Source organism: Piliocolobus tephrosceles, chromosome 1 (assembly GCF_002776525.5).
Source record: "Piliocolobus tephrosceles isolate RC106 chromosome 1, ASM277652v3, whole genome shotgun sequence".
In the NCBI taxonomy this organism is placed as follows: domain Eukaryota; kingdom Metazoa; phylum Chordata; class Mammalia; order Primates; family Cercopithecidae; genus Piliocolobus; species Piliocolobus tephrosceles.
This window is the reverse complement of record NC_045434.1, coordinates 64529274-64598949: the sequence shown is the minus strand read 5'-3', so window position 1 is coordinate 64598949 and position 69676 is coordinate 64529274. Positions and strand designations below refer to the sequence as shown.

General features: G+C 40.0%; 2 protein-coding genes and 1 long non-coding RNA gene across 10 annotated transcripts in view; 1 reads left to right on the top strand and 2 right to left on the bottom strand.

The window, feature by feature from the left end:
* The window catches only part of LOC111531167, a 24235-nt gene extending 18280 nt beyond the window's left edge, over positions 1–5955 (top strand). For all 3 annotated transcript variants that reach the window (XR_003309888.2, XR_003309889.1, XR_003309887.2), the window contains exon 4: positions 1356–5955. This is a non-coding gene — a long non-coding RNA (uncharacterized LOC111531167). The remainder of the gene's footprint in view (positions 1–1355) is intronic.
* A 5877-nt stretch (positions 5956–11832) lies between these two features.
* Positions 11833–55587, bottom strand: LOC111531166 (membrane cofactor protein). 6 transcript variants are annotated; one of them, XM_023198401.1, is made up of 14 exons: positions 55316–55587; positions 50353–50541; positions 49856–49958; positions 47774–47859; positions 46095–46292; positions 40430–40612; positions 39982–40026; positions 39827–39871; positions 37211–37252; positions 23776–23814; positions 21988–22023; positions 21418–21481; positions 16971–17063; positions 11833–13836 (listed from the first exon to the last, which is right to left on the bottom strand). In XM_023198401.1, exons 1-13 carry the CDS (start codon positions 55410–55412, stop codon positions 17012–17014), a joined length of 1179 nt encoding a protein of 392 aa, XP_023054169.1. In that variant the 5' UTR covers positions 55413–55587; the 3' UTR covers positions 11833–13836; positions 16971–17011. The 6 variants fall into 6 exon arrangements, with proteins under 6 accessions (XP_023054169.1, XP_023054168.1, XP_023054172.1 ...); XM_023198400.1 differs by lacking the exon at positions 16971–17063; XM_023198404.1 differs by lacking the exon at positions 39982–40026.
* Positions 55588–69527: 13940 nt separating this feature from the next.
* The window catches only part of CR1 (complement C3b/C4b receptor 1 (Knops blood group)), a 186767-nt gene continuing 186618 nt past the window's right edge, over positions 69528–69676 (bottom strand). The window contains exon 48 of the mRNA XM_031935120.1: positions 69528–69676. This exon is cut by the window's right edge and continues 195 nt beyond it. The gene's annotated coding sequence lies outside the window, so the exon portion shown is untranslated.

Sequence of the window (69676 nt, the reverse complement as noted above, 5' to 3'; positions counted from 1 at the left end):
CCCCCTTGGGCTGTGCTCTGCTCTGGGGAGGGTGTTTGACTTGTTGAAATGCTCTCTCCTTTGAGATGCTGTGCTCTCCCTCCAGGGAGGAGCAGAGGCTGTGCTGCAGAGGCTAGGGCATGCCTCTGGAGGAGCCCTTGGGAACAGGAACGTGCTTCTCCCAGCGAGAGCAGCCATGCCGTCTTGTGAATGTGGTGCCTGGTAGGATACTGCGTCTGTTAGTTACTTCTTCTTGGTGGCTGAAGGAGGAGGTCACCAGCTCTGCCTTGGGGAGGTGTGGAAGCTGGTCTTTGGGGCGTCTCCTTCCCTACCTCCAGAGTTAGATTTCACCTGAGACTGTGGTTTCACTTTTGAGTCCATCTTCACTGAGTCAAGCAGATGATTTAGGAATGACCAGGGAGCAGAGTTGGTGGTTTGCCTTTGGATCTGCATTGGTTTGGACCCGTGAACTCTGTGGTGGGCATTGTGTTTGTGTAATAGACCATTGGTATGCTCATTTTTCCTCTCGCGGAAAGCACTAGCTTCCTTGAAAGCAGTTCTGGGCCATGCCTATCCTTCTCTGCCAGAGCTGAGCCCGTCTACTGGGGGGACATGGAGACACCCGAGCCCCAGTCTTCATTCCACTCCTCCTCCTTCCTTTTGCCCTCCACTGTCTTTTGCTGTCCCCCCAGCTCATCCCAGGGGCAGGGTAACCTTGGTGCATCCTCCCATCCAGCCAGCAATCCTGACCCAGGGGCCCCGTGCCTGGACTGAGTCTAGGGTTTTTGTCATTAGTGTTAAGGGATGGACGGAAAACTGAACTTTTAGGAGTGCAGCTGCCTAGGAACATAGACCTCCATACCTCTGACCTAGGGAAAACCAGAAAAACTGATACTGGGTCCACATAGGCTTGGAAGGCTGTTACTTCTTGCGTTGTTACCTGAGTAGCAGTTTGAGGGTCACTGTGGGTTTGGAGGATGTGATTCCCACACTGGGGCTCAGGGCCTGGGAAATGCAGTGGTCCCTGGGTTCTGAGTCCTCCTTTGAAGGCCACCCTGCCAGAAAGGAAGAGCCTAATGGAGGTTTCTGGGGACTTTGGGCCAGCCAGTAACTCCATGCTCCCTCCTGCCCACCCTTGGCCCCTCATGTGTATACCCTTCCTTTTATCACCCTTCCCTCTGATTCACAGCCCCCACCCCGGCAGCTGAAGACAGAATGCCCAGGCTGCTGCCTAGAATGACAGGAAGCTGGGCTGCCCTTTCAGTTTATACATGCAATGGCCTGGGACTGTCTTTTGAGGGCAAGGCATTCCCCTTTTACAAAAGAGCCTTCTCCAGGCCCCTCTCTCACCAAGATGAGCTCTTCCTTACTGCCAGGAGCCCTGAAATCAGCATTCCCAGAGGAAAGAAGATGGCCATCTGGGCTTGGCTTCCGGCTCCCCCCATCTGGCTGGAACACACATCAGTCACGTAAGTAGCTGTGACTCAGCACCCAGCGCTGCCTTGGCAGAACCTTCCCACGTTCTGGATTTGCACACAGTGTGGTAGCGCAGCACAAGCAAGCAGGGTTAGGCAACTGGGGGCCAGTGTCTGTTTGTTCAGTGGGTTTGCTTGTAGATTTCAGAAACGAGGATTCCTTCACCTTCCGTTTTCCTCCAGTGTTATTTTTTAGGTACCATGCTAGGCTTTAAAGACAAAGCATCATTTACAGAATGAAGCAGAAGCTATCTTTGCATCTCCAGACTGTTTTTAACCAACAGCCTATAGATTGTATTTAACCCTCAGATGTGTTTGGCCTGCACGGGTTTTGGTTTTGGTTTTTGTTTGAGACAGGGTTTCACTCTGTAGCCCAGGCTGGAGCGCAGTGGCACAATATCAGTGATGCGTTGCTTGCTGCAACCTCTGCCTGCCGGGCTCAAGCAGTTCTCATGCCTCAGCCTCCTGAGTAGCTGGGACTACAGGTGTGTGCCATCACACCTGGCTAGGGTTATTTTAATGTATCTGATTTTGCATGCATTTAGACAAAATATGGCCTCTCCAGGACACTGTATTTCTGCTGCCTGCTGTTACCACTTCTCTGTCTCAGGTTTCCTGCCCAAGCCCTCTGAGCAGCCTACCTCAGCCTCCTCTCTTTACATGTGAAGACACTGAGGCCCATTCAGGGCAAGTGGCAGGTCCCTGTTCTCAGAGTTGGGGCCAAGCAGGTATTAAAACCATTGTGTTCTGATTCTCTGTGTGCCCAGGCAGATGAATGCCCTGGTGTGAGGTGGAGAAGCCTGCAGGTAGAATGTGGGGACAGAAATGGACCAGGCTGGAGTATAGCTCCCACACCTTTTCCCTGCATGGCAGCACTCACAAGACTGACATACCCACCCTTCTGGGTGGGTGGTTTTCCTCCCCAGACAGCCATGCCAACCCTTTCACCTTCGGCCAGTTTGTTTGGAGTCATTAGGCTGAGGTGGGTAAAACCCATCACCCTCCTTGGATGGCAGCAGGACGGGGTTTTCATGGGCTGCCTTCTTACAGGTCTAGGTGGCCTTCAGGCATGGTGCCAAGGAGAGCAAGCCCCTTCCAGCCCTTGTCAAACTAACTGGCTGCTTCCTAGTAGGGAACAGCCACCAGCTTGTTTCAGCGAAGAGTCATTGCTCAGCTAACTCTGAGAGGAGAAAACTGGTTCTGTTGGGAGGGCTGAGACCTGAAGGACCCCTTTTATCCAGTGGAATTGGAAAGGCAAAGGGTTTCAATACTAACGTGATTTTTTTCTCCACTTCTTTTAGAGTGTTTAATTAAAGTGATGCATTGTTAATGGCTTCTTATCTCTTCTTCCAGAGAGTTAAGAGATAAATGTTAGAATCCAGGAGTGGGGACCCAGACTCTGGCTTCTATTAACTCCCTCAGTGGCAGTGGCCCCCTGCTATGCACAACCCCTCCGCTGGACTTCGAATGGTCCCTTACGGGTAGCAGGAGAGACGTTAAATAATCACACTGATGACCAAGTGAGATAAGTGGCTACTGAAGGAAAGAACTTGAGGCTGGCGAGGACCACTTAACCTTCTAGCGAGCCGGGTTAGACTCAGGGAGGCTTTCCTGAGCTGAGGGGAGGATGACTGAAGTTCCCTGGAGTGGTGATGGATGGGGGCGGGGCTGAGGGGTGGTAGCTAAGGGAGGGTGAAGGAGAGTATTCCAGAAGAGACAACAGCTTAAGCAGGGCCTTGCAATGGAGGGAAGTGCTTTCTGATCACCGCGGAACACCTGTGTGAGGGCTCATAGGAGGGGGTTTGTGGATACTGGTAACTAGAAGTTGATAAGGAAGAGTGGCTAAAATGAAAAGCGGAAAAGTGAGAATCTCATCAAATCCTCTCATTTTACAGGATTTGGACTCTCAGTAATAACTGTCCTTAAGCACTCACTCCTGACCTTACAACCCAGGCTGTTACCTGGTTAACAAGCCCCAGGTGTTGGCTGCAGTTGTCATCACTGAGAGCCCTTGTGTGCATATCTGCCCCAGCTCTCCCACCTGTGACTGAGGCTGGCAAGTCCCACCATGGGCCGTAGAGCCTAGCGCTGGTGTCAGAATCGCTTGTTGCAGGTTCATCTTCGGCGTCTTTCCCACAGCCACAGCCATGCTGGGGAAAGACGGCAGAGGAGCTAGAGGAGCAGGAGAACAAAGCAAGCTGCCTCAGACCACCCAGGCTTCGCAGAACCCAGATCGTGCTCCTGTCTCTGCCTAAGTATAACGTGTTATGTAGTCAGTATGATCCCAATCAGTGCAGAAGTATCACCTAGGAATTTCCTGCCCCACCCACCCTATTTTGTTCTTAATGAAGTTCAAGAACAAAATGAGATGATAGTCAAGTTATGGAGCAGGCTGCTGTGGGTACAAGGGAGGAAACGCAGTCTTTGGAGTTAGACCTGGGATCTGCATTTATTGGTTGTGTGACTGCAGACAAGTTATTTAGCCTCATTAAGGATGAATTTCTTCTGCAAAAATGGGAAAAATACCTGCCCCATACGACTGTTGTGAGAATTAAATACCACAACTTTTGATGTTCAAATTCTATTTCTTACTTCTCCTTCTAGCAACACATACTGTTAGTTCCAGGAACCATAAAAATTATAAGCCTGTATCTGGAGGCCGGAATAATTGGTAGGGAACCTAAAATACACAGTTTCTACTCTGTCTCTTTTCTCTTGGTTATGGTATCAGAGGAAATACACGTGTTTTCTTAGCTTCAGACAACCAAAAAAGATGATGCTGTAAGGAGATGGGAAATCTAATTTGGAATACAGTGTGCAAATCTTATTTTCAAGCAGATTTTGAAAATAAAACTCAATTCTTATGTTAGAGGATTATCTGCTTAATACAATTATAGGGTACCAGTTTAAGTCACGTCAGAGGTTAAATAAGATTGCAGATTAACGGGGTCATGTTTGAATGTTCTGATACTTACATATGAGGTGGGAAGGAGGAACGCATGCTCTTCTCAAATAAGACACATAGAAGAGTCGCCCTGGCCCAGGTTGAAACTCACCTTTGTGTAGCAGCTGGAGCTTCATTCCACAGGCAGATAGGGTGCTTGTGTCCTGATGAAGTAAGAGAATGTATCTGGAAACACTTTGTATACTGTGAAATACTATACAAATGCAGGGCAGTATGAATGTAAATATTAATGTATTTTAATGATAATTTTGGCTATTTTATTTCATCATATATAATAACTTATGGTGACTGGTGTGAAGTCAAATAGAATTAACCTAGAATTAATGAGTTTTGTATTGCTCTCATCTATTTGAAGCATCAGCTGTGACTTCCATGTTGCTTTGCGCAGCACTGTGTAACCTCCTTTGTGCCTTTCCCATGGAGCCCTGTGTCGTATCACAAGTAGAACTGCAAGAAGACATTTCTCCTCAGGGCAGAGGCTGGGTCTTCCGATTGAATCTCCCTTCTTTCTTCATTGAGATCCTCTTCTTCTGGAAGCTGGTTTCACATGGTGGCTTAGATTTTTCCATCTTTGTATCTAGCACCATTTGAAATCAGTGTTTTAGGAGTAAGAATTGCAGCACAGCCAAGGGTGGACTGCAGAGGAACTGCTGCTCATGGGACTGGCTCCTCTCCTCCTGCCACTTGAGTCTGTTCAAGAAGTCCAGGGAAGAACTTGAAGAGCAAAATACACTCTTGAGTTTGTTGGGTTTGGGGAGAAGTGACAGTAGGGAAGGGGGTTGTGTTTAAAATAAATACAGTGGCTTGAGCAGGGACAGAGGTCGTGATGCTATTTCTGTTGACTCCTAGCAGCCGTTACCAGCATGAATGTGTTGGTAGGGCCTTTGAGTGTGGCAGTTGTCATACTCTGTTGGATAACAATGTATTGGGTATTGGTTGTCATGGGGCAGGGGAGAGGGCAGTACACCTGGAGGACCATTTTGTCCACATCAGCACCGTCAGTCTGCTCTTAGAGGATGCCCTGGAGTATTCAGCGTCAGTTGCGGGGCACCCGAAATCAGACTTGCCACCTGGACTGTCGAGGTGCAGACCCTGGGAGCACCACTGGCCCATCTCTTACACAGGCTGACCGATTTCTCCTGGTGTTCAGAGTCTGTTTTTGTCTAGCACCATTTGAAATCGGTTATGATGTAGGGGGAAAAGCAGCAGCCTCGAAGTCTCATGCCAAGTCTGGGCGGCAGCAGCCTGTGGTTTCCTGGAAGATGGATGGGCAGAGAATGGGGAAGGAAGATCATGTTTTTCCCTACTAACTAACTTCTTTAACTGTGTGTATGATACGTTATTGCAGAGGTAAGAGATAGTTTAATGGATTTTAAAAAACAAATTACTATAATTTATCTAACGTTCTCAGTTCCATTTTGCTGAAATGTAGTACTGCTCTAAATTCTATAAATTGATTGCTGTTGAATTATCTTTCTGTTAAGAAGAGTCTATTCATGCATCCTGACCTTAATAAATACTATGTTCAGTTGATCATGTCTGTGGTTTTTCATCTATTATTTCCCATTCATAATTCTGTGATGATAAGAAGTGGGTCCTGAAAAATTAATTTGCTATGCAGATCTTGCCTACTTCATAAAGAATTCAAAGTAGGTTACAGCCAGACAGACGTTAAAAATGAAACCCATTAAGGCAAGAATGAAATTCTGTGAGCCAAGAAATGAAATGAGAGAACAGATTAGGGAAGAGAAGAAATGTTGAAGATCAAGGCTGAGGGACGCTCCCTACTGAATGGGAAAATTGTCCTTGATTCCCCATGGGCTGTAGACACAGCCCTTCTGCCAGCAACTGTTCCTGCAAGGAACTTGTGTTCAACTGAACATACTGTTGCATGGTTCCTTGGAGGGGCACAGCACTGATTTCACTTATTTTATAAAAGATTGAGTTATACTTTTGACTGTTAGTTTATGTCAACACTTGAAAACAAGGTGAGCCAGTTTTTTTTGTTTCTGTTTTCGTTTGTTTCTTTGTTTTAGAGGGAGTCTCACCCTGTCACCTAGGCTGGAATGCAACGGCATGATCTCTGCTCACTGCAACCTCTGCCTCCCAGGTTCAGGCAATTCTCCTGCCTCAGCCTTCCGAGTAGCTGGGATTACAGGTGTGCACCTCTACGCCCAGCTAATTTTTGTATTTTTAGTAGAGACAGAGTTTCACAATGTTGGCTAGGCTGGTCTCGAACTCCTGACCCCATGATCTACCCGCCCCAGCCTCCCAAAGTGCTGGGATTACAGGCGTGAGCCACCCCACACTGGGCCCAGTGAGCCAGTTTTGTAAAGCTATTCAAAGATTAGCCAGATTTGACTTGATAGGGGATCAAGCTTGTAGGATTTTCAGGAAGGCAGGCTGTGGCCCCCTGATCAGGATTTTGCACAGGAGGTGCATGACTATGAACTACCTGCAGTACAACTCTTTTAAAGCCAGTGGCTTGCAGTAAATCATGGCAAATCAGCCACCTAGGAAGCCATTTCTAAGCCCAACCCCCTGCCACAGTCTTCCCCCAGATGGCTGCCCTGCCCAGTGGGCTGAGAGTGGGGGGCGGAAGTAGCATTTGCTGGCAACACTTGCCAGTACATGTGTTGCACCCCCTCACTGCAGCTGCAGTGCTATTTCAGGCTGTTGGTGGAAGAACCCATGTTCTAATCCCCAGGATGTGGTGGTGGGAAGACCCTAAGTGGTGATGTTAAGACCCTAAGTTATATTGTTTTATTCACTTCCCGCTGAGATAGGCTCCAATAGTATTAAATACCTATAGGTTAGACATCTTTGGAGTCTGTTGTACTACCTACCAATTAAACAGCTTTTGATCTACCCACCACACTCAAAGCTCCAGCCTAGGTGTTGCAAATACAAACAAGTAAAACAGATTTTTGCTCTCAGGAGGCCCTGATTCCAGTCCTCAAATGAGTAAGTGTGAAATCGAGTTCAGCATCAAAGGACAAAAACAATGTTTTGAGACGTCTTTTCTATAAAGGCAGTTTATGGCACACTCATTGAATGCTTAAATAGTGCCACATTGCTAAGTCATGAGAAGCAAAATGTAACTGGGGTGCCTCTCAAACAGGATTATTTTGTTTTATTCATTAGGATGCGGACAGCTCTTTACCTAAAATTGCCATTCTGGGGCGGTTTTGTACAATCAGTTGGTAATTATGTAGAATGTTTCTTCCAGAGACAACATCTTGAATCAGGTTTATGAAGCCATGCTATCAACCTAGGTAGAAAACGCTTTGTAGCACATGAGTCCTGCTTATCTAAATTTTACCAGATTTTTTAACCGTAAATTTATAAGCGGGTCTTGGTGAATAGATAATGAAAAAAATTATTGAGTGGGGAGGCTTATTAGACTGACAGCACCTTCAAGCCTCATGCAAGTTGGACTGGCAAATCCCACCTGTGGAAGTAAACAGCTCTTTACCTCATTAGTGTTTACTTCCTTAATAAACGTGGATGAGACAAGTCAAATATTTGGCCAGTTTAGGTGAAACAGAAATAAGTCTAGAACTGGATAATTCTTTGTGTAAGATACTGACCCAGACCTTCACTTTGAGAAGCTGGTGTGTAGGTTCCGGAGAGTACCTGGCAGACTAGTGTGTCCATACATCGATGGAACTTGAGAGTTTTCCTTGAACACAAAAGTTGTACTTTTGAGTTTATTCTAGTATGATGGTGCCCTACCCTGTCTTCCTGTTCAGTTCACCCAAAGAGTCTTTAAATTAGTGTTCCCTGGGTCCCATCCCTACAATCTCGGGTTTTGCTGGTCTGGGAATGGGCCTGGACCTCACTGTTGTTTTAAAGTTGAGAGCCTCTCTTCTGTGGTCTTGTTCCTAAAATGCTTTACTACTTAGTATGGTCTGAGGGCCCCCAGCACTGGTGTGTTAGTTTCCTGTGGCTGCCCTAAAAAATTGCCACAAACCTGGTGTCTTAACACACATTTATTCGTACAGTTACAGATGTCAGAAGCCTGCAATCAGCTCACCGGACTGCAAGGGCCGCCTGCCCTCTCAGAAGCGCCAGGAGAGAACAGGTTTTCTTGCCTTCTTCAGCTGCTAGAGCTGTGTTCTGTGGCTTGCATTCCCTTCCTCCGTCTTCCAAGCCAGCAGGGCAGCCTTTTGCTTCAGTGGCCACATTGTCTTCTGGCACAGTCAGATCTCCCCCTGCCTCCCTCTTAGAAGGACCCTTGTGATTACATTTAGGGCCCCACCTGGATAATCCAGGATAATCTCCCTATTTCAGTTTTCTTAATCTCATCTGTACAGACCCTTTTGCCATATAAAGTAACATTCACAGGTTCCAGGTCTTAGGACCTGGATATCTTTAGAGGCCATTATATAGCCCACCACAAACAGCAGTTCTTAGGAACTGATTAGAAATGCAGAACCTCAGGCCCCAACCGATTGATACCTTTTGAATCTTCTGATTCTAATTTCTTTTAAGAGGATCACCATGTAACTAGCTAGCACACTTAAGACTTGAGAAGCATGATGCTATGGGAACCTAACCAAAGAATTCTCTAATCATTGAGTCCCAACTTAAATACAAATTTACAGACTATTTTTCCTAGGAACTCTTTCAGGTGAAGTATGTTAATCAGAAGATAGATAATTTTCCTGAACACCATTCTGAAGTGCTTCTCCAAGCATTTGTTCCTGAATTCTCTCTCAAATGAAGCCACACACCCCAAACACCAGGATACTGAGGCTCCTGTTTACAGTAGTTTAGCACAGGGTTTGCCACTGCACCGTATTATAATAGTGTGGTTTTTTAAAAAGCTACATGAGAGAGGTAAATCTTATAAAGGAAGGTGGAGTCTCCTAACATCAGTTTTATTACCTCTGTACAGGTTTCCCTGGGTTATGTACTATCAAGTCAGGAATCAGGACGGGTGGCTTTTTCAAATGTTATCTATACTTGTGGCAATTGGTTCACATTCTGCTGGTATGTGAGAGGGAAGGAAAAATTGTTTATTGACCACAGATCCACAATATTATACTTGTCCTATACTTAAGCAATAAGGGACAGCATTTAAAACTCCTTTAAAAATGTTAATTTTGGCTGGGCGTGGTGGCTGATGCCTGTAACCCCAGTAATTTGGAACACTGAGGCAGGCAGATTGCTTGAGGCCAGGAGTTCAAGACTAGCTTGGGCAATGTGCGAAAGCCGTTGGGGAAGCTAAGTTGGGAGGATCCCTTGAACCCAGGAGGTTGAGGCTGCAGTGAGCTGTGATTGAGCCACTGAGCTCCAGCCTGGGTGACACAGCGAGATCCTGTGTCAAAAAATAATTTTGATCTTACAGAAGGAGAAGAGGGCTAGTCTTATACCATATCCCAAATGAAATTTAAAATGTCTTCTGGGGAATCACAGCAATGACTGAAACTTCTAAGAAGTGACTAAGTTTGAGCTGGTAAGGAAGGGATTGTCAAATGCCCTAACAGTCCACAGGAGGGCAGCAGTGCTCCGATTTACAAAGGATCAGTCATATTAATATAACCTTTTCTGAGTGAGCCTGGATATTCTGATGAGAACAGTGTAGTCCAGGAAAAAAAAAAAAAAATCCGTATGTACAGTCACTCAATTTTGAATCATTTCTGGAAGTTATTAGACTCCATGTTAAATCCTACTCAAGTACAAGTATGCAAAATTTAAAAATACGCAGAAAAGCTCATTCTTGGTTAAAATGTTAGCTGAAAGACATTACTAAGTTTTAGAATAACACAGAGTTGCCTGTTTCCCACAAACCCTAAAATCTACTTTAACACCACAAATTCATATTCCTTCTAATCTCAAGTCCCTTCAGCATTCTTCCGGATTTACTGTTAGTTACCTTACAAAGTAACTAACTCTCCCCATGTATTTTATGCCAATTTAAAAAATACATTACAGTCTCAAGGTCACATAAGATTTTCCAGAATGCTCTATTCACAGTCAATATAATTTTCAGGCCAGGTGCAGTGGCTCACGCCTGTAATCCCAGCACTTTGGGAGGCCAAGGTGGGCGGATCACCTGAGGTCGGGAGTTCAAGACCAGTCAGATCAACATGGAGAAATCCCATCTCTACTAAAAATATAAAATTAGCCAGATGTGGTGGCGCATGCCTGCCATCCCAGCTACTCAGGAGGCTGAGTCAGGAGAATCGCTTGAACCCGGGAGGCAGAGGTTGCAGTGAGCCAAGATCGTGCCATTGCACTCCAGCCTCAAAAAAAAAAAAATATATATATATATATATATATATATACACACACACATATATATAATTTTCACCTAGTGTTTTATTAAAGATTCAGTATTTTAGTGCTTCTGTATTTCTAAACCACAGATAGCCTTGTTCAGTTAGCCAAACGACAAAACCTTAATTCAAGTCTTCAATGAAATTTTCTGATTTAATAGGCTGAATTAAGAAAGCCGTAGTTTTCTTCTATAAGCCTTTAACTTTTATCTTTACAAGTTTATATAGAAAAATTGACTGTGGGGCTTGAGATTTACTAATGCATGGGTTTTCAACCTTAGCTGCACATTGGAATCATTTAGGATGCTTGGAAATCCCTACAGCCAAACCACATCCCAGATCAATTACACTGGAAATAGCTAGGGATGGGACCCAGGTGTCCGTAAATCTCCCCCAGTGATTGCAATGTGCAGCCACGGTTGAGAAACACTGAAGCCTGCTCTGAGAAATTTAGCAATCCGACTGAAATCTGCAGAGAGTGCAACAATGAGTTTTGCAGAAACAACCAAATCCTACTAGTTACATAAATTTTATATTTTGTTGGGACTTGGGTTTTTATTTAGCTCTACATATGCGTTCATGGGATGTAGAAGATATATCTTCTACTGAACACATGTATATATAGATGCTTAAATGTGGCTATCCCAAGGTTAGGTAATAATAAAGACTATAAGAGCAGGGCAGAAATCAGGCACAGTTTCATGAAGGGTAATATCTGAGCTGGGCCTTGGAAGATGCATAGGATCTCAACAGGACAGTGTGTTTCAAGCAACAGTGAACTAGGAATACAGCAGAAAGCACAGGGGAAATGGTCAGGCTTGACTGAGAGTAGGTTATTTGAAGAAGTGCGATAGGAAAGGCTTGGGGAAGAAAGTTGGGATTTAATTGTAAAAGGTCTTCAAGTATCAGGCTAAGAAATGTGGACTTCATCCAGTAGGTAATGTGATGTCACTGGATACCTCTGTGCAGTATCTATGTGATGGGTTGGGAGTGGAGAAGCCTGGGGATACTTAAGGGTCTGAGCTAGGAGGGACAGGATGAATGGCTGTGGGAGTGGAATGGTTAGAAGACGGGCCCAATTAGAAACATACTTCAATTTGAGACGAAACCCAAATAACACATCATCATGAAACGTCTCCAAATGTACAATTTTATTTTAACAGATTTCAAGAGTCAATTTTTTAAAAAGTGAGCAATAAAGAACTTCTATAAATGAGACTTCTCATTTTATAGCAAATACATTTTTACAGCTTAAAAAATTTTCTTAAATTCATATACACTTCTTCCTGTCATTTAAACAAACTTCCAAAGAAAACTGGTCTCCATATATTTAAGTAACAAATTTGACAAAATACATATTTATACATAAATCTCTAATATAAATACTAAATTTGAAAAATCAAATGTGAAGCAGAAACTGCTATACAAGTATATTGTATAATATTTATTTTATACATTAAAGTATTTGAATATACTTCAATTAGGTTTTAAAAAAACACCATTCCTTGCTTCTAAGTCATTGCAACATTCTTGAAAAGCATGTGACATGGGTATAAACTTCAACTCTGTGCTTACTTCAGAATTCCTGTTTGTTCTCCTCAAACTTTTATCTTCCTAAAGCATCTCGCCAGAGATTACAAAGGAAAGGAACATGTACAGAGCACTATAAACATGTCTTTGGACAGGAAAACAGTATTTATTCTTCTACACTCTTGATTCCCCAATCATATCTTCCTCAAGGCAACATTTCTTTGGCCCAGTTTGTGCAACTAAACATAAAATTTCAAAACACAACTTTTAACAGTGTGATCTGAATTGGGAGTGGCAGTCCCTGCTTTTCGCCCACTGGCTTCTTTGAAAGAAACTGCTTGGCTAAGGGACTCAGTAGAGGGCTGAGATCTGCCTGAGTATAAAGTGCTACCTGAGCTATATTTACTTTTTTCATCCCTTGGTACAATCAACAGCAAACAGACAAAGTGAAGTTACCTTCTTGAGATACATGGCTTACTTTGTACCCTGCCTTTTAGGAGATGAGGTAAGACACATATATAGGTAAGAGGCTTCTACTAGCCAAGGCAATGTAAATGGACTGAGATTCTCACGTGACTTGAGGTTATCTGATGAATTTATTCTCTTCAGAACCACCTACTTTTAGATGGCATGTTTAACACCTCTCTTTATTTAAGGAGGGAAAGAAAAACACATGTAACCAGAATTCAGAGTGGGTTACTCAACCTCAGAGAACATATGGAGTTGTCTTTGGGAAAACCACAAGGCTACAGTGTTCACTTCACACCATGAAGTGGCACGCCTGTTATGGCTGTCAGAGTCCTCTCAGTTCTTATGAAAGGATGCATCTGATTCTGAAATTACTGATATATGCGATCAGTTAGGGATGTTTTAAAAAGTGAAAACAAATGCCACACATACACTTTCTAGCTTTCTGAAATCACCAAACACATTACAAAGAATAGACAATTTACCCTATTCACTTTTAGAGAATTTTCCAATAATATTCTTGGTTAAGGAAGTCAAGCTTGTGCATATTCCCAATTTTCAGTGTTCTTGTTTTTAATGCACAAGAGCCAAAGTAGTATACACATATTCGTAAGGGCTTTTTACAACGAACGATATGTAAAATACATTCTACAGCTGGTGAAAGAATGAATCTTAAGAATTGGCATTAATCTTTGAACAAAAAAGATTTCAAAGCCACTTTCTTTAGAAAGAAAATATAATTTCATTTTGAACTATAGTTCTCTAATTTTGCCAATTTTATAAAATACAGCACATCCCTGCTTTAATACAATCAGGCATGCTGTGCTGACTGGTCCAATAAATCTAAGTGTTATTTAAGGGAAAACAGGCAATGTGTTCATACCCAAATTCATACAAGTTTCCAAGAAGCATCAAAGCATGCTACCTACATTCAAGCCACACTGGAATGTTAGTTAAGCCACGGTTGCATTCATGAGAATGAAACTAGAGAATAACAACTCGGTATCTGAAGATTTTAATAGAGTCAAAAGATGAACTAGCAAACGAGGTTGTGGAATCCATTCAGCCTCTCTGCTCTGCTGGAGGGGTTAATTTAGTCTGGTAAGTGGCATATTCAGCTCCATCATCTGCTTTCCTGCAAACCAAGGTATAAAAATCGTGTCAAAGATAAATATAATTAAGTACAGAAATTAAATTCCAGAAGCCTATTCAGAAAATGAACAATTAAAAAAATACTTTATACTACTGAGTCGCTAACCTGGGAAATAAATTATTCTTTTAAAATAATTTATTTTGTTCAACTGGTCTCACTGTAAAACCTTCCTTTGTCCCAGTCTTATATTTTTGATCCCCTCCAAAACCAGAAATAGAGCAATAGCATACAAAGTACTTAGTAACTATGTCCTCGTTTTGATGTAGGGTCAGTGGGAAAGACTGGAGACAAACGCATGCTTTCCCGATCCCTCCATTTTAAAGCTGTAGCTCTGGCACAGAACCTTTAAAAAGATAGTGGTTCTAACTGTTCAAGTATGTGATGCCTCATGTACGCCTCACTGTCAAGAAAATCATGTATTCCGCTAAGAGTCTCCTAAATAACAAAAGTTTATGTCACACTTTTAGTATAACAGTAGACATCTTTGTGAAACCTATTATTCTAGTCTAGTGCTGGCCAAAGATAGATGATGCCAGTCATGCGCGTAATTAAACATTTTCCAGAAGCCACGTTTAAAAACACAAATAGGCAAAAATAATTTTATTTTCTTTAACTCAGTATAACCAAAATATTGGGATGTATTTTACAGTTTTTTTGTGCTTAGTCTTTGAAATCCAGTGTGTGTTTGCAGCATACCTGACACTGGGCTAGCCACTTTGGAAGTCCTTAGCAGTCACACATGGCTATTGAATACTGAATTGGACAGCACAGCTCTGGTCCCTCCCTGCCTTAGTAAATTGACTTTAATAGAAAAACGAAAACCAAATTTGGACCAGTCATTATTTACTGGTATGTGTGCCACAGCAAACACATTGCCTTTCCAATGTCACAGCTAAGCATGTTAATTTTGGATACTTTAATAACCCATGTATGCCTAGTGTTCCATTATTGGAACACTAAGCATGTGGAATTTATCTCCTACTGCTCAAGGTCATCGCCAGGGTCTGATGGCAAAAATTCAAAAACTTGCAACCTCAGGCATAAATGGGTTTGTTCCTCTTTGTCGGGGAGGCCATCATTATGGTTCTCCACTGTGTCATTACTATACTTACAATATTGCAGTTCCCTAAGGACTGTAGTGATGACAGACTTAATGGTTTGGCCTGTCACTGAATTCTCCAAGACCACTATATTTTTCTTTTCTTTTCTTATTTTTGAGACAGACTCTTGCTCTGTCGCCCAGGCTGGAGTGCAGTGCGCTGTGATCTTGGCTCAATGCAACCTCCTCCTCCCAGGTTCAAGCAATTCTTGTGCCTCAGCCTCCTGAGTAGCTGGGATTACAGGCATACACTACCACGCCCAGCTAACTTTTGTATTTTTAGTAGAGACAGGGTTTCACCATATTGGCCAAGCTGGTCTCACACCTTAAGTGATCCGCCTGCCTTGGCCTCCCAAAGTGCTGGGATTATAGGTGTGAGCCACCGCACCCAGCCACCGCTGTATTTTTCTAAGTAAATATTTTTTTCCCATAGTAGTAGAATCTCTTTCTTTAAATACAATTTTAAATAGAAACCCAATTGCCAAAGATAAAAGGCATTAACATAAATTTAAAGAAACATTTATTGGATATAACAATGAAACTATTTTGAAGATAGCAAAATATTAACTACTGCATTCATTAAATTATCTTCAAATGTTTACAGATATCCTGAAGCTCAGAGAGAGTCTAAAAACTATTTTCGTAGTTGGCTTTAGCCTCAAAAGTGTCCTAAGAGACTAAGAAGAGATAGTAGGCTTCCCTTGTCCACGGTTTCACTTTGCATGTTTCAGTCACCCATAATCAAATACAGTCAAAAAATATTAAATGGAAAATTACAGAACTACATTTTAGATTGTGTGCCATTCTCAGTATCATGATGAAATCTCACACTGTCCCACTCCGTCCCTCCCAGATATAAATCATCCCTTCGTCCACCATACCCACGCTATGGACACTATGTGCCTGTTACTCAATAGCTGTCTTCGTTATCAGATAGACTGTCACAGTATCACAGTACCTGTGGTTAGGTAACCCTTATTTTACTTACTGGCCCCAGAACACAGTAGTGATGCTGGCATATTTTTATAATTGTTTGATATTAGTTATTGCTGTTAATCTCCTACTGTGCCTAATTTATAAATTAAATGATCATAGGTATATATGTGTAAGAGAAAACAGTATATATAAGGTTTAGTACTATCCCAGGTTTCAGGCAACCACTAGAGATATCCCCCATGGATAAGGAGGAACTACTGTATATAGGACTGCGTAGGCCCAGACTGCCAATTCTGGTTAGTATGTTTCGTCTTTCGCTTTCCCCGTGATCAAAGACACCACTTTGCTTTTACTAAGAAATTGTCCTTCCAACTGGCCTTGTAGATCCTGCTCCCAAACTTTTGATTATAACCTAGGGTAGGGCCTCACATTCTAAGAGGTGGGATACGTATCTCCCTCTCTTCCCAGCTCTGCAGACACACATTCTAGCACGAACAGAGGAATAGTTCCAATTCAGTTCGAAGACAGAAGGTGGACAGGGTCCAAGGGTTTAAGGCAATACAATCCATTTGAGGACTTTTTTGTTTCCTTTTATATGCTAAAAATATCCAGCCCAGGGAAACTGATAAAATATCTTTACAGAGTTATTTATACGTTGGAATTGAATAAATTTACAAAACTAAGTAAAATATATTTTGGTTTCTATAAAAGGGCATTTTTCTTCCTTGTACTTAAAATGAGTTGACTCTGTGGTTATTTCCCAGTGGGCTCACACATTCTTACTTTTGGATTCACAGCTGTTTTACAAGGTAGAAGAAGTGAAATAGTCTGATAAAAGGACTAGGGGAACATAACTCTATTTAAAGCCTGCGTCAAAGCAAAAGCCTGTCAGTACACATTATGTTTTCAAAGGGAATGGTATAAGAAAACATCAATAATGTAGCAAAGGGAACAGGAATGTAAATTTCCTCTTTGATATTTACTGCCAATATCTCTTTGCTCAGGTTATTGATATCTATATATCCACTGAATATTTTTCAAAAGCAAGGACATCTGAAAATAAAGAACAGAAAACAGATACCTTTTAATGATAAAAGCAAACCTTTCTCTCATCTCTTCTTCTCAGAGAGAAGTAAATTTTACTTCTCTGTGGGTCTCATCAGTTAGGTATGTGCTGAACAGAGGAAGGGAAAAGGGCTGAATAAAATAGTGACTTCAAAAAGAAACAAGAGTAGCATAACAAGTGGAATAAAATCCAGTGTAAGAGAATAACAGGAAAGCTGAGAATTAGGTTCATAACTTAAGACATTCTCATTCTCACTGAAGGACTGGAAAGATGAATTTTGTGCTAGAAGCTACTTGAACTTTGAAGTCATATAGATCATCCAGCAGATAAACAGACTGGAAATTCCTGTTTAATATGTTTATCTTTGAAGCTATTTTGCATGAAGTGAATCATGTCAAAATGTTTTCAAGGAATAACAGATTGTTGGGGAGAAATGGTACTGGTCTCTAGCACCCTTGAATTTTTTTTTTTTTTTTCAAGAGACAGCATCTCACTATGTTGCCCAGGCTGGTCTCAAACTCCTGAGCTCAAGCCATCGGCCTGCCTCAGCCTCACAAAGCTGCTGGGATTACAGGTGTGAGCCACCAAACCTGGCCTAATACCCTCAATTTTGAGGGAATACATTGAGTATGTATCAAATCCATGTAATATTATCTTAGAAATCAACTTTATGGCGTCATGTATTTGCAGATGTCTCTGGACTTTTGCATTAAGCAGTTTCTTTTTGTGGCACATCTGTTTTCAACAGATGAGGGGATATCCTTGCAAAACTTCATATTACATGGCGTCTCATATTTCTGAGATGGATCTAATTTTGTATGGATGCTTTCTAAACTAATGACAAAACATTTTTGTAGTTGCTCAAAAATTTTTGAAGGGTTAAATGCTCAAGAATTTGAGGGCCAACTAGAAAAACATTTAAGTTAATTTGATCCTTTTTTTTTGCCCCATGTCACTATATGCCCCAATTACCTGAAGTGACTATTTTTAATAAAGTAATTTCATCAGTCAATATTAATGTAACATTAAAAGTCAGTTTAGATTATACAAAATAATACCATTAATGGTAAAAAGGAAAAACTATTTGTCACAGGTAATAAATACAAAAATTATGCAAATAACTTTCACGAACTTAGCCAAACTGTCACTTATCCAGGGATGCTTAGAGTTAAAAAAAAAAAAAAAAAAAAAAAATGCATTAAAAAAAAAATCATTACAAGTAATGAAAATATTTATGTAAACAAAAGGCATCTCTTGTTCAGAAGCACAGTCATGCCATGCAATACAGGACTCAAGCAGTAGCAAAGACAGAGCTGTGGCTTCTAAGACTAAAAAGTATGGTAGAAGAATTAGTAAAGAAAGGAAATGTGAATGGAAAGGGAAGGAGCATGTGGATGGGACTGTTTTGGACCCATCGGTATCCTATACTGTTCTTAGCTGAGAGCTACGAAACAGAAAAGTGGCAGAATAATCTTTTGGCCATTTTTCATCAAGTAATGTAAATGATGTTGGATCATCCAACATCTTAAAATGACTATTTACACTGTTTTTGTATTTTGAGGTGAAGGCTGCAGAAGAGTAATTATGTTCCCAAATCATCATAAATACCAGTTTGCAACAAATACATTTTGGGCCAGGCCTTAACAGCAATTTGAGATTATTTGTGTCTGCTAGCCTGCCTCCAGTTACCCCCGGAAGTGGAGAAGTAACTCCAGACATTTTATAGTCTTTATAAGAAGTTTCTAAGGCCACAACAGCCAATCTGGGGGGACAAGATTATGGACATTAAACAGTGCAAAGAAAATAATGGAAATCTTTATTTTTTTAAGAGTTAAAAAAGGTAAGAAAAGCCAAGAACTATATATTACCCCATAGCCTTTTTTTAAGGATACATATAGATGAGGAATCTTAAAAACTTCAATTATCTTAAATATTAGAAAAATTTGCCAATAAGCTTCATAGTGTTTCTTCAGACTTCAACAATATGGGCACATCAGTAGTGGCCAACACCCTGGTCAGTGTAGTCCAGGCACAGCAGCAGCATCAGTACTGGGAGCTCACTAGACAGGCAGGGTCTCAGGCTCTACTCCAAACCCAATGAATCAGAATCTGTACTTTAACAGATTTCCAGGTGATTAATGTGCACATTAAAGTCAGAGAAGCACTGCTCTAGACTCTGAAGAAAGATAAACCACCCTCACATTCAATTCAGCTATCAAAATAACATGGAACTACAAAATAATAGGTCCATAAAGAGAGCCTAGCTTTGGATTTGGCCATTACATATTATGCTAAATTTCCAGTCGAATATGTTCCTGTCATAAAAAGGGCAACATCTATTCTAAAAGATTCCCATGTGTAGTTTATATTTTAAAGTTCAAAGGCAATTATGAGTTTCCTCTCTCACACCATTTTTTGGACTATTTTTCCTCAAATTGTGCTACTATATATAGGATTAATTATGTTGCATTGGCTAAAGATACCATACCTTCCCAAAATATTTTAAAATTTTAATGATGGCAATTGTTGGTTGGACCCTATGCTGTAAAATAATGGGCTTTTAAAAAAATCACTGGACAAATTAATTTTGGAATCTCAGTTCACTATTGCTACTGAACCTTTAATTTGGGAGTGTAACAGATAACTATTCAGCTCTAAAAGACCCATTAAGGCCGGGTGCGGTGGCTCATGCCTGTAATCCCAGCACCTTGGGAGGCTGAGGTGGGCAGATTACCTGAGGTCAGGAGTTCAAGACCCGCCTGGCCAACATGGTGAAACCCCAGCTCTTGTGGCTCATGCCTGTAATCCCAGCACCTTGGGAGGCTGAGGTGGGCAGATTACCTGAGGTCAGGAGTTCAAGACCCGCCTGGTCAACATGGTGAAACCCCAGCTCTAGTTCAGGTACAACAAATTAGCCGGTGGTGGTGGCGCCCAACAGTAATCCCAGCTACTTGGGAGGCTGAGGCACAGAATCCCTTGAACCCGGGAGTCCAAGGTTGCAGTGAGCTGAGATCACGCCATTGCATTCCAGCCTGGGTGACAGAGTGAGACTCCGTCAAAAAAAACAAAACTAAACTAAACTAAACAAACCCATTAACTGCAAGCTAGAGAGAGTTTGATTAATACTTGTTAAGGAACCTTTAAAAATTCTGATGCAGTCATATTTTAAACAAAGAAGGAAAATGAGTAGACTGTGACTTTGTTTTTTCTTTAGAACTTGTTTCTACACAAACCTTATGGATTTGTAAAAATATTCCATTGATAATATTTTGTACTCACATTGTTGTAGATATGTAACTTTTAAAATATACAACTGATAGATAAATCAAATATGCATATTGTGTTCCATAAATACAAGATTTAAGATTCAAGTGAAGGGATTATGGGTATTTAAAAAGATAACCAAGTAATATGAAAAAAGTTTGAGTTCCTTATGAGTAAAGAATGTACTTTTATGACTTAGCCCAAACCTGATGACCAGTATAAAAGGAATATATATTATAAAACCATGAGTACCAAAAATCTTAAAATTATTAGGTTTGATTTCAAAGCTATTTCTAAAACTATGAGGGAAAACATTTTTTTAAAATCAATAAAAATGAATATTATCTTTCAGAAATGTCAAAGCACCTAATCTTAGTCTATGTTCCAGGATTCATTCTAAGTCTTTTGTTAAATTGTAAGCTCTTTAACTAAAACTTGAGTTTGATGTTTAAAAACCCTATTTTCTTTAGAAGATATGTACTTGTACACTTTTCTTCTATTCTAAGCCCACTCACTGTTTACATTTTTATATATTAAAAGACACACAGTTAATTGAGGTACCTTATAAATTTAACCCCTCTCAGCAACTTTAACTTTAACCCCATCAGTTTTGCTGCAATCTGGTAAATTCAAAGAACATAAGAGGGAAATCGGACAGTGTTGTTTTGAATCTCCCAGTTTAACATGTATAAATAACAACTTTAAATGAAAAGACACCAAATTGGGTATTTAAATGAGATGCCTACATAGCTTCTTGCAACTAGCTAAGCTATATAGACAAGTGGAAACTTTCGTTATAAAAATTCCAGTGAATACAACTGTCAAAGTCTCCACAGTGAAATACTTTAAATTTAATTTTGGCCACCAGTGCAATTTTGGAAATAGGGAATAGGGTAGAGAAGGCCTCATAGTGAGTGGTCCTTGATTTGCTAAATAACTTAAACCTCAAATCCCAGAGAAATTTTTCTTAAAGTCATAATAGCTGTAGGAACTCTGCACAGATGTTTTTATGTTGTAGTGATGTTAGAAGTAGCTGAAAATATTTTTAGCAAAGAAATGCAATTGGTAGGACACACTCATGCAGGCATTTAAAAAAAAAAAAAGATAGCATGCAATACAGATTACAAACTTAAGCTGCACAAAAGCATGTTAAGTATAAGAAGGACCAAGAAGTTAGAAGAAACATGCTTTAATTTACCCTTTCTTCTTCCTCCCTTGAAGAAGTCTGTACAGGGCAACACAAATTACTGCAACTGCAACAACTACAAGAAATCAGGAAACAAATGACATGTAATTCTGAAAACTAATCATCAAGATTCAAAATCTAGCAGAAGAAATAAATGTTGGTTACATTTCAGTGTCAAATGTTATTTCATTTAAGCACCTACACATTTATATTCCATCCAGACTCTTTGCTATCTAAATCCAACTCCCCATAATCACTTACACAGTCCATAGTAAGTCAGAGAAAAGTCCTTGCTTAATTTAGAAAACTATCAAAAGGAAGCCAACTAGTGTTACTGATCATCTTGAGAAAATATGTATTACTTAGGCTTTGTTACTAAGTAGATATACAGAATATAACAGAATATAAAATCACTAACACAAGGGAGGTAGTAAGTATATCAAATAAAAGGTCAGGTTTTCCTAAATTGGTTTAACCAATTTACAAGCTGAAAAAACTATAGAAACTGGAAAACTATTTTTAAAACGCATGTCTTCACAATAATTTTTTGCCTTAAGTGGTGTCAAAATTTGTGATACTTACCTATGACAATAACAATCAGAGCAATGACCCAATCATCTGAGAAAGAAAACAGTTCAAAGATGTTGAACACATGGATCTCCAGATAGCATTTATTTCAATCAGATCATCTAAACACTTGATGTGGTTTGGCTGTGTCCCCACCCAAATCTCATCTTGAATCGCAATTCCCATAATCCCCACGTGTTGTGGGAGGGTCCCCATGAGAGGCAATTGAATCAAGGAGGCAGTTTCCCCCATGCTATTCTCGTGATAGTAAGTTCTCACTAGATCTGATGGTTTTATAAGCAGCTTCCTCCTTCACTTGGTTCTCATACTTCTCCTTCCTGCCATCATGAGAAGAAGAATGTGTTTGCTTCCCCTTCCTCCATGATTATAAGCTTCCTGGGGCCTCCTCAGCCCTGCAAAACTGTGAGTCAGTTAAATCTCTTTCCTTTATAAATTACCCAATCTTAGACAGTTCCTTACAACAGCATTGAGAATGGACTAATACAAGACTACAGAGGGAAAAAAAAATTTTTATATAGTTTTAGCATGACTGCTAGGGTAGCCAGGTCATTTTGACCATAGAACCCTTCTAACCAGTTTCCAGGTTAAGGGTTCCACTTGTGAAACTCTTAATGGGAACCTCATTTATCATTGTTTTTCTCTATAGCTACCACATCAGGTTATTTAGTGGTAAAGTTATTAGAATTCACTACATTAGAGGAAATGATTTTTGAAAAGTATTGTCCCATGAGAGTTGGTTTAGTTCAATAGTCATTCTGTCATTTCTTATTATTTTGGTAGACATTTAATTTGTATTTTTTCCTCCAAAAGTGGATTTGTAGAGTGAGACATAAATAAATTTCTATTATTCTATCACCCAGATGGTATTTACAGAGTCTTCACAAATAATACTTTACCTTATCAGTCCCCTTCCCACCCTCTCTACTTCCGTACTCTGCCCTGACCCAAAATTAAGACATAGTCCTAAATACCAATAGGATTCCCATAATAAATGAAACACCAGGGCACATGGATAAAAATATACAGAGAAATCTGAGCATACATTTTTGACTATCTAGAGAACACAAAACCCTATAAAATCTTAATTTTTAGAAATGTTTCTGTCTGTAGTACCTTTGCTTCTAAACTGCCATTACTTTTATTAAATTGCTATAAGTCAAAGCATCAAGTGCTGTGTTCAACTCTGCTCTTCTCATCTCATAAACAGTTATCAAGCATTTAATGGTTTAAGATGGCAATAGATTTAATGGCACAATGACACCTGGACGACAGATTTTGAAGGTAAGGCAAATACTAAAAAACAAGCCTAAGGTCCATTACATAAAATGATTAACCATTATTATTAAACTAGGCTAAGAAATGAAAGGTAATAGATTTTTGTTTTTACTAATGAAGAAATCTTTATGTTTCATTGTCCTATATCACAGCTGTACTTCAGTATTTTTTTTAACATGCATTGTGTAAACTGCATGAGCCTACATCAAGTGTGTTAAATCAGCTTGTTACAGAAAAAATAAACCCAACTTAGATTACTTTAAGGTTCACGTAATATAAGATATGAATAGAAAGAAAATTTATCTACAGATTACCATCACAAAATAACAATATAATGTGGAAAGAAAATTGTGTTTTATATATTTTAACCTACATACGAACACAGCATTTAAGAAAGTTACCTTACCCTACCAAGGATCCTATGTTTGGGCACCTCATAAAAACTGTAATTACTTACACATTTCTACACATACTACCACTTATATTTGTCATGATAGCTATACCAACCCAAACTGTCAAGTATTCCTTCATCAGGTTTGGGATATCCTAGAAAAAAGAAGAAATATAGATTAAATTTAAAAAAAGAAAGAAATAAATAAATCTTAAAATCCTTTAAATTCATAGGGTGATCTTTTTTCACCTTCGTAGAAAATCCCTTAAACATAATTTTCCTTATAAACTATATTAATGTTTCTCAAAGTAGTATCAACAATTTATAAACATATTTAATGTCATAATCTTCCTTCTTCCTGCCCACTCACATTTCCTCTGACAATATTCTATGGTTCAACATGCAAATTTATCTTTACTATATTCTCAAAATTAGTCTATAAATCCAGTGTGATTCTAATTAAAATTAAAAGATATAGGGATTAGCCAGGCGTGGTGGCTAACGCCTGTAATGCCAGCACTTTGGGAGGCTGAGGCAGGCAGATCACGAGGTCAGGAGTTCAAGACCATCCTGGCCAACATGGTGACACCCCGTCTCTACTAAAAAAAAAAAAAAATACAAAAATTAGCTGGGTGTGGTAGTGCGTGCCTGTAATCCCAGCTACTCAGGAGGCTGAGGCAGGAGAATCTCTTGAACCCAGGAGGCAGAGGTTGCAGTGAGCCGAGATAGTGCCACTGCACTCCAGCCCGGCAACAGAGCGAGATTCTGTCTCCAAAAAAAAAAAAAAAGAGGGATTAATAAAAATAAATGCTTTAGAGTTGACCTGAAATGGAAGGAAACTTCCTCAACATAATAAAGGCTATATATTAAAAACCCACAGTTAACATCATACTCAATGTTAAATGAATGAAGGCTTTTTCCCTAAGTTCAGGAACAAGATAGGGTGGCCATGTTTGCCACTTCTATCTGACATAGGACTGAAAGTTCTAACCAGAGCAATTAGGTAAGAAAAAGGAATTCAAATTAGAAAGGAAGAAATAAAATTCGCTCTGTTTGCAGATGACATAATCTTTTATTTAGAAAACCCTAAGGATCCTACATATACATACACATGCAAAAATCTCTTAGAACTATTAAATGAATTCAGTCAAGTGGCAGGTTACAAAATCAACATACAAAACTCAGTTGTATTTCTATACACTAACAATGAATAATCTGAAAAGGAATTAAAAAAACAATATCATTTGTAATAGTATCAAAAAGAATAAAATACTTAGGAACAAACTAAGGAGGTGAAAGACTTGTACACTGAAAACTACAAAACTGCTAAAAAAATTAAAGATATAAATAAATGGAAAGACACTTGTGTTTATGGATTGGAAAAATTTAGTATTTTTAAACTGTTAATACTATACAAAGCAATCTTCAGATTCAGTGCAACCCCTATGAAAATCCTGATGATGGCATTTTTTGTTTGTTTGTTTGTTTCTGAATAGAAAAATCCATTCTAAAATACATATGAAATCTCAAGGGACCACAAATAGCCAAAACAATCCTGGAAACAAAGAGCAAGGTTGAGAAGGCTCACACTTTCTGATTCCAAAACTATAATAATCAAAACAATGGTAATGCCAAAAAGGCAAACATACAGACCAATGGAATAGAACAGAGACCTCGGAAATAAACCCCTGCATAATGGTCAAATGGTTTTCAAGAAGACTGACAAAGAACAGTCAAATGGGGAAAGGGCAGTCTCTTCTACAAATGGTGCTGGTAAAACTGGATATCCACATGCAAAAAAAGTGAAGCTGGACCCTTATCATATACAAACATAAACTCAAAATAGATCAGAGACCTAAACATAAGAGGTAAAACTATAAAACTCTTAGAAGAAAACAGAGGAAATGCTTCTTGACATTGGATCTGGCTATGATTTCTTGGATGTAACTCCAAAAGCCCAGGCAAGACAACAAAAAACATTGTTTTTCATCAATTAAAAGCAAATTTTGTGCATCAAATGACACTATCAACAGAGTGAAAAGGCAACCCACAGAATGGGAGGAAATAGTTGTAAATCATATATTTGGTAAGGGAGTAATATCCAAAACATATAAATAACTCCTAAAACTCAGTAACAGATATCAACCCAACTTGAAAATGGGCAAAAGACTTAAAAAGATATTTCTCTGAAGAAGATATACAAATGACCAATAAGCACATGAAAAGATTCTCAACATATTTCTAATTATTAGGGAAATGCATATCTAGTATGCATATCTACTTCATATCTATTAGGAGGGTCTATGGTTTGAATGTCCCCTTCAAAATTCATGATGAAATTTAATTGTCAATGTAATGTTATTGGGGTGACACCTTTAAGAGGTGTTTAGGTTATTATGGCTCTGTCCTCATGAATGGACTAATGTCATTATTGCAGGGGTGTGTTTGTTATTTTAGGGCATGGCTTTGTCCCTCTTACCCTCTCCTTCACCGTCTCTTTTCCCTTCCACCATGTGATGCTTTCCATCATATTATGACAAAGCAAGAGGGCCCTCACAGATGCCCATGCCTTGATATTAGAATTCTCAGCCTCCAGAACTGTAAGAAATAAATTTCTGTTCATTTTAAGTTATTCAGTCTGTGGTAGTCTGTTTAAACAGTACAAAACAGACTAAGACACTTGGCTATTACTAAAAAAACAATTTAATAAGTGTTGGTGGAGATGTGGAAAAATTGGAACCTTTGTTAAAGGTTCTCACTGCTGGTGGGAATGTAAAATGGTACAGCCACTGTGGAAGACAGTATGCCAGTTCCTCAAAATATTAAAAATAGAATTCCCTTATGATCTAGCAATTCTACTCCCAGGTATATACCTAAAAGAAGTGAATACAGGAACTCAAACAGATATGTGTACACCTATGCTTATAATAGCATTACTCAAAATAGCCGAAAGGTAAAAATAAACCAACCCAAGTGTCTAGCAACAGATGAATGAATAAATGAAATATAGTATATACATATAATGGACTATTATTCAGCCATAAAAAGGAATGAAGTTCTGATTCATGTCACAAGATAGATCTAGGTGAACCTCAAAAACATTATGCTTAGTAAAATAAGCCAGACACAAAAGGACAAATAGTGGGATGCCATATAAGAGGACTCCACTTATTATAATTATGTAAGTTTACCTAGAATAGGCAAATTCACAGAGACAAAAAGTAGATAGTGGTTATCGTCAGGTGATGGGGATAGGGAGCAATGGACAATTACTGTTTAATGAGTAGAGATTCAGTGTGGGATGATTATAATATTCTAGAGATGGATGGTACTGATGGTTACATAACAATGTCAGTGTATTTAATGCCACTGAGTTGGAAACTTAACATGGTCAAAATGATAAAATAAAAAGTTTATTTGGAAAAATTAACATGAGAGTACCTTAGAAATTTCTGAAAAGGAAGTGTTCTGGCAGTTATTAAAACATATAGTACTATAGTAGAAAAAAGACTTGCTTCTGGTACAAAAATGGAAGAATGGACAAAGTTCAAAGGAGACAAGAGGATGGAACACCTATGAATGCAATGTATGATACAAACTGGCATTTCCAATCAGTTGGGAAGAAGACAACTTATTCAAAAAATGGTACTATTTAGTATTTAGCTATTGGATGGTGGGTGGTGAGTGGAGTGGGGTGAGGTGGAACCATATATCTCATTATATACACCAGAATAAATTTCAGATTTACCAACGATTTAAGTGCAAAGACCAAAGTCAGAACACATGGTTGAAATCTTTATATAATTTCAGCATATGGAAGACCTAAAGTTTTAGTAAGAAAGACATCAAAGTCACAGCCATTAGGGAAAAGATCAATACATCCAGCTATCTATTCATGTAAAATGTCTGAACATATAAATGACCACTGATAGGAGAATAGTTAAATGAAATATGGTATATATTAAAGTTATCATTAGAAAGGATGAGAATAAATCTAATCACAACCCCAATCTAACAGTGTAAGTGGAAAAAGTTCAAGTTGCAGAAAAACATGTACAGCATGATATCACTTTTAAGAAAAGAGAAAACACTAAACTACATGTGTAATTATACATAAAAATATGTTGACGGTCCTAGGCAAAGCAATCAGACAAGAGAAAGAAATAAAGGGCATCCAAATAGGAGGAGAGGAAGTCACACTATCTCTGTCCACAGACAGCATGATCCTATATTTAGAAAACCCCATAGTCTTGGCCTAAAAGCTACTCCAGATGTTTATCAAAAACTTCACCAAAGTTGCAGGATACAAAATCAACATACAAAAATCACTAGCATTCCTATACACCAACAACAGCCAAACTGAAAGCCAAATCAGAGAGGCAATCCCACTCAAAATTACTACAAAAAGAATGAAATACCTAGGAATACAGCTAACCAGGGAGTTGAAACATCTCTACAATGAGAATTATAAAACACTGCTCAAAGAAATCAGAGAAGACACAAACAAATGGAAAAACATCCCATGCTCATGGATGGAAGAATCAGTATCATTAAAATGGCTATACTGCCCAAAGCAATTTATAGATTCAATGCTATCCCTATCAAACTACCAACAACATTCTTCAAAGAACTAGAAAAAGCTATTTTAAAATTCATATGGAACCAAAAAGAGCCTGAATAGCCATGAAAATCTTAAGCAAAAAGAACAAAACTGGAGGCATCACATTACCTGACTTGAAACTATACTACAAGGCTACACTAACCAAAACAGCATAGTACTGGTACAAAAACAGGCATATACACCAATGGAACAGAACAGAGAGACTAGAAATAAGGCCGCACATCTACAACCATCTGACCTTCCACAGAACTGACAAAAACAAGCAATGGGAAAAAGATTCCCTATTCAATAAATGGTGCTGGGATAACTGGCTAGCCATAAGCAGAAGATTGAAACTGGACCCCTTCCTTACACCATACACAAAAATCAACTCAAGATGGATTAAAGATTTACATGTAAAACCCAAAACTACAAAAACCCTGGAAGACAACCTAGGCAATATCACTCTGGACATAAGAACTGACAAAGATTTCATGACAAAGACGCCAAAAACAATCGCAACACAAGCAAAAATTGACAAGTAGGATTGAAGTAAACTGAAGAGCTTCTGCACAGCAAAAGAAGCTATCAACAGAGCAAACAGACGACCTACAGAATGGGAGAAAATTTTTGCAAACTACACATCTGACAAAGGTCTAATATTTAGCATTCATAGGAACTTAAACAAATTTACAAGAGACAAACAATTCCATTAAAAAGTGGGCAAAGCATATGAACAGGAACTTCTCAAAAGAAGACATATATGTGGCCAACAAACATATAGAAAAACAGCTCAATATCACGATCATTAGAGAAATGCAAATCAGAACCACAGTGAGATACCATTTTACACCAGTCAGAATGGCTATTATTAAAAAGTCAAAAAATAACAGATGCTGGTGAGGCTGTGGAGAAAAGGGAACACTTATATGCTATTGGTGGGAGTGTAATTCAGTTCAACCATTGTGGGAAGCAGTATGGTGATTCCTCAAAGAGCTAAAATCAGAACTACCATTCAACCCAGCAATCCCATTACTGGGTATATACCCAGAGAAATATAAATCATTCTGCCATAAAGATACATGCATGTGAATGTTCACTGCAGCACTGCTCACAATAACAAGACAAGGAATCAACCTAAATGCCCATCAGTGACAGATTGGACAAAGAAAATGTGGTACATATATACCATGGAATACTACACAGCCATAAGAAAGAATGCACACATGTCTTCAGCAGGAACGTGGGTGGAGCTGGAGGCTATCATCCTTATCAAACAAATGCAGAAACAGAAAACCAAATACTACATGTTCTCACTTTTAAGTGGGAGCTAAATGGTAAGAACATATGAACACAAAGAAGGAAACAACAGACACTGGGGTATACTTGAGCGGGGAGGGTGGGAGTAGGAAGAAGAGCAGAAAAGATACCTATTGGGTACTAGGCTTAATACCTGGGTGATGAAATAATATGTACAACAAATCCCTGTGACACATTTACCTATGTAACAAACCTTCACATGTACCCCCAAATCTAAAATAAAACTTTTTAAAAAAAGATGTTGATGTACAAAGATAGATTTAAAAAGAAACCCTAAACTATTAACAGTGATTAACCTGGGTAATGAGTTAAAAATAAAACTAATCTTTTACTCTATATACTTTTGTAATGTTTGAAATTCTACAAAAGTATATTCATACTACTCATGTAATTAAAAGTTATAAAAAGTAATCTATATCCAATAGTATAACAAGCTTAAAACTGACAAAACAAAAGAACCTCGAAAAAATTGTTCACTTCATATGAACAAAAGCCCTTTTAGGGCTTTAATTCATAATGAGCTCTCAAAAATCACTAAGAAAAATATTTTAGAAACCTAACAGAAAAATAGACAAAGCACATGAATAAATAAATGTAGATCAAAAAAAGTTCAGCTTCACTGACAAAGAAATGCAAATTGGTCAGGCATGGTGGGTCACACCTGTAATCCTAGCACTTTGGGAGGCTGAGGCAGGAGGATCGCTTAAGCCTAGGAGGTGGAGAAGAGACTTGGCAACACAGCAAAACCCTGTCTCTAAAAAAATACAAAACAATTAGCTGGATGTGGTGGCACGTGCCTGTAGTTCCAGCTACCTGGGAGACTGAGGTGGAAGAATCACCTGAGCCCAGGAGGTTGAGGCTGCAGTGAGCTGTGGTTGCACCACTGCGCTCCAGCCTGGGCAACAGAGTGAGAACCCTGTCTCAAAAAAACAAAAACAACTAAAAACCAACAACCAAGAAATGCAAATTAAAACAAGATGTTATTTTTCACCCATCATTTAAAAATTCTTAACATTTTTTTAGATACGTCTTAAGTTTTTAATTAAAAAAAGTTTTAAGTAAAAAAATTCTTGTCCAAGATGGCTGAATAGGAACAGCTCCAGTGTACAGCTCCAGCGAGATTGACGCAGAAGACGGGTGATTTCTGCATTTCCAATTGAGGTACCTGGTTCGTCGCACTGGGACTGGTGGGACAATGAGTGCAGCCCAAGGAGGGCAAGCTGACGCAGGGTGGGACATCGCCTCACCCAGCAAGTGCAAGGGGTCGGGGGATTTCCCTTTCCTAGCCAAGGGAAGCCATGACAGACTGTACCTGGAGAAATGGTACACTCCAGACCAAATACTGCACTTTTCCCACAGTCTTAGCAACCAGCAGACCAGGAGATACCTTCCCGTGCATGGCTCAGTGGGTCCCACCCTCACGGAGCCTTGCTCACTGCTAGCGCAGCAGTCTGAGATCGACCTGCAATGCTGCAGCTTGATGGGGGGAGGGATGTCCGCCATTGCTGAGGCTTGAGTAGCTCACAGTGTAAACAAAGAGGCCTGGAAGCACGAACTGGGCAGAGCGCACTGCAGCTCAATAAGGCTTACTGCCTCTATAGATTCCACCTCTGGGGGCAGGGCATGGTAGAACAAACAGCAGCAGACAGCTTCTGCAGACTTAAACGTCCCTGTCTGACAGCTCTGAAGAGAGCAGTGGTTCTCTGAACACGGTGTTCAAACTTTGAGAATGGACAGACTGCCTCCTCAAGTGGGTCCCTGAACCCTGTGTAGCCTGACTGGGAAAGACCTCCCAGTAGGGGCTGACAGACACCTCAAACAGGTGGGTGCCCCTCTGGGATGAAGCTTCCAGAGGAAGGATCAGGCAGCAATATTTGTGGTTCTGCAGCCTCCACTGGTGATACTCACACAAACAGGGTCTGGAGTGGACCTCCAGCAAACTCCAACACACCTGCAGCTGAGGGGTCTGACAGTTGGAAGGAAAACGAACAAGCAGAAAGGAATAGCATCAACAACAACAAAAAGGACATCCACACCAAAACCCCATCTGCAGGTCACCAACATCTAAGACCAAAGGTAGATAAAACCACAAAGATGACAGAAACCAGAGCAGAAAAGCTGAAAACTCCAAAACACAGAGCGCCTCTTCTCCTCCAAAGGATCACAGCTCCTCACCAGCAAGGGAACAACACTGGATAGAGAATGAGTTTGATGAGCTGACATAAGTAGGTTTCAGAAAGTTGGTAATAACAAACTTCTCCAAGCTAAAGGAGCATGTTCTAACCCATTGCAAGGAAGCTAAAAACCTTGAAAAAGGTTCGACAAATGGCTAAACTAGAATAAACAGTGTAGAGAAGACCTTAAATGACCTTATGGAAAACCGCAGCACAGGAACTTTGTGACACATGCACAAGCTTCAATAGCTGATTCGATCAAGTGGAAGAAAGGGTATCAGTAATTGAAGATCCAATTAATGAAAAAAAAGCAAGACAAGATTAGAGAAAAAGGAGTGAAAAGAAAGAAACAAAGCCTCCAAGAAACATAGGACTATGTGAAAAGACCAAATCTACGTTTGATTGGTGTACCTGAAAGTGACGGGGAGAATGGAATCAAGTTAGAAAATACTCTTCAGGATATTATCCAGGAGAACTTCCCTAAACTAGCAAGGCAGGCCAACATTCAAATTCAGGAAATACAGAGAACAGCACAAAGACACTCCTCGAGAAGTGCAACCCCAATACACATAATCATCAGATTCACCAAGGCTGAAATGAAGGAAAAAATGCTAAGGACAGCCAGAAAGGTCGGGTTACCCACAGAGGGAAGCCCATCAGACTAACAGCAGATCTCTCGGCAGAAATCCTACAAGCCTTAAGAGAGTGGGGGTCAATATTCAACATTCTTAAAGAAAAGAATTTTCAGTCCAGAATCTCATATCCAGCCAAACTAAGCTTCATAAGTGAAGGAGAAATAAAATAGTTTACAGATACGCAAATGCTGAGAGATTTTGTCACCACCAGGCCTATGGCCCTACAAGAGCTCCTGAAGGAAGCACTAAACATGGAAAGGAACAGCCAGTACCAGCCACTGTAAAAACATGCCAAATGGTAAAGACCATCGATGCTACAAAGAAACTGCATCAGTTAACGGGCAAAATAACCAGCTATCATCATAATGACAGGATCAAATTCAAATATAACACTATTAACCTTAAATGCAAATGGGCTAAATGCCCCAATTAAAAGACACAGACTGGCAAATTCGATAGAGTCAAGACTCATCGGTGTGCTGTATTCAGGAGACCCATCTCACGTGCAAAGATGCACATAGGCTAAAAATAAAGGGATGGAGGAAGATCTACCAAGCAAATGGAAAGTACAAAAGAAGGGGTTGCAATTCTAGTCTCTGATAAAACAGACTTTAAACCAACCAAGATCAAAAGAGACAAAGAAGGCCACTACATAATAGTAAAAGGATCAATTCACCAAGAAGAGCTAACTATCCTAAATATATATGCACCCAATACAGGAGCACCCAGATTCATAAAGCCAAGTCCTTAGAAACCTACAAAGAGACATAGACTCCCACACAATAATAATGGCAGCCTTTAACACCACACTGTCAATATTAGATCAATGAGACTGAAGGTTAACAAGGATATCCAGGACTTGAGCTCAGCTCTGGACCAAGCAGACCTAATAGACATCTACAGAACTCTACACCCCAAATCAACAGAACATACATTCTTCTCAGCACCACATCACACTTATTCTAAAATTGACCACATAATTGGCAGTAAAACACTCCTCAGCAAATGTAAAAGAACAGAAATCACAACAAATTGTCTCTGACCACAGTGCAATCAAATTAGAACTCAGGATTAATCAACTCACTACATGGAAACTGAACAACCTGCTCCTGAATGACTACGGGGTAAATAAAGAAATGAAGTCTGAAATAAAGTTGTTCTTTGAAACCAACAAGAACAAAGACACAATGTACCAGAATCTCTGGGACACATTTAAAACAGTGTGTAGAGGGAAATTTATAGCACTAAATGCCCATAAGAGAAAGCAGGAAAGATCTAAAATCAACTACCTAACATCACAATTAAAAGAACTAGAGGCCGGGCGCGGTGGCTCACGCCTGTAATCCCAGCACTTTGGGAGGCCGAGGCGGGTGGATCACAAGGTCAGGAGATCGAGACCACAGTGAAACCCCGTCTCTACTAAAAATACAAAAAATTAGCCGGGCGCAGTGGCGGGTGCCTGTAGTCCCAGCTACTCGGGAGGCTGAGACAGGAGAATGGCGTGAACCCAGGAGGCGGAGCTTGCAGTGAGCCGAGATCCTGCCACTGCACTCCAGCCTGGGCGGCAGAGCGAGACTCCGTCTCAAAAAAAAAAAAAAAAAAAAGAACTAGAGAAGCAAGAGCAAACAAATTCAAAAGCTAACAGAAGGCAAGAAATAACTAAGATCAGAGCAGAACTGGAAGTAGAGACATAAAAAACCCTTCAAAAACTCAATGAATCCAGGAGCTGGTTTTTTGAAAAGATCAACAAAAATGACCGCTAGCAAGACTAATAAAGAAGAAAAGAAAGAACAATCAAATAGATGCAATAAAAAATGATAAAGGGGATATCACCACCGATCCCACATAAATACAAACTACCATCAGAGAATACTATAAACACCTCTATGCAAATAAACTAGAAAATCTAGAAGAAATGGATAAATTCCTGGACACATACACCCTCCTAAGACTAAACCAGGAAGAAGTTGAATCTCTGAACAGACCAATAACAGGTTCTGAAATTGAGGAAATAATAGCCTACCAACCAAAAAAAGTCCAGGACCAAACGGATTCACAGCCGAATTCCATCAGACGTAAAAAGAGGAGCTGGTACCATTCCTTCTGAAACTATTCCAATCAATAGAAAAAGAGGGAATCCTCCCTAACTCATTTTAGGAGGCTAGCATCATCCTGATACCAAAGCCTGGTAGAGACACAACAAAAAAAGAGAATTTTAGGCCAATATCCCTGATGAACATCAATGCAAAAATCTTAAAATACTGGCAAACCGAATCCAGCAGCACATCAAAAAGTTTATCCACCACCATCAAGTTGGCTTCATCCCTGGGATGCAAGGCTGGTTCAACATACTCAAATCAATAAACGTAATCCATCACATAAACAGAACCAACAGAACCAACAACAAAAACGACACGACTATCTCAAAAGATGGAGAAAAGGCCTTCGATAAAATTCAACAGCCCTTCATGCTTAAAAACTCTCAATAAACTAGGTATTAATGGAACATAGCTTAAAATAGTAAGAGCTATTTATGACAAATCCACAGCCAATATCATACCAAATGGGCAAAAACCAGAAGCATTCCCTTTGAAAACCGGCACAAGACAAGGATTCCCTCTCTCACCACTCCTATTCAATATAGTGTTGGAAGTTCTGGCTAGGGTGATCAGGCAAGAGAAAAAAATAAAGGGTATTCAATTAGGAAAAGAGGAAGTCAAATTATCTATGTTTGCAGATGACATGATTATAAAATAGGAAAAGAGGAAGTCAAATTGTCTATGTTTGCAGATGACATGATTATAAAATAGGAAAAGAGGAAGTCAAATTGTTTATGTTTGCAGATGACATGATTGTATATTTAGAAAACCCCATCATCTCAGCCCAAAATCTCCACAAGCTGATAAGCAACTTCAGCAAAGTCTCAGGATACAAAATCAATGTGCAAACATCACAAGCATTCCTATACACCAATAATAGACAAAGAGAGAGCCAAATAATGAGTGAACTCCCATTCACAATTACTACAAAGAGAATAAAATACCTAGGAATCCAACTTATAAGGGATGTGAAGGACCTCTTCAAAGAGAACTACAGAACACTGCTCAACGAAATAGAAGAGGACACAAATGGAAGAATATTCCATGCTCACTGATAGGAAGAATCAATATTGGGAAAATGGCCCTACTGCCCAATCTATAAATCTAATTTATAGATTCTATGCCATCCACATCAAGCTACCACTGACTTTCTTCACATAATTGGAAAAAAAACTACTTTAAATTTCATACGGAACCAAAAAAGAGCCCATATGGCCAAGACAATCCTAAGCAAAAAGAACAAAGCTGGAGGCATCACACTACCTGACTTCAAACTATATTACAATGCTACAGTAACCAAAACAGCATGCTACTGGTACCAAAACAGAGATGTAGACCAATGGAACAGAACAGAGCCCTCAGAAATAGTACCACACGTCTACAACCATCTGATTTTTGACAAACCTGACAAAAACAAGCAATGGGGAAAGGATTCCCTATTTAATAAATTGTGCTGGGAAAACTGGCTAGCCATATGTAGAAAGCTGAAACTGGATCCCTTCCTTATACCTTATACAAAAATTAACTTAAGATGGATTAAAGACTTAAATGTAAGACCTAACACCATAAAAACCCTAGAAGAAAACCTAGGCAATATCATTCAGGACACAGGAATGGGCAAAGACTTCATGACTAAAACACCAAAAGCAATGGCAACAAAAGCCAAAATTGACAAATGGGATCTAATTAAACTAAAGAGTTTCTGCGCAGCAAAAGAAACTATCATCAGAATGAACAGGCAACCTACAGAATGGGAAAAAATCTATGCAATCTGCCCATCTGACAAAGGGCTAACATCCAGAATCTACAAAGAACTTAAATTTACAAGAAAAAAACAACCCCATTAAAAAGTAGGCAAAGGACATGAACAGACACTTCTCAAAAGAAGACATTTATACAGCCAACAGACACATGAAGAAATGCTCATCATCACTGGTCATCAGAGAAATGCAAATCAAAACCACAATGAGATACCACTCATGCCAGTTAGAATGGAGATTATTAAAAAGTTAGGAAACAACAGATGCTGGAGAGGATGTGGAGAAACAGGAACACTTTTACACTGTTGGTGGGAGTGTACATTAGTTCAACCATTGTGAAAGACAGTATGGTGATTCCTCAAGGATCTACAACTAGAAATACCATTTGACCCAGCAATCCCATTACTGGGTATATACCCAAAGGATTATAAATCATGCTACTATAAAGACACATGCACATGTATGTTTACTACAGCACTATTCACAATAGCAAAGACTTGGAACTAACCCAAATGCCCATCAATGATAGACTAGATAAAGAAAATGTGGCACATATACACCATGGAATACTATGCAGCCATGAAAAAGGATGCGTTCATGGCCTTTGCAGGGACATGGATGAAGATGGAAACCATCATTCTAATCAAACTATCGCAAGGACAGAAAACCAAACACTTCATGTTCTCATTCATAGGTGGGAGTTGAACAACAAGAACACATGGACACAGGGTGGGGAACATTACACACTGGGGCTTGTTGGTGGTGGGGGGCTGAGGGAGGGATAGCATTAGGAGAAATACCTAATATAAATGATGCATTGATGGGTGCAGCAAACCAACATGGCACATGTATACCTATGTATCAAACCTGCATGTTGTACACATGTACCCTACAACTTAAAGTATAATAAAAATAAATAAATAAATAAATTCTTAATATCAGTAGGATAAAGGGTTAACCAACCTGGATAATTTGAGACTGGAGGCTTGTAAGTAGGTCTAGGACCTAGAAAAATAAGTTTGATTTTATAAATTCACCAGGGCCTTATCAATATAAAATTATGACTTTAATTTTGATATTGATTTTTTAAGTTTATCAAAATAAAAACTACACATACTTTACAACCTTTGCAATTCCACATCTTAGAATTTTAACCTACATATATATTTGCACAAGTATGTAAGGATGTATGTACAAGAATGCTCACTACATTTTGTATTTTATAATGGAAATACTAGAAGATAACCAACAATAAATCATTAAAGTAATATGAGGCTGGGCGTGGTGGTTCATGCCTGTAATCCCAGCACTGTGGGAGGCCAAGACAGGTGAAACACTTGAGGTCAGGAGTTCGAGACTAGCCAGGCCATCATGGAGAAACCCCGTCTCTACTAAAAATACAAAAAATTAGCCGGTGTAGTGGTGGGCGCCTATAATCCCAGCTGCTTGGGAGTCTGAGGCGGCAGGAGAACCGCTTGAACCCGGGAGGCGGAGGTTGCAGTGAGCTGAGACCACGCCACTGCACACCATCCTGGGTGACAGAGCGAGACACTGTCTCAAAAAAAGAAAAGGAATGTGCTTGGGGTAAACATATATATCTTTTCAAAAAACTGTAAGTAGTATGATACTACATAATTTACATCTTTCTCTTTTCCACTTAGGACTTCCTCGACATTTCTTCATGTTAACACATTTACATCTACCTTAACATCATTATGTTGTTATTTAGTCTTCCTCTAACTGATGATAAAAAATAACTGACAATCCCATAAGGAATTTTGATTTGTGATTTTTCAAAAAATATCCTTGCAGTTTCTCTTTTTAATAAACATTTTATCACAAGCAGTTCTCTCTTCCACTCTCCAACACTAAGCTAAATCAGTGTTTTATAAATACTTTATGAAATGCTTATTGTCAACTCTTTCAAAAGACTGTATCAACAAACTTAGTGCATATACCCATTAGGAGCACATTAGTAAGCATGGATGCCTCACTGAGTATAAATTTCACATGCAATCTTGTTTTGCTTATATATCAGTCCACTAAAAAACCCATCTCTTCCTGACCCTCAAACCCTACAGCACTCAACTCAGGAGGCTACCAGTTACCAAGCTCTTATAGGAATTATAAGGTTTTTGTTGTTTGTTTGTTTGTTTGTGTGTGTGTGTGTCTGTGTGTGGTTTTTGTTTTTTGTTTTTTTTTTTTTTTGAGACGGAGTCCTACTCTGTCACCCAGGCTGGAGCGCAGTGGCATGATCTTGGCTCACTGCAACCTCTGCCCCTCGGGTTCAAGCGATTCTCCTGCCTCAGCCTCCCGAGTAGCTGGGATTACAAGTGCCTGCCACCATGCCCAGCTAATTTTTGTACTTTTAGTAGAGATGGGGTTTCACCAACTTAGCCAGGCTGGTCTTGAACTTCTAACCTCGTGATCCACCCACCTCGGCCTCCCAAAGTGCTGGTATTACAGGCTTGAGCTACCCTGCCCAGCCTATAAGAAGGTATTTTAATTACTATGTTAACATGCATAATTCCTTTCGATCCTTTAAAATATTAGGAAGATAGGAAATATATAATCAAATTAGAAGCCAGTGATTGAGATTTCAGTTCAACACTCATATTATACTAAAGGGAAACTGAAGACCACAGAAATGATGTTAACTAAGCACAGTTTGCCCAGACTAAAGCTCTACCCACAATTACTATTGTCTCTTGCTTCTGCTGCAAGCAAAGCGAAACCAGATATTAAATCAGGATAATTCCTTCCATCATATCAAAATAATCTCTCCAGTCATAAGCACAGTGGTTGACCAGGAGTCCCTGCAAAAGTCTTCTATTTCATTTCAATAAATAAGGACTTTTCCTGCCTTTCAGTTGCTATAAAATTTGGTGCTATTGCCAGACAAAACAGCCCACTAGAGAGAGAGAGAAAAAAAGCAACATTATGAGGTGTGGAAGAGGAGCAGGTAGGGAAGAGGCAGAAATACAGATCTTGTTCTGAGGACAGCAGAAATTTCCCTGTTTAAATGTGTTACATCAGAAAACATTCCGGAAAATGAAAGAGTCCTGCAATAGGAACAAACTCAGTAAAGGTGTCAACAGATCACTTCTGAAAAGAATAAAATAGCAAAGTTGATGACATAAAACATACATATTAACGAACAAACATATTAACACACATACATATTAACGAACATACATGAACCTTCCCCTTTCCTAACATTATTAAGTGTAGGATAAGTCATATTAGTTAGCTCTAAGAGCTTTCTATACACCAGGCACTGTGCTAAGTGCTTTAAATGCATCCCACTTATACCTTACTAATACCCAGTAAGGAAGGTACTAAATCGATTTATATATATATATATATATACACACACACACAACACACACACACACACACAGATTATGGCAAATAATTTTAGAATCACTATGCATAACAACTAAAATGGCTACAGAAATGTCCTCCCTCCTTTCACTACTAAAAATAAGTGGACACCACCAGAAATTTGAAGGATTTTTTAAAAAAATCACCAGGAATTTAAAGGATTTTTGAAAAAATATAAGCAGGATATTACTAAACCTGAGGCACTGGACGTTGGAGATTTTGTAGTGGGAGAAGTCGACACTGGAAAACAAAATAATAATGTAGATTGGACCAAACACTTGGGAGTTATTGCTGGCATTTTCTCCAGGAATTTACAAGATTTTTGAGACATAAGGAAGAAGCTACTAAACCTGAATGACTCATAGTTGGAGGTTTTGTACTAGAAGGAGGCAGCACTAGAAAATAAAACAATGTTAGAAGATCAACCATTTGAGAGTTATTGCTCTCATTTCATTTATATGAATTATGCCACTGTTAGATAAAAATGCCCATGTTTCAATTCACTCCAAAAAGTTGTTGTAATTCACTTTTTATACATAAAAATATTAAAAGCATATACCCATGCAATGTACATAACATGCTAAGAACCCTGGAAAAGCACACAAAATCACAACAGCAGGATTTGATGTGATTTTCATGTCATATATATGGCATAGAAATGAATACGAGACAGAGTTAAATACTAAAATTGTTTCTTTTCAGTTATTCTGTATGACTGACAGTTAATATCAAAGAAATAAAGTCTAAAACGAACAGCAACAACAACAAACCAAGATGGAAAAAAGATCACCTTTGTACCTTTAAGACACTTTGGAACTGGGGGATCCCAAGTACTGTTACTCTCACAGACAATTTTGTCGCTGCCGTTGAGGTAATAACCCTTATCGCATTCAAACATAACTGTCGCTTTGTAGTAAAATTTTTTTCCAAATCCTGATATCTGTTTTCCATTTTCGACTACTGGAAATCGACATTTGACCACTGGAAAATTAGAGAAACCTCAGAATTAACGGATATCTGCTTTAACAGAAAAAGTAGTACAAAGTAGTAATTTCCAGTGGGAACAGAGACAAGGAATGGAATGCAAGATGTTAAAAACATTTTTTAAAAGAGTTTAAATATTAACTGATGTATTCTCCTTGATATAGAATTCTAGGGTGTTTTATTTTTCTTTCAGCACTAACAGAGACATAACCATATTGTAACCACGTTTTCTTAAGAAAACCTGGCTGGCTGTCATTCTTTCTTGTCCCTGCCCTCCTGAATGTAATACGGTTTTCTGTTGTTTTCTCCACTCACTGGTTGCTTTTTAAACTTTTGTTTGGTAGTTTTTACCAAACTACTGCAGGGGGGCGGTGGTGGTGGCAAATTCTAGTAATTTATTCATCCTGCTGAAGGTTCACTGAATCTCCTGGATCTGAGGTTGTTTTGGATCTAATTTGGATAATTTTTGGCCAATATTTTTTCAAATAATATTTTACACCATTCTCTCTCCAGTCTTTCTGAAACTCCAATTACATGTATGTTTCACTGCTTGATACTCTCCCACAAGTCTGTAAGCCTCTCTCTTTCTTTTTTCAACATTTCTTCTTAAATAAGGTTCAATTTCTATTCACCTGTCTTCAGGTTCACTGATCTTTTGTTGTGTCCAATTGTACCTAATGATATTTTTAAAGGTTAGTTTATTGGATATAATTTACATACAGTAAAATTCACCCTTTCAAGTGTACAGCTGTATGAGTTTTGACAAATGCAAATAATCATGTAACTACCACCATACTAAAGACACAGGAAAGTTCCATTACTCTCCAGAATTTCCTCATGCTCTTTTGTGAGTTACCCCTCTTCCCCCTCACTCCCACTTCCACAACCAGCCAACCATTGATCTACTTTTATCCCTATAGTGGGGCTTTTTCAGAATGTCACATAAATGGAATCACAGCCTTCTTAGTATGGCTTCACTTAGCATGATGCTTTCAAGATTCATTTGTGTTGTGGTTGCATGAATCAGGAGTTTATTCCTTTTAATTGCTGAGTATGAGTCCATCTTTTAGAGGTAGCACAGGTGGTTCATTCATTCACCAACTCAAGAACGTGTGGCAATTTGCAGTATGGGGTGATTATGAATAAGGCTGCTGTGAACATCCTTATATAAGTTTCTGTGTGAAAATGTTTTCAGTTTATTTGGGTTGCTGTGTTGTATGATAAGAGTATGTTTAACTTTATAAGAAATTGCCAAAAAGGTCCCAAAGTGGTCATTTCACTTTGATTCTCACCATCAGCATATTAGAGTTCCATCTGCTCCATATCCGTCAGTACCTGGTATTGTCAGTTTGGGGTGTGTGTGTTTAAATTTCAGCCATTCCAATAGGTATTTAGTGGTATCTCATTGTGAGTAGAGACAGTTTTTATTCCTTCTTTTCCAATATGTGTGCCTAATTGCTTTCTCTTCCCTTATTGTACTGGGTGGGATCTCCAGTACAATGCTGAATGGAGTAAGAGTGGACATCCTCACTGCTTTCCTTCCAGAATTAGATCTTATTAGACAGAAATGTAATTAAGGTTTTTTTAACCACTAAGTACAATGTTATTTTTACCACTAGGTATAATTTTTTTGAACCATTAAGTGTAGTGTTAGCTGTGAGATTTTTGTAGATGTCTGTTATCAGGGTAAGATAGATAGTATCCTTCTGTCCCCAGTTTGCTGAGTTTCATCATGAAAAAATAAGATGATGAATTCTGTCAAACACTTTGTTTTTTTTGCATCTAATAAGATAATCACATGATTTGCTTTCTCCTTAATAGTGTCCTTATGTGGTAAATCACATTGATTAATTTTTGCATTTGAACTAATCTTGCATTCATAGGGTAAATCCTGCTTGGTCATGATTTACTTTTCTTTTTATGTATCACAGGACTTGGTTTGCTAATATTCTGTTGAAGACTTTTGGTCCTGTGTTCATCAAGGATATTATTTGTAATTTTCTTATAATGTTTTTGTTTTCTGACTTTGGTATCACGACAATGCTATCATCATAAAGAGAAGTGTTCCCTTCTCTTGCACTTTCTTGATCCACTTGTGTAGAATTGCTATTATTCATTCCTTAGATGGTTGGCAGAATTCCCCAGTGAAGCCATCTGGGCCTGCACTAGGTTATTAACTACAAATTTTATCTCTTTATAAGAGTATTCAGGTTATCTATATCTTCAAGTGAGTTTTGACATTTTGTATCTTTCAAGGAATCTGTCCATTTCAGTTGTCAAATTTGTAGGCATAAAGTTGTTTATAGTATTCCCTTATCATCCTTTAAATGTCTGCAGGATATTTAGTGATACTCTCTTTTTCATTCTTTTGTCTGTTGGATAATTTTGTTATTCAAGTGAAGTTTACATCACCGATATTAAAGAATGGTCATATGCACAAAAGAATATAAAGCTTTTTGGCTAAGGGCTGGGGAAGTTAGAAAAAGCATGAGAAACACATGTGAGGAAGGAAAGGGAAAGGTATAGGAACCCCCACCTCACTTCCTGAGGCAGGACTCTCAAGACTTTCAAGATCAAGCGGCCATTAATTACATGGATTCAGATTTCTTTCATTCTAGCCTTAAATTTAACCTTAGGTTTTTGCTCCAGCACCAATTTAACACAGCAACATAGGCATTTCCAATCTAGCAGCACATGCTGTTTCCAAGAGCGTGTGACTGGAGCACCGCAGCTCCATGCACACCCCAGGAGCGCAGTCCATGCCCAGAGCAGGTGCCTGTGCTGCTGAACCTGACAAGAAGCCTCCCAGAACACCACCTGTCACAAGGCACCATCTGAAGGGATCTGAAGTCTCTAAAGATCAACTGGTGCCTGTGATTTCCAAAGACTTAACCTTAGCCTTCAATGACATTTACATATAAATTGACAAAACCCTCCATAATTTACACTTCAGTCTAGGAAGACATGCCACAGATCTTCCAATGACCAAAAAAAAATGTAGCAGCTGTGTGCATGTTCCCTATTTTGACCAAGCTCTCACCGTAACACAGAACATAAAGGAAAAGGGTTGCACACAAATTTAAAGTATTAGAAAAAAAAAAATCAAACGTTAACGCTGTTGACTCATTAACAATGCAGGGAAACTCACTGCAAAATAAAATCCCTTATTTAAACCAAAAGGAATGAAATGTACCAACTACAACTGTGTAGGCTCTAATGTAGCAGCACAGAATGTTTCCAGAAAAAAAATACATTGAAAAAAATAAAAAATATTCAGAGATAAAACATAAAAAGATTAGAAAATATATATCTTGAGCATTTATTGCTCAAAACACATAAAACTTAATTCTAAGAAATTCACCTACCTAAATTTAAACAAGATTGCTGCAGTTGCAGCTTGCCATCCTCCAGGAGACATGAAAAGGGAGGAGGGGCGCAGGGCTGTGGGGATGTCAAGACTGCCCCAAGGTCAAAAAGCCTTTGAGGAGAGCCCTAGCTCCCAATGAGACCAGCATCCAGCCTACCCTTTGCAGAGGGGAAGACAGGGGATGGGTCTGGGGCTACAGACCCTGCTGGAATTAGCAGAGGAGCCAGCAAGGCTGGGGGGATACAGGCTGGCCAGACTCCCTTAGCTGGATCCCATACTCCACGTCTGACCAGCACTCTGGAGTGCCTGGCTCAGATCTCCATCAGGATCTCCACCACGTGTTCCTACTTGCCCAGGTCAGAACCCACTTGCAGCTGGAGGTGGGAGGCTGGCGGCTGCAGGGCCAAGCCTTTGAATGCTTTGCAGGGCCACCTCCCATGGTGTGGATCAGCACCGTGTGTCCAGGTCGTCGTAGGAATTGACCACGTCTGAGGCCAGCTCTTCCATGCAAACTGGGGTTTTTGGTCTTCAGTATTTCAAGTATCTAGATACTTCTGAAAGTCTCCTCTATTTCCCCAGGGCTGTCCATCTCCTAGATGCTGCTTGTCAGGACTCCTGGCGCCAGTGCTGAGGTGACAGAGCAAAGGTCTGAAAACTGGCCCCCTTCATACAGCAGTGTCCAAAGCGGGGGGCATGGCACGCCCCCTCTGGCTCCCGTGTGGCGGGCACAGGCCACCGGCAGGATCTCTGCAGAAACCAGGCAGTGGAGCAGCACCCACCCCATACTCTCGGGTGCCACTGTTCACCACATCCCATCCTGGGCCATCTCCTCTTGGATCTGCCAGGTGTGTTAGCATTGAGGACCCTGTGGCAGTGGTTGGGCTCCACCAGTAAGTGGTAAAGCTGGAGCTTCTAAAAGGACAAGTCTGGGAGACTGTCCCTGCCAGCTGCAGGAGGGCAGGGTCTTCAAGCTGGCTGGGATGCCATGCCTGGCTGCCACTTCTTTCATTCTAGGTATTGGTTAATTTGCGTCTTTTTTGTCAGTCTGGCTATAGATTTACACACTTTATTGATCTCCAAGTAGCAACTGTTGGTTTCATTGAGTTCCTCTTTTTTTTTTCTCCTCTCAATTTCATTGATTTTGGCTCTATGTTTATCATTTCCTTACATCTGCTAGTTTGGGATTTAACTTGCTCTTTTTTAGTTTCTTAAGGTGGAAAATTAGATCATTGATTTGAGACTTTTCTTTTTTTCTAACACAAGTATGATTTCCCTGTAAGCAATGCTTTAGCTGCATCCTACATATTTGGATATTTTGAGATGTTGTGTTTTTATTAAATTCAAAACACTTTGTAATTTCCCTGATGACTACTTCTTTTATGCATGGGTTCTTTAGAAGTGTCCTGTATACTTTCCAGTTCTTTGGGGATTGGCTTTGTTATTGATTTGTACTTTCATTCTATTGTGATCAGATAATATATTTTGAATGATTTCACTTTTTTGAAGTTTGTTAAAAATTTGTCTTATTGTCTAGAATATGGTCTACTTTGGAGAATGTTTCAGGTGTACTTTGGGAGTATATACTTTTAAACCACTGTTATTACTCAGCGATTTCTTTCTTTAAATGGGCAAGTCTACAGGGTCTTCATACTTTTGGTCACTCCAGAGTGCCTTAAACATTTGGTCTTTTAAATTTTTGTTTTTTAACCAGAGTTTATCATTTTTATTTGTGAGATGATTAGTCTGTTACAGTTTACCACTACCATAGCTAGAACTCTTAGATTTCTTATAATACAAGATGAAACTTTCTTTAAGCTAGTGTGTGTGATTTATTTTTTTGGTTATTTCAAACAAAAACTTCTAACTCATGCAGATACACAGTAGTTCACACTGCATAAAATGAAATGCCAAGAACATGTAGGGGTGAGAAATAGGGAACTCTAGCTAGAACTCTTTTTTGACTTGAACTGACCTGTATTAAAATAAATTAGAAACCAATTATATAGGAGGAGGAAGTACATAACACCTGCTTTGTTTATTTGTAGATAAAACTATTTACAAAATGTTTCCAGAGTACTTACAAATGAAGAAGGAAATAAATTGAAAGGTTACCTTTACACTCTGGAGCAGCATGACTCCATGTTGAATTGTTACCACAATAAATCGTGCTCTCTCCAATAAGTGAAAATGGATCTGGTCCAGGTGCAGGATCACAACTGTAAGTTACTACATCAAGATACTCAAACACTTCTACTTCACTAAAGGTGTGTTTTCCATTTTTTATTTTTGGAGGTGGTGTACACAAAACCTCTTAAAAATGAAGAAAATGAGGAAAGGAAATGTAAAAGATTAAGATAGCATTAGTAAAATTTCTATGTCTTCAATAAATTCATCAATATAGGGTTTCTACCAGCTGGTTGTGAATTCAATATAGATTTAAAAGAAGGTTTCTATGAGCAAATATATTATCCCAAATTCAAACCATTAATGTAGTAACTAACTTTCAGAACAAATCTCATTTTCTTAAAGTGTAAATGCCTGTTGACATGGTTTGGATCGGTGTCCCCACCCAATCTCATGTGGAATTGGAGTCCACAGTGTTGGAGATGGGGCCTGGTGGGAGGTGTTTGAATCATGGGGGTAGATTTCTCATGAGTTGTTTAGCACCATCCCCTTGGTGCTGTTCTCATGATACTGAGTTCTCGGGAGATCTGGTTATTTAAAAGTATGCAATGCCTCCTGTCCTCCCCACCTTGCTCCTGCTCCTGCCACGTGAGACACCTTGCTCCCCCTTTATCTTTCCCAATGATCATTAAGTTTCCCGCGTCTACCCAAACCCCCAGCAGATGCCAGCATCATGCTTCCTGTAGAGCTTGTAGAAACATGAGCGAATTAAACTTCTGTTCTTTATACATTACAAAGTCTCATGTATTTCTTTACAGCAATACAAAAACGGCCTAATATGCCTATACTTATTTGCAAGGCCATAAGTTCTGTTCTAGTCATCACAAGAAATGCTGACAATTAATGAGAAAATATGCTTAATTCAGTGCTGGTGGAGAAATCCTTTGCAATTTATAAATATATTCATTATCTAAATTGGTGGTTCACAATGTCACCCAAATATTATTGTCTTTTTTCACTCTGATCCTAATAAGAATACACTGATTTTTTTCCAGAGGCTTAGCATTGCTTTGCATGATGTTGAAGAGATGTGCAAAAAATGTGAACAATGCCACTATTCTCACTGATTTTATTTTTATTTGGAAAATTTTTATTTTTCATAAAAAATATTACATATGTTAATTTGTATTGCATCTATTCTTACAAATTAATCAGGCCAGGTGGGGTGGCTCACATTTGTAATCCCAGCACTTTGGGAGGCCCACGGAGGCAGACTGCTTGAGCACAGGAGTTCAAGACCAGCCTGGGCAACATGGCAAAACCCCGTCTCTTCAAAAATTACAAAAAGTCAGGCATAGTGGCACACGTCTGAAGTCCCAGCTACTGGAGAGGCTGAGGCTGCAGTGAGCTGAGATTGTGTCACTGCACCCCAGCCTGGGAAATAGCCTGAGACTCTGTCTTAGGAAAAACAAAAACAAAACCAAAACGAATCAATAATTATTTAAAACCCTCTCCATTTGAATTCCAATATGATAAATACCAATAGATATAACCCACATAAAATAAAGCTCTTTGGGATCTTTGTTAATCTTAAAGTGTAAAGGGTTCCCTGAGGCAAAAATCTTTGAGGACTACTGGTCTAAATTTAAAAAAAAGAATTTACTTACTTTCACATATTGGGGGCTTATCGCTCCAAACTGCTACCGTGTCTTTAAGTTCACAATATAGAATATCTTTACCAATTAAGTAATAACTAAATGAGAAAAGAAAGGGTTACTGTTTTACATAGCAATTAATAAGACATACGTAATAATGAAGGAACTTTTTATATGGTTTCTTTTCTATACTGCAGTAGTTTGAGGAGGTGGTTTCTTAAACAACATACTATATAATTAAAGTGCTAAATAAATCTGCAATTTAATCAAATAGAGTTTCTCCATTTGAATACATATTGGCCAAGAGCAAAGATGTCTAAATAAATCTGCTGTGCCTTTCTGCCCAGTCTCTTTGCTGCCTCCTGCAATCACATTACACATTTATTTCTGTGCCTTTTCTCACACCACTTTGCACAGTAAGGACAAGGACTGTGTAGAGAGAACAGGCCCTAGAGCTGGAATGCCTAGATTCAAGTCCCTGCTTCTCAACTTACCTAGTTTCTTGAGCTTGGGTAAATCACTTAAAGTTCCTTCACTCAGTTTCCTAATTGATTAAAAGGGGATAACAGTACATGGGGTTGTTTAGGGGATTAGATAAGTAAGCATTTGGCACATAGTTAGTGCTACATAAGTTTTAGCTCCTATTGATATTATTTAGAACAGAGTGTATTTCTAGGAATAGCTCATTGAGTACAGGAATACTTTCATTAAGTATACCCCTATACTCAATGAAATCTTCCCTGATTTAAATTCATAGGAATCTCTCCTCCTTCTGGACTCTTAATCATCATGAATAATTCTACTTATTTGGTATTCCTCATTTAGGATTTTGCTTCTATAGCTCTCAGTATATATTGTCTCTCAATAAGGTTAGAACTTCTTTTAGGAAGGTCGGTGTCTTAAAGTTTTGGTATCCCTCGGTGTGCTGAGCAAGCAGTATGTGTCAACTGAATATTCCAATATTTCTACTTGACTAAATTTTAAAAACTGTCAGTTGCCTTACATAGTCACAGCTGATTTTTCCTCCAAGACTCACTTACTTTTTCTATATTATGGTGTATTACTGCTATCGTTTGAATCTGGTTTGTCTCTACCAACTCACATTGAAATTTAATTGCCAGTGTAACAGCACTGAGAGGTGGTGGGGCCTTTAAGAAATGATTAGGTCATTAAGCAGGATAATGCCTTTCTAGAGGGTGTTCATTAATTCTTGAGGGAATGTGCTCTCATTCTTGTAGGCTTGGATTCGTTACCACAAGAGCACATTGTTAAAAAGCGAGAGCCCCTCCCTTGTGCTTTGTCTTTTTTGCAGGTGCTACATTTCCCTTTCACTTTCCAGCATGTTATGATGCAGCATGAAAGCCCCTGCCAGACACTACTGCCATGTCCTTGAACTTCCCAGCCTCTGGAAATATGGGTCAAATAAATTTCTTTTCTTTGTAAATTATCTAGTCTCAAGTGTTCTGTTTTAGCAAGAGAAAATGGACAGAAGAAGTTTACTCTCTAAATGCACATTTATCTCAAATGTCTAGTATCTCCAATATATACGACTTCAAAAACAGAACAAAGGCTATTACTGAGCGCTCAGTACTGGTTTTTGAGATGCTTCACATTGTAGCAGTCTCAAAAATAAGGTTTTTCAACTGAGAGATTTTGATCAACATGATGGTAAAGGCTAACCAGGTCAGTTTTGGTTTGGTAACACTTAACAGAGTCATCTGGATACAAGCGTATCTGTAGTTGGCAATTCTATTTCTCTTTTTTGTGAGCCCTACTTAAACTCTAAGAGTTGGCGGATTTAAATAGGGGACACTCAGTTGTGAAGGATAAATTCTCATGATTACTACATTCTTAATGCTTACAACAGACTTATCGTCAGAAATAACAAGGAGTTTTGCTTTCCTTCAGTATCAATTACTTTCTATTTACTTTAATATCTTGCCTATCTCCATAAAACATCCAAGAGTTGTTTGGCTAGAAGTATAACTTGCCACATAGAAAGTAAAATTAAGTTTACAGGAAAGTTTAAGAAGAGAAGCAAAACAAAAATAAAATTACTAACATTTCCCTTATTTCCTCTAAGGGGCAACTTACCCCTCGTTACAAATAAAGTGTATCTCAGAACCAAACGCGTAAGACTCATTTGCAAGGATTGCTTCACCATTTAAAGGATCCTGTATATGTGGACACATTTCTCCTAAAAGAAAATAATTTCGACAGTTTTCAATCCAGTTATAAAACAGATCTGAATCAGAATCAAAATTCTGCAGTGCTCTTTTGAATGCATGGGAATATTATTTTCTTTATTTACCTATTATAAGGGCAATTTTCAGTTTCATGTTCACCTAGGCAATCTACTGCCAGGAAAAAGATTTCTTGGAGATTTTGATTTCTCAAAGCCCGCAATAATGCATTGCTATCTTAAACCTCATTTCACAAGAAGAAAATCATTATCACCATAGTGGAATATGTACCCCAAAATGTGTGCAAATCTCTAGGGCAAGCAGAAAAAAAGGAAGGAAGGAAGGAAGGAAGGAAGGAAGGAATCTCTAGAGCAAGCAGAAAAAAAAAAAAGAGGCTTGTTTACTTACTATAACAGCCCTCATCTGAGACAGGTAGCCATGTATGATTCCGATCACAAATACTATGGGTGGCAAGAGGAGGTATATAGAAGTATCCTTTTTTACACTTATAATCTACTCGTTCCCCAATCTTATAGTAGGGTTTTGGTTTACCAATGAGCTCCATAGCTTCAAATGTTGGTGGCGCCTCACAGGCATCTAGGGATAAGAGAATAGGAACATGAAGATGAAGTACTGATAGCACTTTAATCAGCCATGGACTGTGGTCTGGCAGCAGGTAGTACAGAAAAAACAGAAAGGCCCTTGGCAAGATTTTAAATGATTGTTCCATGCTTTTACCTGAGTGCTGGTAGTAGTGGAGAAAATGAGACTTGCACGTTTTAAGTAACAATCCTATTAGCTTTTGGTTTCTTTGGGAATAAACATTCACCAATAAACTGAAGAGACAGCATTAATGTCTTTGGTCTTAAAATATATATGGACGCATCTTTCCCCACATTTTTCTAAATGCATTTCAAAAGTAACTTCTCCTCTAAGAAGTCTTCTACAGTATAGAGCACTCTGCTCAGATTGTTCTTCCATAGTTTAAAACACTAATTTATAATAGCTTGTTGCTTCAGGCTATCTTCTCTTAAAAGGCAAGTTCCTGGGGTTCAAGGAACATGTTCTTCTTTTTCTACTATACTCCACCTACCTTGTGGGTGCTGAAGAAATGCTGACACTGACAAACTCTATCTGCCAATAAGTATTCAATAAATTGTCTGCTACTGTGCCTGGGGAGATCAAACAACCCTAGTTTGGATTCATGTTGTGCTAAGTCAAACAAAAAGCTCAAGCTGCCCTAAAAGGAGAGATAATAACGTGAAAGTCTGAGTTTATGATGATGAGTGTTTATTCCTGATAAGCCTGTTGCTTTTCAGAATTACTTGCCCTGTGATTTAATCCTCTTCCTTATTTCTTGCCTCTTTTGCCCTACTCTGTCACACTGAGTAGCTTGGCAGTCCAGTAGTGTCACATCCTGGTGCTGTTGCTCACCTTGCTCCCTCTGCTCTGAATACCCTTCCTCCCTGGCCAGTTGCTACAACTCCTGCTCAACTAGTCTTCCTTAATCCACCCATCATCTCCTCCAGGAAGCATTTTCTGCCTCCCCCTGGGAAGCAGTGACCAGTCAACTTCCCCTGGAATCTCCCCTGCATGGATCTCTCAGGTAATTATCACATGCTTTTGTGTTTAATAGTTAACATGGCCAACTCCATTCATCCATGCAGCCACAACACCCAGCACAATATGTCACTCATAGTAGCTATTCACAAAAAAATTGGTACTCAAAGTCCACTGCTGTCAAACACAAAACAATGTGAATAATATATTGTAACCAATTTCATATTGAAAACAATCATTCTATAGCACAGTGGAGAAAGAAGATTAGGCCATTTCTCGTGCTGCCTATCTCCCAGTCTTCTGGTATCCTGGCAGGTGACCGGATATGGACTGCTCTCTTTGCATGGTAGTATGCCGAGTAAGTAACTGAGAAGCTACTGTGTAAGCACTTACTGATCTTGGCTTCTTTCATTGGAAATAAGGAAAACACCTAAAATGGCAGAAGAGACCACATACAACAGGAGATTGGGGATTTTGTCCAAAAAAGCAGCTCCTCTACTGGAGGAATGAATGAGACTGGCCTGAAATTTGATACATTGTTTCCTTCAGCTATCTGGAACCATTTGGCAACCACCTTTGAGAGGGCAGGTCTCCCATGCACAGCACTGTCTGCTTACAAAACCTTCTCTTTGTGAGACTGAGTTGCTCCAAAAATGGAATGTTTATTTTAATTCACGTATTCTCTCTGCCTAACAACGTGAGTTCTCATTTTCACTTTCTCTCGGTTTCATACCTGTCTTGATTTACGCTTATGAACCTCAAACTTAACCTTGTTTTTCCTTCTCTTCATTCTTAGTTTTATCTTCCATGTTGCACCCTATTCATTGTATTTTTGTATGTTTCTCTATTTCAAATCGCATTCATCATCTTCAATTTCCTGTTTTGTTTTGTGTGTGTGTGTGTGTTTTGTGTTTTGTTTTGTTTGGTTTGAGACACGGTCTCTCACTCTGTCACCAAAGCTGGAGTACAATCAGGGCTCACTACAGCCTTGACCGGGGGTGCTCCAGTGATCCTCCCCGCTCAGCGTCGCAAGTAGCTGGGACCACAGGCATGCAACATCACACGTGGTTCATTTTTTTTTTTTTTTTTTTTTTTTTTTACATTTTTTGTATAGGTGGGCTCTCCTTATGTTGCTCAGGCTGCACTTCTAGCACCAAGCCTATTCTAAGCATTAATTGTAAAAGACAAAAAGAAAAAGTCCTTTCGTTTTCTTATCACCACTGCTCCCTACTCCCATCACACTCCTTCAAAAGGAACATTTTAATGATCAGTGAGATGCAAGACTGAAGTACTGGAAGCCCTGCAAAGTTAACACAAACAGCGGAGACAGATCCTTTCTGGCCCTCAGCTGCCCCTGCCCTAGCTTTTATAGGTACTGCAGAAAGACCATCCTGAGCATAGCTCTTTAAACAACCTTCCTCTTGGAGGCAGGAGGAGTTTTTCCTAGGCTCTCAGCCCCAGCCGAACAGTATATTTAATTTTCTGGTATTTAACAGATATGGAGGCAAACAAATGGGGCTTTTGGAACCACAAGTGTGACAACACAGGCAGGATCCCTGCATTCTGACAGGGAAAGACAAAGAACAGAAAAGGTCATTTTAAAAGGGTGATTACAAGTGAAGAGGGACTTGAACTGGGTTGTACGTTCAACCTGAGATGGGGGAGGATGTGGGGGGGCGGGGGGGAGGCGCGTTCAGAGAAGGTCTCCTAGGGCATAACCTTCCAGCTGATTTTGCAGAAGAGCAGGCCTGTTTCTGCAGCAGGTCAGGAGGAGAATGTTCCCAGGCTGAGGGAACAGCAAGCACAGATGCCCCAAAGTCTGTTTGATGAGCAGAAAAGCCTTCCCTCCCTTGAGACATTTGTTAAATGCTGTCAGATTTATATCTGAAAATTTTACACCTTTCCTCCAGAGAACTTCCCTTGGTTCATAATTTATTTGTTACTATTATGTTTTGGTTAATGTCTGCCACTCCCAATACATTTTAGCAAATAATTTATTGGTTACCTACTGTGTTCCCGGCACTGAGCACTTAGCATTGAGCAAAACAAAGGCTCTGCTTATCTTCCTGCATGAACGTGTGTGTAAACAAATAGTGAAAAAAGGATCAAGAAAATAGGAATGGTTTGTTATTGCCTACCAGTGTTAATAGCAATAGACATACAAAACCCATATTCGTTGAGCAAATGCTCCTAAGGAAAAAAATGCAACACAGAAACTATACATGTTATTGGATCCTAAATATAATTTGGACATAGATACACATGAAGCGCACATAAAGTCAGAAAGAAATATACCAAAATATTAAAAATAGTTGTCTTTTGATTCTGTTTGTGTCGTACAATAAGCATGTATTTCTTAGCGGTTTTTTGTTGTTGTTGTTGTTGTTTTGACAGGGTCTCACTCTGTCATCCAGGTTAGAGTGCAGTGGCATGATCACAGCTCACTGCAGCCTTCACCTTCTGGGCTCAAGTGAATCTCCTACCTCAGCCCCCAGAGTAGCTGGAACCACGGGCACACATCACCATGCCCCGCTGATTTTTGTATTTTTTGTACAGATGGGGTTTTGCCATGTTACCCAGGTTGATCTCGAACTCCTGGGCACAAGCAATCACCCCGCCCGGCCTTCCCAAACTGCTGGGATCACAGGCGTGAGTCACTGCGCCTGGCCTAGCAAGCATTTTTAAAATTACTGATTCCATTCAATGAAATACAATACAAATTTAGTGGGATAGGCCTTAAGCTTTAATTTACGAGCTGTAGGGGAAAACCAGATTAACATTATTTGCCTTCCTTTGTTAGGATACTAATTTCTCACTAGGCTTGGTTACCAGTGTTTTTTAGGTTGCTTCACATCTCTCAAATATGACTCTAATGAAAAGAAGGAAAACAATGTCAAAAATCCATTAGGTAATGGAATCAGATACTGTCTATATTGGTTGCGAACAAGATGACTCGATGGTCCATCCACCCCCAAAAAAGCAGCCATTTAAAAACTAATAGGAGCTCAGGCAACACGGAGTCTGTTCACAGAAGGCACAAAAAGCATGGCACGCCCTTACCACCTCTCTAATCCCAGGCACTGAGAGCCTGCTCTCACCCAATATGCCCTCCCCAGCCCCAGAGTCCGCGCTCACTCCATTCAAAGCAAACAGTGAGCTAGCTGTCTTCCCACAGTGAACGCCGCACACAGGCCACTTGCGCACAGCACGCTCCCAGCAACACCTGGCCAGGCCCCTCTCTCCCAGCCCAGTCCAGCACATGGGGCACAGCAGACGCACTGCAACCCTTACCGCGGGTACTGTCCAAGCCCTAATGAACACCCCACTCACCAAGGCACCAAGGGAACACAGGGCAAACTCTCACCACGGGCACAGCACGGGCCCTAGCAACACTCCCACGCACCTGTGCACTCCAGAGCAAGCCCCCACCTGGGGCGCTCAGTCCGCGTTCCCTTTGACCACAGGGCTCAATTCCGAAAACACTGTTCACGCTTTTGAAGGGGACACAGCCAGATTCTGCGTAAATGCAGGCCGCGCACACCACGCCACCAAACAAGCTTCACCTCGGACTCTGCGTGGTCCTCGCATTCCCCGCCACCAAACAAGCTTCACCTCGGACTCTGCGTGGTCCTCGCATTCGCCGCCACATACCCCCGGGATCTGAACACTGCACCCCTCGGAGAACCCTGGCCTAGCTCTCTATCCCAGGCCGGCACGACGTGCAGTGAGCCCCGCCCCGCGCCTCCTGCCCGACTGACCGCGCAGAGCTCTAGCCTCGCCGCGGACGCGCGAACCCGCCCCGGGGTCCTACCGGAGGACGAGGACAGCTGCAACACGAGGGTAGCCAAAAGCAACCCAGGAAACCGCCCGGAAGAAAAGGGACGCTCGCGGCGGCCGCGAGGCGCCATGGCGCGACGCGGAAGACGCCGCTATTTTTCCGGAGGGAGAGCAGAGAAACCGAGAGCCAGCCGAGCGGGGAGGTCCCTTCTGAGTCCGGCTATGGTACGCAACAATCACCAACTCACAAAGTATCTAGGGCCGCAGGACAGGTGGGCGTGGCCTGAACAGCGGGGGACAGAAGTGAGTCGACTCACCAGGGCGGCTGGGACCAATCGGCGGGCCGCGGGGCGGGGCCTCGGCGCTCAGAGGCAGCCGTTGGCCTTCGAGGAGACAGGGCGTGGCGCTGGCGGGGCTTACCTGCCCAGGCTTCCTGGAGCCGCCTTCTTTCTTGCTAAACGCCTGGAGCCGCCTCTTTTCTTGCTAAACGCTTGGCCCACCATCCCGGAAACCTGAGGCGTCGTGCGGGAAAGGGTTGTCTCACCATCGTATTTGTGACCAAGGAAGGGTGGAAAACTAAGCTGCTTTGGTCATCGTTTCCGGGAACTCGAGAATCAAGAATAAAGCACTTCGACCTAAAAATAGAGATCCAGGCCGGGCGCGGTGGCTCAAGCCTGTAATCCCAGCACTTTGGGAGGCCGAGACGGGCGGATCACGAGGTCAGGAGATCGAGACCATCCTGGCTAACATGGTGAAACCCCGTCTCTACTAAAAAATACAAAAAACTAGCCGGGCGAGGTGGCGGGCGCCTGTAGTCCCAGCTACTGGGGAGGCTGAGGCAGGAGAATGGCGTAAACCCGAGAGGCGGAGCTTGCAGTGAGCTGAGATCCGGCCACTGCACTCCAGCCTGGGCGACGGAGCGAGACTCTGTCTCAAAAAAAAAAAAAAAAAATAGAGATCCAGAGTCCAGGCAGGGGGTCACCGTGGGCCAGCACCCCTCAGGGTTAGTTTTATCCTGGGGCCCTGCAGGCTGTCTGGACTGCCTGGGCCCTTATTTGGTATTTTGCATTAGTCGGGCATTATTAGGAACAATATGTGAGTTTTTCCTGCTTCAATGCCTGCTACTGAATCTTCTCGGGGCCATCTTGTTTTCACAGTCTCAAAGGTTTGACTTCTGCACTCCCAGCCCCTAAGATAATTTGCTCTTTGCTTCCCCTCCCTGGAGAGGACCCCTCAGAATCTAAATTATTAAGCAACACCAGGCCGTTAGCATATTGAGACTCTATGGGGCCCTTGCCCTTGAGCAACTGAATGTTTTATTGAAGACGAAATATACATGCATGAACAATGTAAGACCAAGGGTGGCCTACGTGCCAATTGGAAGCAATGAATGCAGGAGGATTGGGATGGGTAGAAATTGTTAGGTGAAAAGTGGATAAGGGCGAGAAGTTTCCTAGTGAAACAATCTCAGGAAGAATATCGGAAAATTAAGAATGAGCAGGATTGATTTGTAGGGTTCTGAGTAAACCAGTATGACTGGTAAAAGGAAAAAAAGGGACATGACTGGCATTACAAGAGCAAACAAAGAGTTGATATTTCTTCCTCTCAGACTGGCAAAGAATTAAAACGTCAGCCAGTGTGAGTGAACATGTTGCAGGGAGACCAGCACTCTGTTTGTAATACAATTTTTCAGAATATTAAAAGTCTTAAAGTGGACATGAGTTCTGTTAGGCTATCAGTTCCCAGAGAAATCATCAGAGCTGTGATCAAAGATTTATAAATTTTAAAAAATGTAAACACTAACTGTCTAGCAAAAGTAATAAGGAATTTCTGGTAGTTAGCTTTGTGTGATGGAATTCTATGCAGCAAATATTGCAAAAGAATACCAAATATGAGAAACTGATATAATTGTAAGTGGAAAAAGCAGAGTTCAAATTTGCATGTGCCTTTTGGCATTACTTTTATTAAAACAAAAGTAACATATTAATATATATAAAAAACTGGGAATACAACAAAAATAATGGGTGATAAGATTATAGATATTTCACTTTCCTTATGCTTTTCAGTTTTCTGTTTTCTATGTTGACCTTATATTACATTTAGAATAAAGTAAAGAAAATACATTTAAAAAATCAAACCTATGTATCAAGGGCTGTTTTGTTCATAGAATTATGGGAGTAGAACTTGTATTACACAGGGTTAACCTATGAAGAGGACGATGAGGAACTGGATGCTCAATGTGTAAACCTCAAATGGGTCTTATAGAATTATAGAGCTTAAGTATATTTAACAGTTTTATAACTGAGATGTACTGAAGACTTTCTGGGTTCCCCAAACCATGGAATTCCTCTTCCTGTCAGACCAACAAAAATGTTAAAATTCTTGGCAGAGATTATAAGACATTAAGTGTGGAGGTGGTATATCAAATAAACATCTTAGTATCTTGGATTATAAAATTCAGACTTTCCATGACAGCAATTAAAGCAGGTACAATTAAAGAGATAGTAAATAGGAAACTCAATGAGGGGAAATTATTATTTCTGTTAATGTACGGTGTGAAAGAGTGATAAGACAGACATGTTCTGTGGCTCAATGCCAGCACTCATTTGTGAAAGTGGATAGTCTATTTATTGTCCTCTGCAACAATAAATATTAAAAATTCTCCATCTATTTTCAGGCTTGGAAGAAAAATGTCTTTTTTCTCATGAGGAATTTTATTATAAACTATAGAAGAAAAAATATGGCTAGTGTTTGATTTCCTAGTTTCAAGTGTCAGATAAGATTCAAAGATTGATATTTTATTGAAACTTTCTTTCAATCAGTAAAATTTCTATCCCTGGGGTTAATCAAGCCATTCTTAACATACTCGAAGACTTTCACATTAAATATTTAAAACTTATTTTTATTTGATTCAACTGAGGCTTCATTTGAATGGCTCTGAGCCTTGTTCTCTACTTTTTGGATAAGTTTCATGAGTCAGGGATAGTGTTTTCTCGTTATATCTACAGTGCCAAAATCTATAATAGGTATGCAATGAATAACTGGTAAATGTTGGATGAAATGAATGGTTCTTGTGGTCAAGGGCATTTAACATGTCTCTGCCAGTTCTCCCCCAGCATGAGTTTACCAAATGCCCAGAAAGTTCTGAGAGATTTTGATTTAAATAATTTTAGACCCTAGAAAACAAATCGAGATCTGTCTGTAAAAGGGATGAGCTACAAATTTCTGCACAGCAAACTTTCCTAAATCAGGTGTTGCAAGCTTACTTGTAAAGTGGATCTGTGGTCTATCCCTTAGCCTTGAGATCATTTTAGTGACTGAGTTCAAAGGGAGGCTGTCGACAATGAACTTCCTGAGGCCTTAACAGGGGTAGAGCTTGAAGCCAAAGCTTTGAATGAAGTGGATTTACGAGATTAAACACTAATGTTTCCTCCAACTCCTCCTGTAGATTTTGTCAAACTGCCAAAGAGAAGAAAAGGAGAGAATGGAGTATATGTGTGTTTGTGGACCAGGTTTGGAACTATGGGATCTCCTTTAAGGGGCTTATGAAGGGCAGTGTGGGTGGTGGCTGGTGTGCAGGGATGTCATTAAACTGTGGCCAACTCTTTTAAAATTTGATGTTAGATGTTTCTTTGCCTCATAAATTAGTATACTGTATTTACATTATGCTTTTCAGGAGCAGGTGTAGTAGTATGAATGGGCCTCTATTTGCATCTACTAAGCACCTGCCAGCCAACTGACCTTTATGGTTAGCTGTGTCTGATCCTCTTTCCTGTTACTATCAAGAGCATTTTTGTGGCATTACATATGAACACAGGGATTATGAAAACAATCTGGTATAGAAAGAGGTGCATTTATCAGAAGGAATGGATAGTATTTTGTTTCCTCTTGGCTTTTGAAGGCTTTAAAAACATAAGTATATTAGAAATTATATTCCGTAAGTCGATTTGCAAAATAAAAATAAAGTATTTTACTCCTTTCTCATTGTAATGGTAGAGAGAAAATTTCATTTAAGCCTCATAAACTTTACACACTTGGTGTACCAAAAAAGCAAACAAAACAAAGAATGTTAGGACTAGGAATAGCTTCAGAGAGCAATTGGTGTCCAGTCCCTGCTGATAGGGCTCCGATGTGTGGAGGAACACCAGGTTCTTTGTCTTGCATTGAATTGGAAAAAACAAGATGGACACATGTGGAGTGGTTTTAAGGAGTGGAGAGTTTAATAGGCAAAAAAGAAAGGAGAAGAAAGAAGGAAGAAGCTCCTCTGTACGGAGACAGAGAGAGCGGGGCTCCAAAGCCGAGAGTGGAGACCTCAAGTGGGGCAGAAGCAAGCCAGATATACGTAGAGGCTGGAGGAGGTGGTGCCCGACTTGCACAGGGCTCAACATATTGGTTTCACTAGGCATGTCATTCACATAGCCCGCGAAAAAGCTGGCCTTCCCAGCCTAGTCTTTTAATTTGCAAATGCAGGGCACCATGATATTCTACACGCATGGGGATATGTGGGACCATGTTGCCAGGCACATGTTGGGGCAAGGGCAAGAGGACAACCGTGGGAATCATCATGTTGGGTGGACCCAGTGTCTAATGGCCGGAGCTTGCATATCTAAGGTTGCCTTCCTGGCTCTAAGGGCCTGGGCTTTTCTTTTTGACAAGAAACATTTCTGGAGCTGCTTTAAAACAAATGAAAACTTTTCAAGGACCCCTTTTCTTCTCTGTATGTCTAAAATAATTTCTTAATAACTCCTATCACATTCTCCCCCAACCCCCCGAGGAGACAACCTAATTGCTGTTAGGTGGTTATTGGGCGATGACTTTTTCTGGCTACTTCCTGCTGAAAATGGACGTCAAATGTGGAACACCAGCTAGGGCTCTTCCTGGGATCTATCTAAGGGTTCTTGGAAATAGGGTGTGTCCATGCGTGATCCAGTTTGTAGCACCTATTTGGAGTTTGGTTGCTTCTAGAGAAGAAACAATTTGAGTTACAGTATTGAGTATACAGGGTTTAAGTATTAATACAAGACATATAAGCAAGAGAGGGCTAATAAAGGGTTTAACCAATTCCATAAAGAAGACTGGAATTCATTAAAGAGGGATTGTAACCACCCGGGACTAAAGCCTGCATTTTTCCTGAGCCTGCTGATGGTTTAGATTTTATCTTTTTTTTTTTTGAGACAGAGTCTCGCTCTGTCGCCCAGGCTGGAGTGCAGTGGCGCGATCTTGGCTCACTGCAAGCTCTGCCTCCTGGGTTCACTCCATTCTCCTGCCTCAGCCTCCCGATTAGCTGGGACTACAGGCGCCCGCCACCACGCCCGGCTAATTTTTTTGTATTTTTTAGTAGAGACGGGGTTTCACTGTTAGCCAGGATGGTCTGTATCTCCTGACCTCGTGATCCGCCCGCCTCGGCCTCCCAGAGTGCTGGGATTACAGGCGTGAGCCACCGCGCCCGACTAGATTTGATCTTTAAGTACCTGTAGATTTTCCTGTACTTTAGTAGAGGTGTTAATCCAGAAGCAGCATGTTTTATTTGAAAGTGCATCACTAATTCCAATAAAAAGTCCTAGCAGACTCAGTAAAACTTTGATGCTTCCTTTTTGTTAGTAACTATTATCTCCCCTGTAAGGATAATAATTAAGCAAAATATACAGTAATGGAAACATTCTGTCCAATATTTCAGTTAGAAGATGCTACCATGTATAACTCCATCACATACAGTAGAGTGAGTATAGCAATTCCCACAAGTGTGGTGTAGTAGATAATTTCCATCTAAAATTTTACTTTCTAAGATACACAATTTCCCTTTGGGGTTTGTGAAGTTCCTTGGTTTTATTTTTCCAAACAAAGAAACCTCCAGTTTATGGGCACCCTACTCACTTTCATTACCTGGCAGAATTTGCAGGATAATTGCCCGGAACTGGCATATTGATCCAGATTTTTACATTACCTATCCTTTTTTGTTTCTTCCAAGCTGCAGGAGATCACTTGATTTTCAGGAATAAGCAGGGTTAGTTTAAAATGTAGGCAAAAAGCTTAAAAACAATTAATGAAACTAGGATTTAATGACAAATGTGTGATAAGCTTTGGAGCATAATTTCTCTCTCCAGTCCTCATTTTTGATAAAAACAAATTATGATAGGACCGTGTGTGTTGTTTGTAGAATAAACTTTAATCTTATACTTGGCCTGATTACTTGCATAAAATGCAGCAAGAATGGTTATTTCTACATAGGCCTTTTGGATTGGTTTTGATGAAACTCTGTTCCATAAGGAATTCCAGATAAGACCTTCAAAGCCAAGCCCACCTTGGGTTTATATCCGCAAATGCCTGTGAGTTGGGTGATCCTCGCCTCTTGAGATCCCAAGATAAACTCGGAACTCCCAGACCTGTTAGAAAGTGATATTCTTTACTGATCACAGGTTAGGAACCATGTGCAGGGACTGTGTAGACAAGGCATGAGGCCAGTTCTCCCCAAGGGCTTTTTATTGGCTCTGCGTGTCAAGCTTGATTCCTTAAAGGGAAACACATCCTCTCAGTCAAAGCCTTGGTAAAATAACCAGTTTTTCCAATTGTGTCCTGTTGACAAAAAAAAAAAAAGGATTCTTATTGCACTGATGCAAACAACTATATTGCTATAAATTAAGAATACTCACAGATAGTCTCCAAATTCCAGAGGAAGCAAGCAGAGAAAAAAAACTTGCTCCAAATTTTGTTCACAGTAGTGAACCTTACTCAATTATTAAAGGCCATAAATAGCTTAAAATAAGTTTCCTTGACTCTGAAAAACAAAACAAGGACCAGCAATATTCCAAGCAAAAGTTAAAAAGTTTGCTTTAACTTTCTGAGTGCAGTCCCTTTAGTTAACTCTTGTTTTGTTTGATATCTGCGAACATGTCAGTTCTTTATGAGTCCTGTACGTCCTTTCTCTATTCCAGTGTTACAGTGTTCAATGCTGTTAAAAACCTGCATTTGAGAACACCTGTTAAAGTCCTTAATGTAGCTGGGTTATAAACCGTTTTTTGAGAAGGAACAAAGCAAGACAACAATTATCTGTGAATGGCAACATTTCCCGGACAGTTACAGTTAAAAACATGACTGAAAAAGAACTTTATTTATCTCTGTGGCTTCCAATAATTTTACCCTTAATTATGACTGATAGCGTATACTTAGACATGAGAATTTTGGAAATCCCATCTAATTTTGGAACATATATTATTCATCAAAATATGACTTAAAAGAAGATTGGACATCATTTTGGCAATCTCATGTGACTAAACATGTCAAATAATCCTGTTTACCTCTTTTCTGAATGTTTCAGGGGTCCTCTGAACCATCCAAAAAGCCAGCCCTCAGGAAGGAAAATTTTGAAACTTGAAGTTTGATTTTGAGATGACTGTTAAAATGTTAGAGGTTTAGAACACTTGGTGTTATAAAAATAGAATTCCAGATTGCCATAAATTATTTTGCCAAAATGATGACTCAAAAGGCAAAAACGTTTCATTAGCCTTTACTATGACATGAAAATCCTGTTCAAAGACAAATTTTAGCCTTGCATTAGTTTGTTAATGTAAACCCCAATTTGTTTAAATGAAACCTTACAGATTATTCCATCTAATCCAATTTGACCATGAGGTGAAAACTTAACAAACTTTTTATAACCCTTTTACTAAAGGGCAGTTTAGTGTTTTAAGACCTCCTTGCTATACTTTTATTTCAATGCTCAATTTATGAAAAGACCATGTAGATACTATAGGAGAAGACAGTGTAGTGCTTCTATCACATATTTCATTGCAAGGCAACCCAAAACCAATCAGCTTATTTTGTAATTAGCCCATCCCTCATGGGAGTCTCATCTCTTAGTTGGGGGTGGGATGGAGTGGGGATGTTTCCATATCTTTCAGGAGGCCAAGAGCATGCTTCTCTGATGTATAACTGCTGTTAGCCATCCCTTAAAGTATATTTCCTACCTGGTTACTACACACCAAAGCTCTCTCAAAATGCGAAGTAATTTTTGATACCCCAAAACTCAAAACTGTCAGATAAACAATGCAAAACAGAACACAGCCTGTGATTTTGAGAGGGATCTATCTCCTTTTAATTCCTGGGGTTTCATGAGGAAAACAGTTTTGTTTTTTGTTTTTTTTCCCCAAAGTGGCGCCTTCGGTTTTTCGCAAGGAATCCCATGCTACCAGAAGTTTTCCCAAGGAGTCCCATGCTACCAGAAGTTATCTTAGGGCCTCTCATGCATGCATTAAAGAGTGGTAAGAAAAAAAAATTGAGAAAAATGATTCAGCTGACAGAAGAGTCTTCTTCCAGAAAAACTTTTAAATTTACCTATAACCTGAATATCCACTTTTAATTAAGCTGAGCACTCTTTAAGAAAATTCGTTTAAACTCCTTGTTACTTGACTTTAGCCACACCAAGCAGTTAAGATTTTTTACTTTTAAACCTTACAAAAAGTAACCTCACAGGTGAAACCAACAAGCCTTAAGTAGGTTATGATTTAACCACAAGTGTACAAGGTATTTTTTAAGGGGAGATAGGTAGCTCTCCAAACTGTCATTGCCAAATTGTGACTGAGACAGTGAAAGAGATCCAATGCAAACAACTCCATTTTTTTCCAGCCCCAAAGCTGTCCTTGCCCGTCCCTGGGCATAGACTGAACCAACTTTGTGAGGAGCCTAGTTTACAGTGTATAGTTTAAAACAAAGATGATAACAGCCCCTTCTTAAGATATACTCCCCTCTTGCCAGGGGACCAGACCAAGAAACTAGCTGTAAGATTAGAAACCATGACTTAGGGGTTATGCAGCTGGAGGCTACAAGATTTTGACCCTCTCAAGATAAGTGCTTAAGATATTTTGTAAACCCTGCTCATGATGGCTTAGCTGGCACCACCCACATTGACAAACTGGCTTATCTGACTTTGTGGCCGTCACTCAGGAACTGACTTAGCAGAAGAAGACAGCCACCATTGTAAAATGGCAGAAACTAAAACAAAGTATTGCCATGCGGTTACAGGTTATATTCCCAAGGACATGAAACAAGATGGAGTCCTGTAGCCAAGTTTGTTACTGACCATTTTGTTGGGCTGCCTTGAACAGCAGGCTTATGGGGTTCTGGGCCTGCATCCTAACCTAAGATACCCTTTCTTTGACAGAACCATACAGAAAGACATGCAGGGCCCATCAGATTGTCTGCAGCTTAAGACCAACCTCACAAATCCTTTTTCATTAATTCTAATTTTATAGATAATATAAACTATGATCCTTATTATCCCGTTTACTGGTTTGCACAGGGAGAGAGAAGTCAAAAGCCTGACTAGTAAGAAATTTTTACCCTTTTGCCAGCATATCAGCCTTCTGGGTTCCCTTCCCCCTTGGCTCAACTCTAAGCCAAGCATTTTAAGGTTTGGAAAATTAACATTTCCCAGGTTGGAAGAACATTATAAAAGAGATAGAATCCATATTAAACTGCAAAAACAGGAAAAACACCTTAGAAAGGAGTTCCAGTTAGGGTTGTCAGGAGGTATTGCCTCTTCCTATTGGGAATGGTGTTTCCCCTATTTCTTTGCCTTCCCTATTTTCTCTTTTCCCTTTTGGCCTACTGTAGGAGACCTATTGCTCATCTCCAAAATTCTCTTCTGCTTGCAGAGCTGCCTGTTTTAGCTGTGGTTAGGGTTTGGCTTAGAAACAGCATAACATTCCTCCATGAGAAGTCAAATACCTGAGTTAAATTTTGGAAAGCTTCTATATACCTATCAGAGTTGTCCGAAAATCGAACTAAGACTCCTTTTACTTGTCTGAGGCCTTGCAATGAGAAGGGAACTTGAAGGGCCCCCAAATAAGGGGGATCCTCAGATGGTTCCCCTGGAACTTACTTCTTTAATTTTAGGGAAGTAAAAAGGCCATGCCCTTGTGCAAAAGAAAATAAGCCACTTTTTCTTCAAAGTTTCAGGGTCGAAGGAGTCCCAGTGCTTTAAAATACACTCCAGGGGAGTGCATGTTAAAAGATTTGTTATCCATCTAGAAAGAGAAGTGAGAATAAAAGCGTACTTTTAGTCTGCTTCCTTTCCGTATGTGATCCAGGATGGAGACAAAAACAGTAGAGGGCGTTCCCCCAACTATATTCCCTCCAGGGTTCCTGGATTCCCAGCACTTGTTTAAATGTGCCACCCATGACTACAGGCGTTACCCTCCAAGCTATGGCACCAGAGGAACTAAACTTTTGGGCCTTAGTCACGCCATCCCCAAGCAGTCTTAGTCCTCTGCCTTTTATTTCCCTTTGACCTCCTAGACTTGTGTGGCCTGTGTTCCTTCCTAAATGGATTTCAAGAAAAATCATGTAATTGGGCAAGGTCCCTGTAAGGGAGGGGGCATGCTAGATTGAACTCTATATCCTGCTATTATAGCCCGTGCTAAAGCATTTACCCATAGAAAAATGGTTCCGGTTAACTTCTGGACTTAAAATTCCCTCACTAATTAAGTACTGTCTTAATAGGAGACAGAATACATGCCTTAAAGGAACATAGGAACTGAATGTTCACTTTTCTGCCAGTGGGACAATATGGAGACTAAAATGTGACTGCAGAAGACATCTTACTCCTACCTGTTAAAAGCAGAGCTTTCCCGTCCACAGAAATAGCAGTAGAAAAGTGCAAAATGGAAAAGTAGTAAAGCTGCAATTTACTGCAGAGAACCAGCAATGTGTCTCATGAAGAGGATTTTTATTTCCTCTAGGTGGCTTAGAAATACCATGTGCTCGCCAGAGAAACCGTAGAGAGTAAGAGACGTTTATTGAGTTACTGCCTACCATGATTCGTGATCTTTTCTAACAGACCATGAACTGTTTTTGCCATGAACTGTAAAGATTCCTGCACATTAGACACACAGAGAGAGGGTAAGAGACCGCTGAAAAGAGAAAGTTTGGTGACAGGGTAGCTGGAAGAGAGCCTTGAGATTAAAGGACAGATTTAAAGTTGAGATCCACTCCATACTCACCAGTCTGATGAATGAATTTCCTTTCCTGGCTCATGCACCAAAATGATACGGCTCTGAGGAGTGGAGGAACACCAACCAGGTTCTTCTTCTCATATTGAATTGGGAAAAATGACACGGACACACATGGAGTGGTTTTAAGGAGCAGGGGGTTTAATAGGCAAGAAAGAAGGCAGAAGCTCCCCTTTACAGAGAGAGAGGGTGGAGGGCTCCAAACCCAAGACAGGAGACCCCCATGTGGGGTGGAAAACAGCCAAATATATGTAGAGGCTGGAGGAGGCGGTGTCTGATTTGCAGAGGGCTCAGGGGATTGATTTGGCCAGGGATGTCATTCACATAGACTGTGAAAAACTGGCCTTCTCACCCTAGCCTTTTAATATGCAAATGCAGGGCACCAAGATGTTCTACACATGGGGAGATATGTGAGGGCAGCCTCGTGGCCAGGCACACGTCCCGACTAGGGCAAGAGGAAAACAGTGGGAATTACCATGTTGGGTGGACCCAGTTTCTAATGGGCTGGCATTTGCATATTAAAGGTTGCTGGCCCAGCTCTAAGAGCCAGGGCCTTCCTGCTAGACAAGAAACATTTCTGGAGCTACTTTAAAAGAAACAAAAATGTTCCAAGTACCCCTCTATCTGCCTAAAATAATTTCTTAATAACTCCTATCACACTGCTTTTCAGATGTAAATGTAAGGTCAAAGGTCAGCAGAATTGTTTAATAATACAAGTTGGCAATAAAGTATTTTACTCAGAGTATATACAGTATTTCCCATTATAACTGATGTAATAAAAAAAAATCTTTTGGCTTTCTTGCAATTAAAAACTCACAGGGGATGTTGCAGTGAGCCTAGATTGCACCACTGCACTCCAACCCCAGGGCAAGACCCTGTCTCCAAAACAAAACAAAACAGAAGACACAGGCATTGCATATTTATTAATCATATTGCTCAGTGACCTACCCCATTCTGGAAAATAAAGAACACAGGATTTTTTTTCTTGTGTTGGGAAATTTTAATTCTAAAAAAGGCCAATTCCCAAACATTTAGTCTTAAGTCCTCTTTTAAAAGTTACTTCTTAAAAATCCCAAGAAATAAGAGATTTGCTAACGATCCAGATAAGCAAAAGTCCTATCGAGCATCTTTACATGTATTTCACTGCCTACTTGCTCTTCTTTCTTGGTGACCTAGCTGTATGTCCTTTGCCCATTTTTGTGGGGCGGAGAGAAGTTTGGTCTTTGAATTTTTAAGTACTCTCTAAATAAAAAAACAATTTCCTTTTGTGGTATAAGTCGCATTTTTTTTCTTGCAGTTTATCAGTTGATTTTGTCATGCGCGTCTGTGTGAAGAGACCACAAAACAGGCTTTGTGTGAGCAATAAAGCTTTTTAATTACCTGGGTGCAGGCGGGCTGAGTCCGAAAAGATAGTCAGCAAAGGGAGGTAAGGGTGGGACCGTTTTATAGGATTTGGGTAGGTAAAGGAAAATTACAGTCAAAGGGGGGTTGTTCTCTGGCAGGCAGGGGTGGGAGTCACAAGGTGCTCAGTGGGGGAGCTTTTTGAGTCAGGATGAGCCCAGAAAAGGACTTTCACTAGGTAATGTCATCACTTAAGTCAAGGACTGGTCATTTTCACTTCTTTTGTAGTGGAATGTCATCAGTTAAGGCGGGGCAGGGCATTTTCACTTCTTTTGTGATTCTTCAGTTACTTCAGGCCATCTGGGCATATATGTGCAAGTCACAGGGGATGCGATGGCTTGGATTGGGCTCAGAGGCCTGACAGATTTTTCTTAGGCTGTTTTTTGTCCTATCTTGCATGATTTTAAATTGAAATTCAGGTTCATGTCTCTCTCTCTCTTTATACTGTTGTCAAAATAAATGTGGCCGAATTCACCTTTAAAGCAACCATTAAACAGAATTATACAGAAATGAGCAGTAGTCACATATAAAGCTATTATTAAATATCCAGAAATATTCTGATGTTTTCTAGAGGTCGTTACCATAGCCCATAACAACATAACAAATTTTTGATCTCTAAAGATGTAGACTGGTTAAAGAACACAAGGTCACTTATTTTTTAAATGCCAGAACATGTTTATTATTTTGATAAATATTTTAAAAGTTGTGCTTTTAAAAGTTAATTTAGTATATTCTGAATTCATACAAAAGCTACTTACTTTTATAATAACAATTATTCTTTCATTTCAATTTTTATTATTCTTTTTTATATAGAGCATAGTACTTTTGAAATAAAGCTTAGAAAATATCCAAAGCTCACTGGGCACGGTGGCTCACGCCTGTAATCCCAGCACTTTGGGAGGCTGAGGCGGGTGGATCATGAGGTCAGGAGATTGAGACCATCCTGGCTAACGTGGTGAGACCCTATCTCTACTAAAAATACAAAAAAGTAACCAGGTGTGGTGGCGGGCACCTGTAGTCCCAGCTACTCAGGAGGCTGAGACAGCAGAATCACCTGAACCCAGGAGGCGGAGGTTGCCGAGATCATGCCACTGTACTCCAGCCTGGGCAACAGAGCAGAATCTGTCTAAAAAAAAAAAAAGAAAGAAAAAGAAAAGAAAAGAAAATATCCTCCAAAGCTTATATTCCAAATATTTCTCTCGAGTAGTCTTAACCACAGTAGTCATTTAATGCCTTTTTAGTACATTAATTTTTCTTCCTAGAGAAAAAACTGATATAGCATATATTTCACTCCAAACTGTGTAAAAGACTAGGGTTCTGCTCTATAAAATAAAAGGAAACTAAGGGGGAAAAAGTACATTTGTAAAAAAAACACATATGTCAAAGAAGATGGCAGAAAATGAATCAAAATATTAGGAGTGGTTATCACTAGGTAGCATAATTATATGTGACTTATTTTTCATAACTTTCTGCATTTTCGAAGCTCTCCTTAATGAGCCCATTCCATATTACAAATATTTTAAAAAAGAAAAATGAGGCCGGGCGTGGTGGCTCAAGCCTGTAATCCCAGCACTTTGGGAGGCCAAGACGGGCGGATGACGAGGTCAGGAGATCGAGACCATTCTGGCTAACACGGTGAAACCCTGTCTCTACTAAAAAATACAAAAAACTAGCCGGGCGAGGTGGCGGGCGCCTGTAGTCCCAGCTACTCAGGAGGCTGAGGCAGGAGAATGGCCTAAACCCGGGAGGCGGAGCTTGCAGTGAGCTGAGATCTGGCCACTGCACTCCAGCCTGGGCCACAAAGCGAGACTCCGTCTCAAAAAAAAAAAAAAAATGACCAACTTATAAACCAGCAATTCCAGGCAACACCTTATTTCTTTAAGTAATCCAAACCATTATCTATCTCCTAAATGCAGTCTTTTCCCCTGACTAGATACTGTGTGCGTTTAGCAGGAGGCAGAAGGGTGGGGGTTTCACAGTGATGCGCA

What these genes read in the sequence shown, in the direction of transcription:
- LOC111531166 (XM_023198400.1), bottom strand. Translation starts at nt 55,412, where the DNA reads ATGGCGCCTCGCGGCCGCCGCGAGCGTCCCTTTTCTTCCGGGCGGTTT. An exon ending in GCAGCTGTCCTCGTCCTCCG is followed by an intron (nt 50,542 to 55,315) that starts GTAGGACCCCGG and finishes TCTTATCCCTAG; the next exon opens with ATGCCTGTGAGGCGCCACCA. An exon ending in AGTTCCAAAGTGTCTTAAAG is followed by an intron (nt 40,027 to 40,429) that starts GTACAAAGGTGA and finishes TTTATTTTCTAG; the next exon opens with TGCTGCCTCCTTCTAGTACA.